Source organism: Arachis hypogaea, chromosome 20 (genome assembly GCF_003086295.3).
Source record: "Arachis hypogaea cultivar Tifrunner chromosome 20, arahy.Tifrunner.gnm2.J5K5, whole genome shotgun sequence".
In the NCBI taxonomy this organism is placed as follows: domain Eukaryota; kingdom Viridiplantae; phylum Streptophyta; class Magnoliopsida; order Fabales; family Fabaceae; genus Arachis; species Arachis hypogaea.
This window is the reverse complement of record NC_092055.1, coordinates 30533845-30605933: the sequence shown is the minus strand read 5'-3', so window position 1 is coordinate 30605933 and position 72089 is coordinate 30533845. Positions and strand designations below refer to the sequence as shown.

Here is a 72089-nt window from a genome sequence, read left to right as displayed (position 1 = left end):
CTGTTTCTTCCACCATTATTAAAGCCTTGTTGAGGCTTTTGATCCTTCCATGAGAAATTTGGATGATTTTTCCATGTTGAGTTATAGGTGTTTCCATAAGGTTCACCTAAATAATTTACCTCTGCTATTGCAGGGTTCTCAGGATCATAGGCTTCCTCTTCAGAAGATGCCTCTTGAGTACTGTTGGATGCAGCTTGCATTCCATGCAGACTCTGAGAAATCATATTGACTTGCTGAGTCAATATTTTGTTCTGAGCCAATATGGCATTCAGAGTATCAACTTCAAGAACTCCCTTCTTCATAGGCGTCCCATTGCTTACAGGATTCCTTTCAGAAGTGTACATGAACTGGTTATTAGCAACCATGTCAATGAGTTCTTGAGCTTCTGCAGGCGTTTTCTTTAGGTGAATGGATCCACCTGCAGAAGTGTCCAGTGACATCTTTGATAGCTCAGATAAACCATCATAGAATATATCCAGGATGGTCCATTCTGAAAGCATGTCAGAAGGACACTTTTTGGTCAACTGTTTGTATCTTTCCCAAGCTTCATAGAGAGATTCACCTTCTTTCTGTCTGAAGGTTTGAACATCAGCTCTAAGCTTGCTCAGCTTTTGAGGAGGAAAGTACTTGGCTAAGAAAGCCGTGACCAGCTTATCCCAAGAGTTCAGGCTATCTTTGGGTTGAGAATCCAACCATAATCTAGCTCTGTCTCTTACAGCAAAAGGGAAAAGCATGAGCCTGTAGACTTCAGGATCTATTCCATTAGTCTTAACAGTATCACATATTTGCAAGAATTCAGTTAAGAACTAAAAAGGATCTTCAGATGGAAGTCCATGAAACTTGCAGTTCTGCTGCATTAGAGAAACTAACTGAGGTTTCAGCTCAAAGTTGTTTGCTCCAATGGCAGGAATGGAGATGCTTCTTCCATGTAAATTGGAATTAGGTGCAGTAAAGTCACCAAGCATCTTCCTTACATTATTATTATTTTCGGCTGCCATCTCCTCTGCCTGTTCAAAAATTTCTGAAAGATTATCTCTGGATTGTTGTATTTTAGCTTCTCTTAATTTTCTCTTCAGAGTCCTTTCAGGTTCTGGATCTGCTTCCACAAGAATGTTCTTATCCTTGCTCCTGCTCATAATACAAGGAAGAATGGACAGAAAAATGATAATAATAATAGGGATCCTTTATACCACAGTATAGGGATCCCTTTGTGAGTGGAAGAAGAGGGGGAGATAAAGAATGTGATGTAAAGGAAGAAACACAACTGTGAGAATGGAAGAGATGTGAGATGAGATGTTAGGATATGAATGAATAAATAGAATAGGATGTGGGAGGTATAATTTTCGAAAATTATTTTGAAAAGGAGTTAGTGATTTTTGAAAATTGGTTTTTGAAAATTTGTTAGTATTTTTCGAAAATTTTTGAAATAAAAATAAAAAATAAAAATAATTAGTTAATAAAAAAGAAATTTTTGAAAAAGGGGAGATATTTTCGAAAATTAGAGAGAGAGAGTTAGTTAGGTAGTTTTGAAAAAGTTAAGAAACAAACAAAAAGTTAGTTAGTTAGTTGAAACAAATTTTGAAAAGATAAGAAGTTAGGAGGTTAGAAAAGATATTTTGAAAAGATATTTTTGAAAAAGATAAGATAAGAAGATATTTTTAAAAAGATATGATAGAAATTAGTTTTTGAAAAAGATTTGATTTTTAAAATCACAATTAATGACTTGATTCATAAGAAATCACAAGATATGATTCTAGGACTTAAAGTTTGAATCTTTCTTAACAAGCAAGTAACAAACTTCAAATTTTTGAATCAAAACATTAATTGATTAGTTATTTTCGAAAATTTTATATAAAAATAAGAAAAAGATTTTTGAAAAATATTTTTGGAATTTTCGAAAATAACTAAGGATTTTGAAAAAGATTTGATTTTTGAAAAAGATTTTGAAAAAGATAAGATTTTCAAATTGAAAATTTGATTTGACTCATTGGCAACAACTTAATTTTTAAAAATTTTTGAAAAAGTCAACTCAAATTTTCGAATTTGATGAGAGAAAAAGGGAAAGATATTTTTTTTTATTTTTGAAATTTTTATGAAAAACATGAAAAATATGCAATGCATGAAATTTTTAGATCAAAACATGTGATGCATGTAAGAATGCTATGAATGTCAAGATGAACACCAAGAACACTTTGAATGCCAAGATGAACATCATAGACACAATTTTGAAAAACTTTTAATGCAAAGAAAACATGCAAGACACCAAACTTAGAATTCTTTAATGCTTACGCACTAAGAATTCAAGAATGCATATGATAAACATGAAAAGACACAAAACAAAAAATCATCAAGATCAAACAAGAAGACTTACCAAGAACAACTTGAAGATCATGAAGAACACTATGAATGCATGATTTTTCGAAAAAATTGCAAGATGCATATGCAATTGACACCAAACTTATAACATGACACATGACTCAAACAAGAAACAGAAAAATAATTTTGATTTTTATGATTTTCTAATTTTTTTTTTGTATTTTCTTTTAATTTTTTCGAAAATATTTGGGAAAAAGGAAGCAATGAATTCATAGTCCTCAATCAAAATCCTGGGAATTAGACATGGCTTAATAGCCAGCCAAGCTAAAACATGTTATATGAGACACTAGAATTCATTCTCAAAAATTTTGAAGAAAAATATATTTTTGAAAACATTTTTATTTTTTTTTCGAAAACAGATGAGAGATTTTTGAAAACAAAACGAAAAGAAAATTACCTAATCTGAGCAACAAGATGAACCGTCAGTTGTCCAAACACGAACAATCCCCGGCAACGGCGCCAAAAACTTGGTGGACGAAATTGTGATCACATTAATGTAGTACTCTTTGTTATTGTATGGAATCATTATTATGGCTCTTTACTATGTGTGGACACAACTCCGTTCAACTAACCAGCAAGTGTACTGGGTCGTCCAAGTAATAAACCTTACGTGAGTAAGGGTCGATCCCACAGAGATTGTTGGCTTGAAGCAAGCTATGGTCACCTTGTAAATCTCAGTCAGGCGGATTTAAACATGATACTTTATTAGATTAAAATAAACAATAAAAGGGATAGAGATACTTATGTAGATTCATTGGCAGGGATTTCAGATAAGCGAATGGAGATGCTTTTCGTTCCTCTGAACCTCTGCTTTCCTGCTATCTTCATCCAATCAGTCTTACTCCTTTCCATGGCTGGCTGTATGCAAGGGCATCACCGTTGTCAGTGGCTACATCCCCTCCTCTCAGTGAATCATATGCTCACGCACCCTGTCACGGCACGGCTATTCATCTGTCGGTTCTCGATCATGCTGGAATAGGATTCACCCTCCTTTTGCGTCTGTCACTAACGCCCAACACTCGCGAGTTTTAAGCTCGTCACAGTCATTCAATCATTGAATCCTACTCAGAATACCACAGACAAGGTTTAGACCTTCCGGATTCTCTTGAATGCCGCCATCATTCTAGCTTACGCCACGAAGATTCTGGTTAGGAGATCTAAGAGATACTCATTCTAGCTTAATTCATGTAGAACAGAAGTGTTTGTCAGGCACGCGTTCATAAGGGAGAAGGATGATGAGCGTCACACATAATCATCACCTTCATCACGTTCTTGGGTGCGAATGGATATCTTAGAAGAGAAATAAGAAGAATTGAATAGAAAACAGTAGTACTTTGCATTAATCTTTGAGGAACAGCAGAGCTCCACACCTTAATCTATGGAGTGTAGAAACTCTACCGTTAAAAATACATAAGTGAAGGTCCAGGCATGGCCGAGAGGCCAGCCCCTCTGATCTAAGAACCAGGCGTCCAAAGATGCCTAATACAGTAGTAAAAGGTCCTATTTATAATAAACTAGTCACTAGGGTTTACATGAGTAAGTAATTGATGCATAAATCCACTTCCGGGGCCCACTTGGTGTGTGCTTGGGCTTGGGCTTGAGTGTTGCACGTGCAGAGGCCAATTGTGGAGTTAAACGCCAGTTTCTGTGCCAGTTTGGGCGTTCAACTCTGGTTTTGGATCCTTTTCTGGCGCTGGACGCCAGACTTGGGCAGAAGGCTGGCGTTGAACGCCAGTTTACGTCGTCAATTATTAGCCAAAGTATGGACTATTATATATTGCTGGAAAGCCCTGGATGTCTACTTTCCAACCCAATTGGAAGCGCGCCATTTCGAGTTCTGTAGCTCCAGAAAATCTACTTTGAGTGCAGGGAGGTCAGAATCCAACAGCATCAGCAGTCCTTTTTCAACCTCTGAATCTGATTTCTGCTCAAGTCCCTCAATTTCAGCCAGAAAATACCTGAAATCACAGAAAAACACACAAACTCATAGTAAAGTCCAGAAATGTGAATTTAACACAAAATCTATTAAAAACATCCCTAAAAGTAACTAGATCCTACTAAAAACATACTAAAAACAATGTCAAAAAGCGTATAAATTATCCGCTCATCACTACTATATGACTCCTAAGGTAAAATTAAAATAAGAACAGTTGTCACAGAGTTAAGGCTAAGATTAGAACTCAACAACCTTGAGGTTTGGGAAGTGGATGTTCCTCTAGTCTGTGAGGTGCTTGGTCCTTCAAGAGAGAATTTCTGCGCTTTAGTTCCTTTAAATCACGCCCTTGCTCCTCTTAGAGTGGGTTGTTTTCCTTTAGGGGCCATGATCTTAGTGATCACGGATAAGCACACCAAACTTAGAGCTTTGCTTGTCCTCAAGCAAAAGAAAAAGAAGGAGATGGGTAGAAGGAGAGCTCCTCCCCACCATCCTGGCGTTTGAACGCCCAAACACTGCCTGTTTTGGGCGTTCAACGCCCAAATGCTGCTCTCCTGGGCGTTCAACGCCCAGTTGTTGCCCTTTTCTGGCGTTGAACGCCAGATAGCTATCCTTACTGGCGTTCAGTGCCCACTGGATGCCCATTTTGGGCGCTGAACGCCCAAAATGGCCTTCACTGGCGTTTTCTTGCCAGTAAGCTCCTTATCTTTGTTTTGTGTGTAGATTCCTTCTGTAACCCTGTAAACTTATGCAAATGATTCTTTACCTTAGTGTCAGTGAACTTTATATAAACAAATAAAAATAAAAATAGGGCAAAATGCTTAGAGGATTGTTGCCCCATGGCTGGGTTGCCTCCCAGCAAGCGCTTCTTTATTGTCTTTAGCTGGACCTTGCTGAGCTTTTAATCTAGCTTCAGCCTTGAGCATTCTTGCTCAGTGTTGCCTTCAAGATAATGCTTGATTCTCTGTCCATTGACAATGAACTTCTTATCAGAATCAATATCTTGAAGCTCCACATAACCATATGGTGACACACTTGTAATCACGTATGGTCCCCTCCACCGGAATTTCAGTTTCCCGGGGAATAGCCTGAGTCTAGAGTTAAACAACAGGACCTTCTGTCCTGGTTTAAAGATTCTAGATGACAGCTTTTTGTCATGCCACTTTTTTTATTTTTCTTTATAAAGCTTGGCATTTTCGAAAGCTGTGAATCTGAATTCCTCTAGCTCATTTAGCTGGAGCAATCGTTTTTCTCCTACTAATTTGGCATCTAAGTTTAGGAATCTGGTTGCCCAGTAGGCCTTATGTTCCAGTTCCACGGGCAAGTGGCATGCCTTACCATACACGAGTTGGTATGGAGAGGTCCCTATAGGGGTCTTGAATGCTGTTCTGTAAGCCCACAGAGCATCATCCAAGCTCCTTGCCCAATCCTTTCTACGGGTATTTACTGTCCGTTCCAGGATTCTCTTTAATTCTCTGTTAGAGACTTCAGCTTGCCCGTTGGTTTGTGGATGATATGGAGTGGCCACTTTGTGGCGAATTCCATACCGAACCATGGCAGAGTAAAGCTGTTTATTGCAGAAGTGAGTACCCCCATCGCTGATTAACACTCTAGGGACACCAAACCTGCTAAAGATATGTTTCTGGAGGAACTTCAGCACTGTTTTAGTATCATTGGTGGGTGTGGCAATAGCCTCAACCCATTTTGATACATAGTCAACTGCCACCAGAATATAAGTGTTTGAGTATGATGGTGGGAAAGGTCCCATGAAGTCAATTCCCCATACATCAAACAACTCTATTTCCAAGATTCCTTGTTGAGGCATGGCGTAACCATGAGGCAGATTACCAGCTCTTTGGCAACTGTCACAATTACGTACAAACTCTCGGGAATCTTTATAGAGTGTGGGCCAATAGAAGCCACATTGGAGGACCTTGGTGGCTGTTCGCTCACCTCCGAAATGACCTCCATATTGAGATCCATGGCAATGCCATAAGATTCTCTGTGCTTCCTCTCTGGGGACACACCTACGGATAATTCCGTCTGCACATCTCTTAAAGAGATAGGGCTCATCCCACAAGTAGTACTTTGCATCAGTAATTAGTTTCTTTTTTTGTATTCTATTGTACTCCTTGGGTATGAACCTTGCAGCTTTATAGTTTGCAATATCGGCAAACCATGGTGCTTCCTGAATGGCAAATAGATGCTCATCAGGGAATGTCTCAGAGATCTCAAGGAAGGGGAGGGACGTCCCTTCCACTGGCTCTATCCGGGACAGATGATCAGCTACTTGGTTCTCTGTCCCTTTTCTGTCTCTTATTTCTATATCAAACTCTTGCAGAAGTAATACCCATCTGATGAGCCTGGGTTTTGAATCCTGCTTTGTGAGTAGATACTTAAGAGCAGCATGGTCAGTGTACACAATCACCTTTGATCCTACTAAGTAGGATCTGAACTTGTCAATGGCGTAAACCACTGCAAGTAATTCCTTTTCTGTGGTTGTGTAATTTTTCTGGGCATCATTTAAAACGCGACTGGCATAATAAATGACATGCAGAAGCTTGTCATGCCTCTGTCCCAGTACTGCACCAATGGCATGATCACTGGCATCACACATTAACTCAAATGGCAATGTCCAGTCTGGTGCAGAAATGACTGGTGCTGTGACCAGCTTAGCTTTCAGCGTTTCAAACGCCTGTAGGCATGCTGTGTCAAACACAAATGGCGTGTCAGCAGCTAGCAGATTGCTTAGGAGTTTTGCGATTTTTGAAAAATCCTTTATAAACCTCCTATAGAATCCTGCATGCCCCAGAAAGCTCCTGATTGCCTTAACATTGGCAGGTGGTGGTAATTTTTCAATTACCTCTATTTTTGCTTGATCTACCTCTATTCCCTTGTTTGAGATTTTATGCCCAAGAACAATTCCTTCAGTCACCATGAAGTGACACTTTTCCCAGTTTAAAACTAGGTTGGTTTCTTGGCATCTTTTCAGAACAAGTTTCAGGTGATCAAGACAGGAGCTGAATGAGTCTCCATATACTGAGAAGTCATCCATGAAGACTTCCAGAAATTTTTCCACCATATCAGAGAAAATAGAGAGCATGCATCTCTGGAAGGTTGCAGGTGCATTGCATAGCCCAAAGGGCATCCTTCTATAAGCAAACACTCCGGATGGACATGTGAATGCTGTTTTCTCTTGATCCTGGGGATCTACTGCAATCTGGTTATAGCCTGAGTAGCCATCCAAAAAGCAGTAATAATCATGACCTGCTAGTCTCTCTAGCATCTGGTCTATGAATGGTAAAGGAAAATGATCCTTTCTGGTGGCTGTATTGAGCCTTCTGTAGTCAATACACATGCGCCACCCTGTAACTGTTCTTGTAGGAACCAGTTCATTTTTTTCATTATGAATCACTGTCATGCCTCCCTTTTTTGGGACGACTTGAACAGGGCTCACCCAGGGGCTATCAGAAATGGGATAAATAATCCCAGCCTCTAGTAATTTGGTGACCTCTTTCTGCACCACTTCCTTCATGGCTGGATTTAGCCGCCTCTGTGGTTGAACCACTGGTTTGGCATTATCCTCCAATAGGATTTTGTGCATGCATCTAGCTGGGCTTATGCCCTTAAGGTCACCTATGGACCACCCAAGAGCTGTCTTGTGTGTCCTTAGCACTTGAATAAGTGCTTCCTCTTCCTGTGAATTTAAAGCAGAGCTTATGATCACTGGAAAAGTGTCACCTTCTCCTAGAAATGCATATTTCAAGGATGGTGGCAGTGGCTTGAGCTCTGGTTTAGGAGGTTTTTCCTCTTTCAGAAGAAAGTTCAGAGGCTCTTTCATGTCCTCTGAATCCTCCAAATCAGGCTGAACATCTTTAAAGATGTTCTCCAACTCTGATTCGAGACTCTCAGCCATGTTGATCTCTTCTACCAAAGAGTCAATAAGGTCAACTTTCATGCAGTCTGTTGATGTGTCTGGATGCTGCATGGCTTTGACAGCGTTCAACTTGAACTCGTCATCGTTGACTCTCAGGGTTATTTCCCCCTGCTGGACGTCAATGAGGGATCGTCCAGTTGCTAGGAAGGGTCTTCCTAGAATGAGAGTAGCACTCTTGTGCTCCTCCATTTCCAGCACAACAAAGTCAGTGGGAAAGGCGAATGGCCCAACTCTGACAATCATGTCCTCAATCACGCCTGATGGGTATTTAGTGGAACCATCAGCAAGTTGGAGACATATCCGGGTTGGTTTAACTTCTTCAGTTAAGCCAAGCTTCCTGATAGTGGATGCAGGTATCAGGTTGATGCTTGCCCCAAGATCGCATAAAGCTGTCTTGCTGCAATCACCTTCCAATATGCATGGTATCAGAAAACTCCCAGGGTCTTTAAGCTTTTCAGGAAAGCTTTTCAGAATGACTGCACTGCATTCTTCAGTGAGGAGAACTCTTTCTGTTTCTCTCCACTCCTTTTTATGACTCAAGATCTCTTTCATGAACTTGGCATAAGAAGGTATTTGCTCAAGTGCCTCTGCAAAAGGAATCTTTATTTCAAGAGTCCTTAGATAATCTGCAAAGCGAGCAAATTGCTTATCCTGCTCCTCTTTCCGGAGTTTTTGAGGATAAGGTATCTTGGCTTTATATTCCTCAACCTTAGTGGTTAAAGAAGCCTTTTTAGAGGGGTTGTTATCAGCGCTTGTGTGTGTCTGATCCCTCACTGGCAATTGAATACCAGAGTCAGAAGCTGGAGTGACGTTAGACGCCAACTCACTGTCTGTTCCTGGCGCCTGAACGCCAGAAATGTGCCCCTGTTGGGCGTTCAACGCCAGATTCCTGCCTGTTTCTGGCGTTGAACGCCAATCCTGCCTTGTTTCTGGCGCTGAACGCCAGTTTTGGGCATGGTCTGGGCGTTCAGTGCCAGTCTTCCACCCATTTTCTCGCGTTTTAGTGCCAGAATTATTTTTCCCTGGGCTCTTACTGTCCTCAGGGGAATCTTTGTTGGGTCGCTCATTTCTTGAATTTTTGATGCCTTGAGGTGGGGTATTTAATGTTTTCCCACTTCTTAATTGCACTGCTTGGCATTCTTCTGCTATTTGCTTTGATAGCTGCTGCTTTGTTTGCTTAAACTGTTCTTCCATATGTATATTAGCTATCCTTGTCTCCTGTAACCTGTCTTTGAATTCAGCTAGCTGCTTTGTTAGAAAATCTAATTGCTGATTGAATTCAGCAGCTTGTTTTACAGTACTGAATTCAGCAGTTACTGTTTTAACCTCTTCATTCATGGAAGGGTTGCTGCTTAGATACAAATGCTGATTCCTAGCAACTGTATCAATGAGCTCTTGAGCTTCTTCAATTGTCTTTCTCATATGGATAGATCCACCAGCTGAGTAATCTAAAGACATCTGAGCTCCTTCTGCAAGCCCATAGTAGAAGATGTCTAACTGAACCCACTCTGAAAACATTTCAGAGGGGCATTTTCATAGCATCTCTCTGTATCTCTCCCAGGCATCATAAAGAGATTCATTATCTCCTTGTTTAAAGCCTTGGATGTCCAGCCTTAGCTGTGTCATCCTTTTTGGAGGGAAATATTGATTCGGGAATTTTTCTGTCAGCTGTTTCCATGTTCTTATGCTGGCCTTAGGTTGGTTATTTAACCACCTTTTAGCTTGATCTTTTACAGCAAATGGAAACAGTAATAGTCTGTAGACATCCTGATCTATTTCCTTATCATGTACTGTGTCAGCAATTTGTAAAAATTGTGCCAGAAACTCTGTGGGTTCTTCCTGTGGAAGACCGGAATACTGGCAACTTTGCTGCACCATGATAATGAGCTGAGGATTCAACTCAAAGCTACTAACTCCAATGGAGGGTATGCATATGCTACTCCCATACGAAGCAGTAGAGGGGTTAGAATATGACCCCAAAGTCCTCCTGGACTGTCCATCTCCACTTATGTCCATGATGGATCTATGGATATAACTTGGACTGATTTTCCTTTTTATTTATTTTATTTTATAAGAAGTAAATACTTAAATAAAATAAAATAACTAAAAAGAATTTGAATTTTGAAAATTTTTTTTTTCGTAAAAAATTAAAAATAATTAGTTAAAAAAAACAGAAATTTTTGAAAAAGAGGGGAGATATTTTCGAAAATTTGAGAGAGAGAGAGTTAGTTAGGTAGTTTTGAAAAAGTTAAGAAACAAACAAAAAGTTGGTTAGTTAGTTGAAACAAATTTTGAAAAGATAGGAAGTCAGAAAAGATATTTTGAAAAGATATTTTTGAATTTAGTGAGGAGAGAGAAAAACAATAAGATAGTACAAGATTTAAAATTTTTAGATCTAATGCTCCTTGTTTTTGAAAATTTTGGAGGGAAAACACCAAGGAGCACCAAACTTAAAAATTTTAAGATCAAGACACAAGAAAACTCAAGAACACTTTGAAGACTCACAAGAACACAAGAACATGAAGGAAGAACACCAAACTTAAAATTTTTAGAAAACCAAACCAAAATTTTCGAAAATCAAAGGGGAATCAACAAGAAAACACCAAACTTAAAGTTTGGCACAAGATTTAATAGAAAAAATATTTTTGAAAAAGAAGGTTTTGAAAAGAGTATAAAAGATTCTAACCCAATCAAATTAATGTTGTAGCCAAATGAGTTATGGGACCTTCAAAAATTTTAAGAAAGATTATTTTTGAAAACACCAAACTTAAAGTTTGGCACAGGATTTAATAGAAAAATTATTTTTGAAAAAGGTTTTTTTTTTTTTTTTTAAATATGATAGCCAATTACCATGAACATAAACACCACGTTCTAATTAACTGAGCTATAAATTTAAAGTGTTTTAACAAGGGATAAATAATAAAAGACTCTAAACCAAAAAAAAGAGAAGATTTTTTCTAATCTAAGCAACAAAATAATCCGTCAGTTGTTCAAACACGAACAATCCCCGGCAACGGCGCCAAAAACTTGGTAGCACAAAATTGTTACTTGGTGCACAAAATTGTTATTCTCTTACAATTTCGCACACATTACTCTCTTACAATTTCGCACACATGACCAGCAAGTGCACTGGGTCGTCCAAGTAATACCTTACGTGAGTAAGGGTCGAATCCCACGGAGATTGTTGGTTTGAAGCAATCTATGGTTATCTTGTAAATTTTAGTCAGGAAGTCAATTATGTTTATCAGTTGAATTGTGAATAACCAAGAGAGCATAAATTAAAGATTACTTGTTGTGCAGTAATGGAGAATATGTTGGAGTTTTGGAGATGCTTTGTCTTCTGAATCTCTGCTTTCCTCTGTCTTCTGATTCACGCACGCACGTCCTCCTATGGCAAGCTGTGTGTTGGTGGATCACCGTTGTCAATGGCTACCTTCCATCCTTCCAGTGAAAACTACGCTCACGCGCTCTGTCACAGCACGGCTAATCACCGGTTGGTTCTCGATCCGGTTGGAATAGGATTTACTATCCTTTTGCATCTGTCACTAACGCCCAGCCTTCAGGAGTTTGAAGCTCGTCACAGTCATTCAATCCTTGAATCCTACTCGGAATACCACAGACAAGGTTTAGACCTTCCGGATTCTCATGAATGCCGCCATCAGTTCTAGCTTACACCACGGAGATTCTGATTAAGAGATCTCAGAGATACTCATTCAATCAGATATAGAACGGAGGTGGTTGTCAAGCACACGTTCATGGTTTGAGGAAGGTGATGAATGTCACTGATCATCACCTTCATCACAGTTAAGCGCGAATGAACATCTTAGATAGGAACAAGCGTGTTTGAATAGAAAACAGAAATACTTGCATTAATTCATCGAGACACAGCAGAGCTCCTCACCCCCCAACAATGGGGTTTAGAGACTCATGCCGTCAGAGAATACAAAGTTTAGATCTGAAATGTCATGAGATGCAAAATAAGTCTCTAAAAGTTGTTTAAATACTAAACCAGTAGCCTAGGGTTACAAAATATGAGTGGACTATGATGGATGATGCAGAGATCCACTTCTGGGGCCCACTTGGTGTGCTGGGGCCCACTTGGTGTGTGCTGGGGCTGAGACTTTAAGCAATCCACGTGCAGAGGCCATTTGTGGAGTTGAACGCCAGTTTTTGTGCCAGTTTGGGCGTTCAACTCCAGTTTTTGATCCTTTTCTGGCGCTGAACGCCAGAATTGGGCAGAGAACTGGCGTTGAACGCCAGTTTACGTCGTCTATCCTTGTGCAAAGTATGGACTATTATATATTGCTGGAAAGCCCTGGATGTCTACTTTCCAACGCAATTGGAAGAATGCCATTTCGAGTTCTGTAGCTCCAGAAAATCCACTTTGAGTGCAGGGAGGTCAGAATCCAACAGCATCAGCAGTCCTTTTTCAGCCTGAATCAGATTTTTGCTCAGCTCCTTCAATTTCAGCCAGAAAAATACCTGAAATTACAGAAAAACACACAACTCATAGTAAAGTCCAGAAATATAATTTTTTCCTAAAAACTACTAGAAATAGACTAAAAACTAACTAAAACATACTCTAAACTATATGAAATTATCCCCAAAAAGCGTATAAAATATCTGCTCATCATGCCTCAAGAAGGAAATGCCATCATCACTAAGGTGGACTCGTTCCTTGTTCTTACTTTCGCTGTTTTTCGTTTTCTCTATGTTAAGTGCTTATCTATGTTTGTGTCTTCATTACATGATCATTAGTAGTAATTAGCGTCTAGTTTGATTTTATCCCCAATTAAGTTATAGTCTATTTTTCTCATCATCAGCAAACATGAATAAAATAGTAGATCTTTTGAATAAGAGGTAATAAAATTTCGAGTTTTTAATAAGAAAAATTCTAATTAGTAACATGTGGTGGCAATGCTTTCTGTCTTCTGAATGAATGCTTGAACAGTGTATATGTCTTTTGAATTTGTTGTTTAAGACTGTTAAATATGTTGGCTCTTGAAAGAATGATGAACATGAGACATGTTATTGATAATCTGAAAATCATAAAAATGATTCTTGAAGCAAGAACAAGCAGCAAAGAACAAAGCTTGCAAAAAAAAAAAAAAGCAAGCAGAAAAAGCAAAAAGCTCTTAAAACCAAAAGGCAAGGGCAAATAAAAAGGATCCCAAGGCTTTGAGCATTAGTGGATAGGAGGGCCTAAAGGACTAAAATCCTGGTCTAAGCGGCTAAACCAAGCTGTCCCTAACCATGTGCTTGTGGCGTGCAGGTGTCAAGTGAAAACTTGAGACTGAGCGGTTAAAGTCAAGGTCCAAAGCAAAAAGAAGAGTGTGCTTAAGAACTCTGGACACCTCTAATTGGGGACTTTAGCAAAGCTGAGTCACAATCTGAAAAGGTTCACCCAGTTATGTGTCTGTGGCATTTATGTATCCGGTAGTAATAATGGAAAACAAAGTGCTTAGGGCCACGGCCAAGACTCATAAAGAAGCTATGTTCAAGAATCATCACACTGAACTAAGAGAATCAATAACACTATCTAAATTCTGAGTTCCTATAGATGCCAATCACTCTGAGCTTCAATGGATACAGTGAGATGCCAAAACTGTTCAAAAGCAAAAAGCTACTAGTCCCGCTCATCTAATTAGGATCTGAGCTTCAATAAAAAACTCTGAGATATTATTGCTTCTCAACCTATTAGTCTTCTATTTTATTTGTCTAGTTGCTTGAGGACAAGCAACAGTTTAAGTTTGGTGTTGTGATGAGCGGATATTTTATACGCTTTTTGGGGATAATTTCATATAGTTTTGAGTATGTTTTAGTTAGTTTTTAGTCTATTTCTATTAGTTTTTAGGAAAAATTCATATTTCTGGACTTTACTATGAGTTGTGTGTTTTTCTGTAATTTCAGGTATTTTTCTGGCTGAAATTGAAGGAGCTGAGCAAAAATCTGATTCAGGCTGAAAAAGGACTGCTGATGCTGTTGGATTCTGACCTCCCTGCACTCAAAGTGGATTTTCTGGAGCTACAGAACTCGAAATGGCGTGCTTCCAATTGCGTTGGAAAGTAGACATCCAGGGATTTCCAGCAATATATAATAGTCCATACTTTGCACAAGAATAGATGACGTAAACTGGCGTTCAACGCCAGTCCTCTGCCCAATTCTGGCGTCCAGTGCCAGAAAAGGATCAAAAGCTGGAGTTGAACGCCCAAACTGGCATAAAAACTGGTGTTCAACTCCACAAATGGCCTCTGCACATGAATTGCTTAAGTCTCAGCCCCAGCACACACCAAGTGGGCCCCAGAAGTGGATCTCTGCATCATCCATCATAGTTTATCCAATTTTTGTAAACCTAGGCTACTAGTTTAGTATTTAAACAACTTTTAGAGACTTATTTTGCATCTCATGATATTTCAGATCTAAACTTTGTATTCTCTGACGGCATGAGTCTCTAAACCCCATTGTTGGGGGTGAGGAGCTCTGCTGTGTCTCGATGAATTAATGCAAGTATTTCTGTTTTCTATTCAAACACGCTTGTTCCTATCTAAGATGTTCATTCGCGCTTAACTGTGATGAAGGTGATGACCAGTGACATTCATCACCTTCCTCAAACCATGAACGTGTGCCTGACAACCACCTCCGTTCCATATCTGATTGAATGAGTATCTCTGAGATCTCTTAATCAGAATCTCCGTGGTATAAGCTAGAACTGATGGCGGCATTCATGAGAATCCGGAAAGTCTAAACCTTGTCTGTGGTATTCCGAGTAGGATTCCAGGATTGAATGACTGTGACGAGCTTCAAACTCCTGAAGGCTGGGCGTTAGTGACAGACGCAAAAGGATAGTAAATCCTATTCCAACCGGATCGAGAACCAACCGGTGATTAGCCGTGCTGTGACAGAGCGCGTGAGCGTAGTTTTCACTGGAAGGATGGAAGGTAGCCATTGACAACGGTGATCCACCAACACATAGCTTGCCATAGGAGGACGTGCGTGCGTGAACAAGAAGACAGAGGAAAGCAGAGATTCAGAAGACAAAGCATCTCCAAAAACTCCAACATATTCTCCATCACTGCATAACAAGTAATCATTAATCCATGCTCTATTGTTTATTTGCAATTCAACTGATAAACATAATTGACTTCCTGACTAAGATCTACAAGATAACCATAGATTGCTTCAAACCAACAATCTCCGTGGGATTCGACCCTTACTCATGTGAGGTATTACTTGGACGACCCAGTGCACTTGCTGGTTAGTGGTACGCGTTGTGAAAAGTGTGATTCACAATTCGTGCACCACTGTGCGTACGCATGCCATGGTGCACATGCACACATTATCCTTTTGCAAAAAAAAAAGAAAAAAAAAAACTCTACTGTGCGTATGCACACTTCTTAATTGCTTCTCTGCCGGGTGCGTTCGCACATTTGTATGCGTACGTGCACCATCTATTTTCCAACTTGTGTGCATCGCACACCTAGCTGTGCGTACACACAAGTACTGTTTTGTGCATCCTTTAGTTTTTATTTTAGTTGTTGCTTAAATAAGTTGCAAGTGTTTCTTTGATGATTAAGTGGGCTGAATATTGGTTGAAATTATCTTGGAAGTTGATAAACATGTGCACATTTACATTTTGTTTCATATTAGGCAAAATTTTCAACAAGTGCATTAAATATTAGTGAATTGAGTTGAATTACTTGTTCATCATGATTTTCATATCAATTTAATCACATAACAGGTACTTGTTTCTTGTCCATGCTTTGCATTTGTTTGAGTTGACTCGACTTGATTCTTATCAAGCTTGTCACTTTTTGTAACAAGCACCTTATCAATGTGATTATTTTACTATTCTTAAAAAGTGAATAAGTAGTTCTCTTTTCATCATTGAATTAGTTATTGTTTGTTGTGCTATTTTATATTAATCTTGCACATTCACGTGCACAATTTCAATATCCAATAATATCTCATATATTTCATTCACTTTAGTTATGGTCACCTAGGTTTGTTTGTGTCTTAACTCTTGCTTATTCTTTATTTGCAACCTAGGCTACTTAATTGAGGAACACATGCTATATCTTTAATTGTGTGGCTATCGTTTTACCCGACCAAAGTATGTGTTCTAAACAGTGTGCACACTTAGAATACACACATTGTCTTTTATCATACTACACTCATACGAATTCTTCCTCAATTCCTGTTTATTTGTTTTATACAGCAACCCGAGCCCCAGTGCCCACCAGCTGAAGGTGGGGCCTCATAGCTTTTACCTCCCATATAATGTGCATGCACGGAGGACCACGCAATGATTAAGTGTGGGGGGGATCCGCAACTTTGAGGCGTAAATTTCTCTTTCTAAACACTTTGCACTATTTTCTAGTTTTTAGTAGTTATGTTTTTTTGTGAATATTTGATTAGTATTTCATTATATTGCACTTTACTTAGTTTGCTTATATATATATATATATATATATATATATATATATATATATATATATTAGCTTGCTTATAGTTTTATTGTAGTAAATATTTGCATGTTCTCTAGTATAGGAAATAAGTTGGTAAAAACAACAAAGAAATTTTCAAGAAATTTCTTTTAGGGCGTTCCATTAATTAGATTTGGAAACTTGTTTTTCAACTTGCTTGAAATATTTTGTGGAATATAGAAAAGAGCTAAAACAAAACACCAAGTAAGATTTGAGCTTTAAATGTGTGGTTGCATATTATCAACCGCAAAATTTTGTTCTTGTGTGCTATACTCATTTTATGATTGTGATCTTATATTTGCTTGAGTCTTTATGTCTTATATTTAGTGTTTTGAATCCATTTAGTATGATTGAGGCCATTTTTGGAATCAAAACTCACTAACTCATATGGCCATACCCATATATCTACCATTGTAACCCTCTTTTGAGTCTTTTAATTCTCCTTTTATTCTAATTTTAAGCACATCATTCTCCCTAAGCGAAAAAACCATTAATGTCTATGAATTGTATCTTTGATTGGCTTGGGTTGAAGAGTGTGTTAATCAAGTATGGGGAGATTTTTGGAGAAACATTGGTAGCAAGTTTACTTTTGGTTTTCATTGAGAAAATTTGGAAAAATATGGGTAGATACTCATGGATTCATTACTTAAAAAATATGCATCTCTTTTTATGATAAAAGAAAAGAAATTTTTGGTGTATATACTTTAAAAAAAAGGGATGATAATAACAATGCTAAATAAAGAATGCATATGTATGGGAATAAAAAAGAAGATGCATGAGTGAGTATGAAAAAAGAGATGAATGAGAAGTTAGGTTGTTTTCTTTTATATGAATAGGTTGATATAGGATTAGATGAGATACTTGAACTAATTAAAGGTCCAATCTACTAGTTCACTTAACTATATTAATCCTACCCTTACCATAACCCCATTACAACCCTCCAAAGACCTCCTGATATTTACATTCATGCATCAAGTATTTGTTGATTGTTAGATGACTATCAAATCCTAGAAAATATTATTAAAGGAGAATTGAGTGATTAAGTACTAAACACTGAGCGATTAGAGCGTATACACATCTGGTGAGGGGTTCAATTGCTCAATTCTATGATTCCATCTTTTATCTTGTGTTTTCTTGCAAGTTGCCGGATTAATTTTTGAAAACTTCAAATCAAATCTTTGGACATTGATCATATTGCATTAATTCCTTTTCGTAGCCCTAATGATCTACTTTGGATTGATTGGAATTCTATTGTTTGTTTTTACCGAATTTAGTAGGAACCTTAGTATAGATATAGGTAATATTCAGCATAGTTGCATGTATGTAGGTAATTGCATTGAATAAGATGCTTGCCCTTTTACCCTTCTTCTTTGATTATGATTAGCATGAGGACATGCTATTGTTTAAGTGTGGGGGAATTAATGAATCCATATTTGATGATAAATTTTGGATTGAATTGAGTGGATTTCATCATATAAACCCATATTTATTCACTTAAATAGCATACTTTTGTGTTTTCTCTCTAAATTATGTCTAATTGTGAAAACATGCTATTTTGTGCTTAATTTAATCAATTTTATTCCACTTTCATTAAGTTTGATGCCTTGATGTTTTTGAAGAGTGATTTTAGGTGTAATAGGTAGGAATGGCTTGATAAGGGTAGAAGAGAAGCATGCAATTAAGAGAAAACATGAAGAAACAAAGGGGAAGAGCTTTCCAGAGTGTGCGTACGCACAACCTCTCGTGCGTACGCACAAGTCCCAACATGTGACTTCATTAAAAAGTCACGTGACTCGCAATTTTGGAGGCTTTTAGGCCCATTTCTGCTTAGTTTAAAGCATATATGAAAGGGCTGGCAAGGGGAGAAGATACACAACACACTTAGGCATTCTTAGAGAGTTTCTAGAAAGTTTGAGTTTTAGTTTTTCTTAGGTTTTTCTCTCAATTTTCTTAGGGTTTAATTAGGATTTATACTACAAGCTTACATTTTCTATTTTTGATCTTGGATTCTAACTTATTTTCATTGTAAGTATTTCTTAATTTTCTCTTTTATTACACTACTTGTTCTACACTTTCTTATATTCTAATTCACTTTATCAATACATATATACTTTTGCAATTTTGAGTTCTAGTTAATGAAATTGATGTTTAGTGGTTATTATATGTTTGTTGAGTTGCCATTGTTGATTTTGTTCATTGGTTGTCCATAGCTTTAAGTATTTTTGCAATTTTGCCATGTTTTGTGACTATGCCTACCATGTGTTTGTTGAAATGCCAATTTTGAATATGGAGTAGATTTTCTCTCCTTGACTTGGGAAAATAAGTATATGGGATACTAGAGTCATAATGTCTGACATTTAGTGATAATTCTTGGATTGTTAGTTGTTCTTGTTTCCACTAACACTAGCTTTTTACTAAGGCAATTAATAAGTTAGCTAGGATTTGTGGATTAACAATTATGCTCACTTGACTTACTCTTCGATGTTAAGGGTTGACTAGGTGAGATTAATCCATTATAATTACCATAGTTATGGTTATGACAAGGAAGGAATTCCCTAACTCATCCCAAGCCAAGGTTCTATTTATGTTTTTAACCACATTTCGATCATCTTGAGCTTTATTTGTTCTTACTACCTTGATAGTTCTTTAATTCATTTATTAGTTAATTAATTGCAATTTTGATTGTTCTTTAATTCCTTTAATTGTTTGCTTCATTATTGAAACCCCCGATTTCACAACCAAACTTATGTGCTTGTAGTCACTAGTTCCTTAGGAAGATGACTGATAAACCCCAATTTTGTGGTTTATTTTATGCTTATTTTGGAGGATTTTATCACCTTTTCTCACATTTATTCAATGAAATAGTATGATTTTGTAATTCTCTCTTAAATTGTGCTTAAGTGTAAAAACATGCTTTTTAGGCCCTTAAATTGGTGATTTTAATTCACTTTAATTTCATTCGATGCCTTGATGTATTTTTTGAGTGATTTCAGGTTCATAAGGCAAGTATTGGATGGAAGAAATGAAGAGAAAAGCATGCAAAATAGAGAATTCATGAAGAAATGAGCTTTTGGAGAATTGAGGGCCACACGCACGCGTCACCCACGCGTACACGTGACGCTTGGCACGTGACCCACTTAAAGTGAAATCGCTGGAGGCGATTTCTGAGCTACCCAGGCCCAAATCCAACTCGTTTATGAGAGTATTTCATGCAGAATTCAAGCTTGAGCAAAGGGAGGAGCACTTAGTTAGTCATGATGAGCCTTTAGTTAGTTTTCTAGAGAGAAGCTCCCTCTTCTCTCTAGAATTAGGTTAGGATTAGGTTAATTTCTCTTGGATCTAGATTTGATTACTTGATTTCATCTTGTTTCCTTTACAATTTCTTGTTTCTACATCTTGATTCTCTTAGTTTGTAGTGTTAATTTTCCCTTTTATGCTCTCTTTTTTGTTGATGAACCATTGTTGGATCTTAATTTCTTCTAATGCAATTTTATGTTTATCTTCATTGCTATTGTTAATTTCTTGCTCATGATGATTATGGATCTTGTTAATCCTTGTATTTTGTGATGTTTACTTTTATTGCACTCTTGGTGTTTGATGAAATGTTTTCTCTAATTTTTGAGTAGTTTTCTTTACTCTTGGCCTAGGCTAAGGGAATTGAGTGACTTTGAGTCATTGGGTCCCAATGAATTAGTGATTTGAGAACCCTTAGTGATCAATTTGATAACCATTGACTCTGGCCTACTACTAAGTCAATTAGTAGCTAGGTTAGGACTTATGGTTGATGTTGATCAAGCCTATTTGACGTACTTAAAGCTTTTAGAAGTAGACTTAATGGTTTGGTCCCTCATAATTATTAATGTATAGTTTGTAGACAAGGATGGTGATCTCAATTACCTATGTCTAGCTAAGAGTTCTTTTTCTTTATTTTATTAGTTAATTGTCATTTACTTTCTTGTTATTTACTTTTTTTGCCAATTATAAATCAAACCCCCTTGCATCTTCAAAGCCAATAATTAAACACTTCATTACAATTCCTTGTGAGACGATCCGAGGTTTAAATACTTCGGTTAATTCTTATTGGGGTTTGTACTTGTGACAACTCAAATTTTTTATGTGAGAATTGTTTGTTGGTTTGGAGCTATGCTTACAACAAAGTTCTTATTTCTATAAGAGAAATTCTAAACCGACACGACAATATTTTCACTATCAAAATGGCGCCGTTGCCGGGGAATTGCAATGGTGCTATGTTATTGGCTATTGTATATATTGTGAATAGCTTGATTTTTGGTTTGTTTGTTGGTTTTTGCTAGTTGTAGGATTTTGCTCTCTTTGTTCCTTGTTAGTTTTTGTTTTTGTTTTCTCTTGTCACCATGAATTCTCATCACTTTGGCTATGAGTGTGGTTCAAATTATGTTATAGGAAATGGAAGCTTTAATGACAACATGCATCAAGGCTTTGGAAATCAAAGATGGGAGGAGGCCCAAGCTTATGGACAACCCTCTTGGCAACAACCTCCTCCGGATTCTCATGGGTACAATCCAAATCCTAATGAATACCAATCCAATGTGTGTGACGACCCCTATTGTGATTGCCAACCACGACAACCACATACATATGACCCTTTCCCTCAACATAGTCCCCAACAACCTCATTCACAAGCTTCATACTACCATTCACCCCCAAATGATCCTAACCCATATCCACCATACCAACCACCCTATGAACCATATCTAGAGCCACCACCATTTCAATACTAATACTCCCATAAACCACAAATTCCACATACACCACCTCAAGACTTTCACCAATATGGACCACCTTCCAACTACAATCCCTTTTCCTCAAACAATGAATGCTCTCTTCCACCACCGCCCTCCGATGAAACCCTTATGCTAGAACTAAGAGATCTAGAATCTCGTATTCTAAGGCAACAAGAGGGGACGGAAAAGGAGTTTAGGGAGCTAGAAGCCAAGAGGAAGAGGAGTTAAAGCAAGAAGTACAACAAGAGGAAGATGTAGAGATTATTAAACAAGAGGAAGTAGTGGTTGGGTGTTTAGGATATGTTGAGCACATAGAGGAATCTCAAGTTGAAGAGCCTCCTTCCATGGAGTATGAAATTGATGTTAAGGAGGAGAATGATGTTAAGGAAGTAGATAGAAAGTTGAGAAAAATTGATCAAGAAGTGGATTCCATCATTAGTGATTTTTTGTTCACATTGACCAATCCCCTTGATGATCTTGTTGAGTCTTCTTCCATTGGACTAGAAAGCAATGTTGGAGAAGATGTGCCACCTCCAAGGCATATTGTGAGTGAAGAATTGGAAGAAGTGTTCCAAGCAACAAGCCCTCCTATCTATGATGATTTCGCATCAACATATGATCCTTTTGAGCATGATGAGTCCTTCCCCACTATGCTTGGAATTGATGATGAGGTAGATTTCACTAAACGTCCTATCTATGATTTGAGTGATGGGGAAGAGCTTGAAGAAATTGGTGAAGAAGAGCTTGAACTTGAGGAAGCTTGGCAAGAGGTAGAGCTTGAAGAACCTTGCCAAGTGGTGAAAGCCTCTAGAAGAGGATGGACGGGAGTGGAACATGCTTTGTCAAGACCGCTGGGAACTCCTCCACCTAGGTTGCCATCTAATCCTTCATTTGAGTGGGTAAAACTCCTAACTCTTAGCTTTATTATCCCACTTGAATTTGGTTTGCTTGAAACGGATGGCCAACTTAGGGCGCTTTGTGGAATTAAGCGTAAGAGGGGGATGTTTAGTGGTTGGCATTGTAAGTCTAGACTCATTATGGTGGGAAGCTCAAACTTGAGGAGCATGGATTGGTATAGTGCTCAATTGGATGGGTCTAGGAGGGTAGTTTGGTGCCTTCGTGAGAATTCACCTTTTCTACCACCTAGTGAGAATTATCATGATCAACTTCAAGACGGGTGTCAAAACAAAGTATGGGATCCCAGATTACAATGTGAGGATCAACTTTGGGAGCTCATGGTTTGTGAAGAACTCCATCAAAACTTGGAGATATCAATTTTGAATGATGGAGCTTCTTGGAAGTCCAAGCATTGGTGGATGTTCAAGGATGGATTCAAGCACAAGCCACCTTGATGAAGAAGAGCTCCCCATAAGTCTAACTTAAAGACAATAAAAAAAGTGCTAGGTGGGAGACACCCCACTATGGTAAAATCTTTCTTTTTTCTCTTTTGTACATATTGGTAATTAGTTTAATTTCATGTTTTTATTGGTTTGTTGAGTCTAGTTGGTAGTTTAATATGTTGAATAAGGTTTTATGGTGTTTTGGTAGCTATTTGGAGGTTTGGAATGCTTGGTTTAGTGCAAAAACATGAAATTTTTTTTTTGAAAAACAGAGCATCCACCCACGCGCATGCGTGCATCACGCGTACGTGTGACACAAGCATTTTCAACCATCCACGTGCACGTGTCACCCACGCGTACGCGTGGATGCAAAAATTTCACCTCCAGGCAATTTTCCAGAGAGTTGCGCCTACAATGTGCGAACATTGTGCCTTTTGCGCAAAGCTACCCACGCGTACGCGCACCTCACGTACGCGTCGCTCTTTAAATAACCCATTGACGCGCACATGTGATACACGCGTACGCGTCGTCCCCATTTGACCACTTTCATGCGCACGCGTGACATACGCGTACGCGTGGATACCCTGCATGACCCATCTCTTTTTCTTCTCTTCTTTCCATTCCTTTCCTTCTTCTCTCTTCTCTTCTCTTCTTTCCACCCTTCAAACATCATCCAACACTACTAAACACCATATAACACCATTTCTTTTAGTTAGTTGATTAGTTAGTTGTTTAGTTAGTTTGTTTCATGTTTATTTTTTTTCTGTTTCATTATAAGTGTTGGATTATTAATCTTGTTTACTGCTTATTATTAACTTAATGCTATTTCAGCATAATTGTTTTTGATATTCATTATTGGATTCTTTGTTGAGGGTACAATTTTGTTACTTGGTTTCGAGTTCTTAATGTTTAATGTTTTGAATATCAAGTACATGTTACATTGCCTTCATGCATCTTAACTCTTTGAATTACATGTTTTGGCCACCATGCATTCATCATCCATCGTTAGGCAATTGTACATTATCAATGCATTTTCTTTAGGTGATGCTTGCTATGTTTGATCCGTATTCACATCACCTATTTCATGCGTTGAGATTTTGGAATTGGGAAATTGGATCGAAAGCTTACCTAGTGACATTTTTTTGAGCTTTTTGAGCTTTGTGGACCATGCTTGCTATGTGATTGGTTTTCACTTCTATATTCTCTTTCTTAAGTTCCATAGCATCCATGTGATCCACCTCTACGTCACTTAGGTGTTGCAAATAAACTTCAATATGTGTCATTGTTTGATGGGTAAGTTTCACATTCCATCTTGTTCATTAAAGTTACCTTGCGCATCAATCAATGTCCATCCATTATCCAATTCACAATTGCTTGACTTTGCTTGAATGCTTTTATGCTTCTTCACATGTTTGATTGACTTAACCTACAAGTCTTTTAAAGTATTTCAAGCACACTAGAATGAGTGAAGTGCATACTCTCTTTGTGTAATTGTGACATAGCTTTCTATGATAGCGTGTGTGTTCTAAAGGGCGCCTGATTTAGAATTCACACACCTATTTTTCACTAATGTCACACTAATTCACTCACTCCATTCTAGTGATTCACCTCATTCCAACAATGCACGCTTTCTTGATTTTGTACTTTCTCATCTTACGGTGTTATTCTTTTATTTTTCATGAATGATGCACCATAAACAAGAACGGAGGCAGAAGGAAAAACACGCAGCAACCGGTTGACCTACCAGCTGAAGGTAGCAACTCGAAGAGTCGCCATACCCCCTTGCTCATCTTTGAGTGCACCGAGGACGATGCAAACTTTTAAGTGTGGGGAGGTCGTCCGACCAGTCGGCGTTCTTGGGTGACAAATTTCTAATCCCAACACTTTTGCATCTCATTTTAGGTCTTCTAGGAATTTTAGTTGCATTTTATTATTTTGCATAATAAGCTCAGTCAAAATAATGAGATTTTTCAAGAAATTTATCTATAGGCACTCCAATTGATTAAAAAAAAGAAAAAAAATTTTTTAGAACTTGTTTGAATTACATATATTGTGGAACATGATTTTTGAGCTAAGAACACAAACATGTGAGATTTGAGCCTAATTGTGTGGTTACATCATACAACCACTTATTTTCATTCTTGTGTGCATTATTCTCTTTCTATGATTGTAATCTTTGATTTGTTTGATTCTCTATGTCCATTATTTTGTATATGAATGCATTTATATGATTGAGGTCATTGTTTCGAATAGCTCACTTATCCAAATAGCCTACCTTTTATCTTCCATTGTTAACTAACTTTGAGCCTATGCTTAACCCATTTGTTCTTAATTTTAGCACGTTACAAGCCCTAAGTGAAAAACAATAAATGTCCCTTGTTTGGATCTTTGATTAGCTTAGGCTAGTGAGAATGTTTATCATTTGATTTTGGGAGAATTGGGAACATTAGGTAGAGATAAAAGTGTATTTTGTGATTTTGTTGAAAATCATGGGAATTGGGTACACACTCATGCATTGAATGTTAAACCATTTGCATTGATATTCTTGTATATATTTTTGTTTGAAAAGAAAAAAAATGAGAAAAACAAAAAGAATATATATATATATATAAAAGAAAAAAAATAGAAAAAGAAGAAAAAGAAAAGTAATAAAAAGGGGACAAAATACCCCAAAGTAAAGTTCAATAAAAATCAATGCATACGTGCGGTGAAGTGAAAAGAGAATGCATGACTATGTAAAAAAATGAAGAATGGGAAGTTAGGTTAGCTTTGAAAATGTATAGGTTGTTATATAGGTTACGTGGGAAGTTTAAGCTTATCAAAGATTCAGATCTCAAACTCACTTGACCATATGCATCCTTACCTCGATCCTAACCCCATTACACCTTATGGGAAAGACCTCATGATATTTGTATGCATGCATGAAATAATTGTTGATTGTTAGATGAAAAACAAATCTTGGAAAGCATGATTAGGAGAGAATTGAGTGAATCAACCCCAAACACTTGAGCAACTGAGCAGATACACATCCGGTGAGGATTCGGTCGCTCAATTACATGCCTCTACCCATGATCATCTTTCTTGCAAGTTTGTGAACTATTTTAATAACTCAATTCAATTGTGGGTTTGCTTTGATTGCTATTGCTTTAGCCCTTGTACTGTATATATATTCTTGGGAATTGATTTATTTTGACCAAGTAATTGTATTCATTTAGATAGATTGCATCTAGGTAGTTTACATTGAATAAATGTTGACACCCTTTGTTTCTTTCTTGATTTTAGCATGAGGACATGCTTGGTTTAAGTGTGGGGAGGTTTGATAAACCCAAATTTTGTGGTTTATCTTGTGCTTATTTTGGGAGATTTTATCCCCTTTTCTCACATTTATTCAACGAAATAGCATGATTTTGTAATTCTCCTTTAAATTGTGCTTAAGTGTAAAAATATGCTTTTTTGCCTTATAGTTAATTTTGCTTAATTTAGTTTAGTTAGTTTATGCATGCTTAGTTGATTAGGTGGTTAGAGAATCTGGCGTGAATAGTAGATTTGGGTTTGTTTTAATTAATGCTACTGTTTGAAAATGTTGCTGCTTCATTGATTTGTCCTGTGCTAAACTGATATGTTTGATGCTGCTGCATAGTTGTTTATTATTGCTTTATTCCTGTTGATGGCTGCTGCTGGAGTGAACAAATTCTGAATGATTTGTGCAGTAATGATAACTTTGATGAATTTCTGAGTCTAAGTTATCACTACTGCTGCATTCTTGTAATTAGTGACGGACCTAGAAAATTTTAATAATGGGGACAAAAATATACTAAAATAAATTTTGTTAAACATCAATATATTTATAATTTGAAAGACACAAAAAAAATATTTATAATTTTTGAAACTAAAATTATATAATAATAATAATAATAATAATAATAATAATAATAATAATAATAATAATAATAATAATAATAATAATTTTACTTATATTTATAATAATTATGTATAAGAGTTAAAATAAAGAATATGAAATAGAATTCAAATTTAAAAAGTTAACTTTTTTCAACTAATTTCAATTAATATCAGTCAATTTCTTAAAATTATGTTATTTATCTTAAAATTTAAACCCTCAAGTCTCTAAAAAATTGAGAATTTTTATAATTAAAAAAAATTAATGTTAGATAACTAAAAATCAGTTTCTTATAATTTTTTATTATTTAATATATAAATAAAATTTTTTTATCTCAACAAATTTAAAAAAAATAAAAATTTTATTTATATTTAAAAAACTAAGCATCAATCTATCAATTTAGTAATTAATTAATTGACTATTTTAAAAAGAACATTATCATTATTTATTATTTTTTATTTTTAATTTTGATACTAAATTAAATTTAATGCGACATATATAATTGCATATTAAATTTAACAAAATTTTTTTAACATAATTCTCAAAAAAATAATTTATAATTTAATATAGGAACTAAGATAATATAATAATAGAATCAAATATATTTATTTATATATAATTATTATTAATTTTTCATCACCAAATGGAGGCAAATGCCCTCTCTTTCTCTCTAACTTAGGTCCGTCTCTACTTGTAATAGTTACTCAATTTCTAGATGTATTTGTGCAGTGGTAATTTGTGCTCAATGCCTAAGTTAAAATTGTTATTGCTGTTGTGTTTGTGCTTCAATTTGCACTTAATCACTTAACTCAAGATGCTTATTTGTTTAAATTCATGTTGAATACTTGTGATTAACAATAGAGGAGATAACAATAGTGATAAAGTATGGTTACATAATAGAAATAATAGATATGGAAGTGATAATTATGAGAATGAAGAAGGTGATAGTAGTAATAATCATGGATTTTTTTCGTAAATAAAATAAAATAATTAATTATTTCCCCAAAAAAGATTTTTCAACTTTATTTTCAAGGATACGACTTTTTTTTTTTGGAAATAACAGCAAGTTCGCCGCACTCCCGGCGAACTCTATAATTTTTAATTATTCCATTAATTACCTTCTAATTCACAACGCAAGCTAATTATAGAGTTTGCCAGGAGTACGGCAAACTCTGTATAAATTATAGAGTTCGCTGAGGGTGCGGCGAAATTGCTGTTATTTAAAAAAAAAAAATCGTATCCTTGAAAATAAAGTTGAAAAATCTTTTCTGGGGAAATAATTAATTATTTTATTTTATTTACAAAAAAACCCCTAGTAATCATAGTTGTAAGTTGGTTATATTGTTGAAAAGAACTTTGTGAGAAATTAAAACCCCCACAAATTACAAATAAAATTCTCACAAAACTAATTTTTGTTACTGTTTAACGAATTTTTTAATAGAGGAATCCTATTGCCCTAGAATAAAAAAATTGAGAATCGAAGTGTCCCTTTTTTTTTTTGAAAGGAGTGCCTTATCCATCGTAAACAACTAAAAATAGACAAGGATCGAGTTGGGTCTTTATTTTTTTTATGTTATTATTTATGAATCTGATTGCTTTCTTTTTTATGTGAATTTTATTATATATTGATCTTTTTGATATGTAGTTAGTAATTTCTATCCATTGAAATTTTGATTATTTATTATATATTGATCTGTTTTGATCAATGTTTTGAAAATTGAACCAAATTGGCCAATTCGACCGAATTAATCGGTCACTTAATCAGTTCGGTTAAGATATAAAACCGTTCTGTGGCTGTGTTTGTTTTTGAGAACAGGATAGGACAAGACACCGAGAACAAGATATAAAGGACAGAGACACAAAATTTTGTGTTCTTGTATTCTTTTTGGTGATAAACTAGAACAAATGATGAAAATCCAATTTATTCTATTTTTTTCATTCAAAAAATTTGAGATGAAAAATATAATAGTAAAAAATATTATGAAAAAATAATAAGAATAATGAAAGAAAAAATGAAAAATAAGTTATGTTCCTTGTTAGTGTTTCTGTGTCCTTCTTGTCAGAATGGACACAAAATATACTAATTCAATTAGGGATGACAACGGTTCCCCATGGGGGCGGGGACATGCCCCCGTCCCCCGCCCCCACCACCCATAATCCGTCCCCGTCCCCGCCTTGTCTCCGCGACGGGTAACGGGGACTTCGTATCTGCCGGGGATCGGGGTCTCCGCGGATATCCACGGATTTTAAAAAAAATTCAAAAACATATAAAAAGAACAGCAAAATTGAAAAATAAAAGATACATAGTTTAAACCCAAACTCAGTACTGTAATCCAATTTCCCAATTTTCCAGTAAGAGTTCAAACTCCGAACCCTAAATTCAATTTCACAGCATCAAAATCAATCTCTAAATCCAAATTTACCAATTAACAAAATTCAAACCCTAATCCTAAATCCAATTTCACAGTAATAAAATTCAAACTAAAGGAATTTCATCAATTAAAAATCAAAATATACATTAAAACGGCAAAACAGAGGCGGAGGAGGAAGGTGAGCAGCAGCGGCTCTCCTCTGACAGCGATGAAGGACGATCTTCTCTAGACGGGGCCGAAGGCAGATCTCGCTCCTATGACGGCAACAACGAAGACAACTCTCCTATGAACGGTGATGAAAACTGCGACGTTTCTCCTCAGGCGCGCAGCGTGAAGACAGCTCTCCTCTCCTCTAGACGCAGAGGCATGGCTGGTGATGACAGATCTGAAGAAGAAGATGATAGCAGAGACATGGCTGTGAGACAGATATGAAGAAGATGATGATGACAGATCTGGTGATGACAGATCTGAAGATGATGAAAACTGCGACGATTCTCCTCTAGGCCACACGGGTGCAGGCGGCGCCAACACTGTGATAACCAAGCACATAGCGACACCAACAAGGGAGGATGGAAGAAGAAGAGGGTGAGACCTGAGAGAGTGAGAGCGATCTGATGAGGGAGTGAGTGAGCGAGAGAGAGAGGCGTGAATTAGATTTTTAGGTTTCCATCATATATATATATAAGGATATTTATGTAATTTCATCTATACGGATATTATACGGGTATCACGGGACGGGTACTTCTCTCCCTGCTCCCGCCCCGTTTATTAAATGGATACCCGTCCCCCGTCTCCGCGGGGAGAAAATGATCCCCAATCTGTCCCCCAGTGGGTAATTTCCCGCGGATACCCACTCCGCCAGAAAAAATTGCCATCCTTAAATTTAATGTTTCTAAATACAAAATATATTAATTTAGTATCTTTAGACACATTGTCTTTATCTATATCTCTTCCGTTAAATACAATTTTATATCTCTATATCTTAATCTCAGTGTCCTGTCTACATAAACAAACACAGCTTAAAAAATCCATAAGGAAATCGACCAAATCAACGGTTAATTGGTGAATCACCGAAACCAGCCGGGTTTTGTCATGGTTTCCAGTTCGGGGCATCAATGAAAAACGACGCTGTTTTGCAATCAGAAGGAAAAGAACGAGGAAATATCCCACCCCCATTCACCCTTTCTCTCACCCTCTGAAACCTAACCCTAAGCCCAGCCAGCTACCATCACCGTCCCTCATCGCCGAGCTCTTCTCCTCCAGTACAGGGTGCTGTCGCCGCCGGCGGGGACAAAGCGTGGGTGCCGTCGCACTCTTCTCATCGCAGAGCCGAACTCTTCTTAGTTCTCATCGCTCCTCTTCTCGACGCGTTGATCCGGTGGCGTCGCCGTCGTGAAGGTTGATCGGTCGTCTCTTCGAGCTCCCTCTCTCTGTCCGAGGCCAGCATCCCTCTTCAAGCTGTCCCTTACTCTCTGTCCGAGCTCACTTCCTGTCGTCCGTTGCTGTCACTTCCCATTCCTCCGTCGCCGTCACTTTCCTGCTTGGCCGCCAGTAAGCACTGCTGCTTCAATTTATTTTGCTTGTTTTTTGAACTTTTGTTTGGTTTTCTGATTTCTGATTTTGTTAATTTATGCTTATTTTGGGTTACTGAATTTCTGAGTTTGTAAGCCTCCATCGCTCCACTGCTTGTTCAGTTTCATTTTTGGGATTTAATTGCTATTTTTCTGGATTTAATTATGTTGATTGTTGATTGTTGTTTTCCTGGGTTAATTCTTGTTTTCTGAGTTATTTTTCTTCCTTGTTCATTGGTATTAACTGAGCTGGATTGTTGTTATTTTGTTCTGACTTCTGGCTTAATTATTGTTGATTATTGGTAATTTTCTGAGTTATTTTTGTGCTATTGTTCTAATTCGGAGTTAATTTATTAGTTGTTGGCTTGTTCGTGAGTAAAATTAGTTAAACTTAAAAACTTGTTTTTATTGTTGTTTCTTCTGGTGGCGGATAAGTGTTATCCTTTATGTGTTTCACTGCATTGTTAAGTTTTGTTATATTGATTCTGATTTCTGAGTTGTTGGTTACTGATTTTTCTGAATCTGACTCGTTGGTGCTTTGCTGGGAATGAGTGTGTCAATATGTAATTGAGATACTTGTGCTCTTCAATTGGATTTGGCTCTGATTGATGCTGGAAAAAGAGTTCAGTTGAAATCCCGGATGAGAAAACTGATAAGCTTGTTTGCTGCGCCAATGTTGCAAAATACATAGCTTCATCTAAAGCTGACCAGAAAATTGTTGAAAGCCCTGAAATTTCACTATGTTATTTTTTTGGGGATGTGGCATTCTAAGTTATATGAACCTGTGTTAAGTTTGTTTAGTATCATATATGACTTAATGTTAGTTTCCTTAATAGTGTACTTTATATGGGAATACCTTAATTAGTCTGAAGAATACCAAATAATTGCTCTTAGCTAATATTGATCAGTTGCGCTAGTTTACTTTGTGATGATTATGATTTGTGATGAGGAGCATATATGTGCATTTCGATTTTTCTAATTATAAACTTTGATGTTTGAAGTTGTTTGTGAACTTTTAATGGTAAATTATAGATAATTTATTATGTGAAATTGTGAAATTTTGAATTCTATTAGCTTACAATTCATTGAATTTAAATATTTGAAATTATATAAAATTTTTAATAATTTTATTTTTATTTAATTAAACTGGTTGAATCCCGGTTGAACCACTAAACTATTGACCGGTTCGGTTCTTGCAACCTTAGTTTTGATCAATGTTATGAAAACTAGACAGGACAGGCTGGTCAGACTGGTCCAACTGTGAACTGGCAGCATTAACGGTCCAGCCAGCCATGTAAAACCGCGATAAAAAAAATTGGTGGAGGGCTGCTGAACTGACCGAGAACTGGCCGGTTGGACCGGTCCGGGAACCTGCCGGTTTGAAGGAAATGGCGCCGTTTTGAAGTTTAATTGGGGAAGAAAAATGTGAAACGCTACCCAGTTACCCTATCTTCTCCTTCTCTTCAGTTCAGACTTGTGTTGCCACCGAAACCCTAGCTTCTCCACTGCTGCAAGGACTGCCGCCGTTCGTCGCGCTTAGGCACCACCGTCTTCGTTTGGTCGTGGTGCTTGAAGTTTCTAACCCACCAATCGCAGCTTCTTCCTCGAGCTCGGTGTGTTAGAGTCTGCTCTTCGTTTGTTAGCTGCAGCTTCTTCCAACCCACCACCGTCGTGCTCGTCGCCTAGCCTCTGTCTCCGGCGCGCTTCTGCCCCTCTACTCAGACTGCTCAGAAGTCAGAATGAAGGTTTACGATTCTGCTAGTGCTACTCAGATTGATTTCTTCGTTTTTCTTTTTGAATTTTTCGTTCTTGGTTCTTTGTTCTTTGATTTAGGATTCTACTACTGTTAGTGCTGTTCAGATTGAATTGTTGAATGATTAGCTTAGCTCATGGCTACTACTGTGCTGTGCTGTACTCTGTTTTGTTGCTTTTTTTTTGTGCTGTGCTGAAAATGATTTAGCTGAAATTATGCTCCTTGCTACTACTCATTGTTAATATTTGAAAAAGTTTATTTAGCCTTTGTTAAGATTATGCTGAAAATTATGCTAAAATTATGCTCATTGCTACTGCTCATTGTTAATTTTTTTTTGTTTTGTGCTGTGCTAAAAATAATTTAGCTGAAATTATGCTCATTGCTACTACTCATTATTAATATTTGAAAAGGTTTATTAGCCTTTCTTAAAATTATGCTGAAATTATGCTCATTGTTGCTGTTCATTGTTAATCTGAAAAAGTTTACGCCGAAACCTTGTTAACTTGTTAATCTTTAGATATCTTTTTTTTTTATTTGACTTTTGAATTTGTATTTTGATAAGATCATAAGACTTTAGTTGATATAATATTTTAAATTTGAATGACATTTTAAGATTTATATTAGACTATAATTATGTTTTAGTATGCTTATTTATATTTTATTTATTATTTTATTATAAAACGGTTTTTCCGGTTGGACCAGTAAACTAGTGAACCAGTAACTATAATAGTTCGATGACCGGTTCAGTTTTCAAAACTTTGGTTTTGATGCTAGTATTCTTGTGACCAAGGTTGTGATTGTTCTTTATTAATCTGTGATTGGCAATTGCTGTCAATTGGAATTTCCTTTTTAGTTATTATATATTGATCTATTTTGATGCTGGCATTGTGAAGGTTAGGCTCCCTCATCTCATGCCACTCTTCACTCCTATGTATGTGTTCACTTCTCACATTTGTGCCCATTTCCAAACTCAACCTCGTCTCGTTTCCAAGGTTCTTTCATTGCAGAGATGGCTTCACCATGCACATGCAACTCCCATACACTTCCACAAGAGCATCAAACTTGGCACTTCCACTTCCGGTTTCGATTTCGATTTCAATTTCGACGTTCTGATCCGAGTTTGCAGGGACATCAACATCGCTAAGATGCTTCACACTCTTCTCATTGTGCTGGGAAAAGCTCAAGATGTTATTTTGTCAACAAAGCTGGTTAATTTGTATGCATCTCTTGGGGACATCACATTCTCTCGCTCCACCTTCAACCAGCTTCAGAGAAAGAATATCTTTTCTTGGAATTCAATGGTGGCTGCTTATGTTCGCAGCTGCCGGCGCCATGAGGCATTGAGCTGTTTCAATGAATTCTTGTTAGTATCTGGTTTAAGGCCTGATTTTTATACGTTTCCACCTGTGTTGAAAGCTTGTGTGAATCTGATTGATGGCAAGAAGATACATTGCTATGTTGTGAAGTTGGGTTTTGAACGGGATGTATTTGTGGCTGCCTCATTGATCAACTTGTATTCGCGGTTTGGTGCTTTGGATGTTGCATATGAGCTGTTTGATGAAATGCCTGATCGAGATGTGGGTATGTGGAATGCAATGATTTCCGCGTTTTGTCAGAATGGGAATGCTGACGAGGCATTGCATGTCTTGAATAGGATGAGAAGTGAGGGGCTGAAGATGGATCCTGTTACTGTGTCGAGTGTACTTCCTGTTTGTGCGCAGTCGGGTGATATTGTTAGCGGGATGTTGATTCACTTGTATGTGATAAAGCATGGTTTGGAGATGGACGTGTTTGTATCAAATGCTTTGATCAATGTGTATTCAAAGTTTGGAAGGCTTGGGGATGCACAGAGGGTTTTTGATCACATGGAAGTTAGGGATCGGGTATCTTGGAATTCTATAATTGCTGCATACGAGCAGAATGATGATCCAACTACTGCACTCAGGTTGTTTAAAGAGATGCAGTTTGTTGGAATTCAGCCTGAGTTTTTGACAATTGTGAGTTTGGCTTCAATCTTTGGTCAGTTAAGTGATCGAAGGATAAGCAGTTCAATTCATGGATTCATTATTAGGCATGAATGGCTTGAAAAGGATGTTGTGATTGGAAATGCACTTGTGAATATGTATGCAAAATTGGGAGCTATGGATTGTGCTTGCACGGTTTTTGAACAACTTCCTGTTAAAGATATAATATCATGGAACACTTTGATCACAGGTTACACGCAGAATGGTCTTGCAAGTGAGGCAATTGATGCTTTCAACATGATGGAAGAGTGTACAAAGATAATCCCCACCCAAGGGACATGGGTGAGCATTCTCCCTGCATATTCACACGTTGGAGCTTTGCAACAGGGAATGAAAATTCATGGAAGGTTAATTAAGAACTGTCTGTACAAGGATGTCTTTGTGGCTACCAGCCTAATTGACATGTACGGAAAATGTGGGAGGTTAGTTGATGGCATGTCATTATTCAATGAAATTCCACGGGAAACTTCAGTTCCTTGGAATGCCATAATATCGTCTCTTGGGATTCATGGGGATGGAGAAGTAGCACTCCAACTTTTTAAGGATATGCTAGCTGAAGGGGTAGAGCCAGATCATATCACATTCATATCTTTGTTGTCGGCATGTAGTCATTCTGGGTTAGTGAATGAGGGTGAACGCTGTTTTGATTTGATGCAGAAAGAGTATGGAATCAAGCCAAATTTAAGACATTATGGTTGCATGGTTGATTTGCTTGGAAGAGCTGGATATTTGGAGAAGGCGTATAATTTAGTGAGCAGCATGTCGATGCAGCCTGATGCGTCGATCTGGGGTGCTCTTCTAAGTGCTTGTAGAATACATGGAAATGTAGATTTGGGTACCTTTGCTTCAAGTCGTTTGTTGGAAGTTGATTCTGAAAATGTTGGCTATTATGTTTTGCTGTCAAATATGTATGCAAACGTTGGCAAATGGGAAGGGGTGACTAAAGTAAGATCATTGGCCAGAGGTCGCGGTCTGAAGAAGATTCCTGGATGGAGTTCTGTTGTAGTGGGAAATATAGTTGAAGTCTTCTACACTGGGAACCAAACCCATCCTAAATGCACAGAGATATACGAAGAATTAAGGGTTTTGGCTTCCAAAATGAAGAGCCTCGGTTATGTTCCGGACTACAGTTTTGTCCTGCAAGATGTTGAGGATGACGAGAAAGAGCAGATTTTGATGAGTCATTGCGAGAGATTGGCAATGGCATTTGGTATTATTAGCACCCCACCAAGAAGTCCCATTAGGATATTCAAGAACTTGCGTGTCTGTGGTGATTGCCATAATGCAGCTAAGTTCATATCCAAAATTACTGAGAGGGACATTATTATGAGGGATTCAAATCGCTTCCATCACTTCAAACATGGGATTTGCTCATGCGGTGATTACTGGTAGTGTCGCTAAAGTTTGGGAGTTTGAGAAGGATGTCCTTAAATTAAGACCTTGTATGACAAAGCAGGCTTTGGTTGCTCGTTGCATTGTCAACCTGATTTTTATTGGTGACGATCTACTTTGATGTAAGAGTATGGTCTTTTAGGATTGAAAGAGGAGAATTGAAGCAGTGGTTAAGCGTAACGAAGTCTTTTCTTTGCTCACACAGCAAGACAACTGCGTGATGGAGTTACTCGAAATCTACAAAATTTTTTGGCTGCTACCAATAGTGATAACTCCAACAACCGAGATGACACTACGAGAAACACTTCACTTGGGAGAGGTGGCTTTGGTAGAGGAGCACGTGACAGAGGCTGTGGTAATTCTAGTAGAGGAGGTTACACCAAAATTTGTTCCTTCTGCAACAACGTCGGTCACTTGGTAGACGTATGCTACCAAAAGCATGGGTTTCCTCCCCATATGAAGCAACAATCCAAAGGAGTCAGCATCAATAATATGACTCCCAAAGAGAAATGTAATGATAAAGGCAGCCTAACCTCATCTCAGTTTGCAGATCATAATAACTCCAAAGTTTCATTATCACTAGAACAAAGGCAACTCTTAATGTCCCTCGTTCAACAAGATGACACACAGCTTCAAGGTGCGAATCCAATTGAAGAGTGGCATGAGATGAGGGAGTCTAACCTTCACACACCAGCATCAAAATAGATCAATGTACAACAACTAAAGAAAAAAAAAAAAATCCAATTGACTTGCCTATTACAGATTAATATACAATAAAGAACAATCACATAACCTTGGTAACAACTCAAAACACTAGCATCAAAACATATCAATATACAATAAATAGTCAAAAATCCAATTGATAGAAATTATAAATTATCAACAGTGCGGTTTGTCTCTTTCTCATAGTTGATGCAAAGCATTGCTTGCAGCCACTATAGCCACTCCCAATTCCCAAGGAGTCAAGAACTCACTATACACTACTGGTGTGTGGTTCTCTCTGTACCTTCTAACACCAGAAGCAAAATAAAAGCCGGAAGAAGCTTTGGTTTGGCGAAATGGCTTCTGGATTGGTACTATCACGTCCTGTTACTTTTGTAACTGGCAATGCCAAAAAGATTGATGAAGTTCGTGCCATCTTGGGCCGGTCCATACCATTTCAGTCCCTCAAACTTGACTGTAATACTTCACTCTTTCTCTCTAATTCTTTTAATTTAACCCTTTCTTCTGTTTGTTTTTTGTTTTTATTCTTATAAGGGTTTTGTTTTGTTTTTGCAGTGCCAGAGATGCAAGGAGGGCCTGAAGATATCTCCAAAGAGAAGGCTCGTTTGGCTGCTCCAGTTATTCACTCACAATCTGGCTTTCACTGATTCCATTATGTGTGTGATTTTAGGGTCGAATTTTCTTTTTTTCCCTCAATTTTTTAACCTTTCTGATGGCTTTTCAAATGTATGTTAAGGTTAATGGACCTGTGTTGGTTGAAGACACTTGCCTTTGTTTAAATGCGATGAAAGGTCTTCCAGGATGGTATAATTATCTTATTTTACATCATTCTAAGTTGGGAGTAGTATTCAACCTGACACTGCTTTTGTTTGAATGTTTTTAATTTTTTTTTTACAGGGCCTTACATGTAAGTTCTATTTCACATTTTATCATCATCTTAAGTTACTCTCTTTTTGGGTTCACAAAAAGTGTTTTTTATTTTATGTCTGTTCTATAAGACCAATACCTTGATACTATGAAAATAAAAGAATAAGGAAAAGGACAATTTCTCAAAATTGGTTAATAATACGGTGGTAGATCGACAAATGAAAGCAGGGGGTCATTCTATAACATTTTAGGAATGGGTTCCCTTGTATGTAAGAATAGTTGCTGAATAAGCACTGTGTCAGATTGTTCATATCAAAATTTAAACCCACTTTTATTTCTTGATCATAAATCTGTGATGGTAGTACTGTCTTGGTAGTGGAAATCACTATATGCTACCAATTTATATTTGATTCACCATTTGCATATGATTCATTTGTTCTAGTAAGATTATGACCATATACATCATCCAAATGGTTAAGAAAATGTTTTATCTTGTCAGTTTTTATTTCAGCCCTGAAATTAGCTCTATAGCTGAGAAGTTGTACAAGTGGTCTTAAAGTTAATTATATTTCTTAAGGGGTCTAGGCTCAATGTTGATGAATTTATTTAAAGTAAATACTCAAAATGGATCCATTGTGTACATTAAAGTTGGAACTTCTTATTGATGCAGCCTTATTTGCAGTGTTCCAATTGTATGATAGCACAGTGATTATCTTTCTTTTTTTCTCACCTCCGCTTGACTTTCTGAAATCTGATTTTCTTCCTCTGCGCTTTTTCTGAATTAGCCAAATTCCACTCCGTCTTCTTCCTTCCGATGATAAGTGATCTTTCTCATATGTTTTTCATAGACTTGTTCCAGTGGAGCTACTGAATACTTTCGAACAAGGGTTGAATCAAGAGTGCTATGCTTTATTATTCACTGTGTGTTGTAGAAATGCATTTTCACTGCAACAACAAACCCATCTTCCTACAAACTCGGGTTTGTTACATGGATTTTCGTTTGGCTTTGGGCTTGATATTGTATCATAAATCCACTTATCTCTTTCTATCCACTTATGTCAGTTTTAGACTCCACCTAGGGAATGCATAGCTAATCCAATCCTTTCCACATTTTTGACATTTCTAATCATATTCATCCCAGTTTCTCTGCCCATCCATTATGACTGTCTTTGCACATGATTAGAATTCTGCAGTCCAACATTCTTTGACTGTAATTCAGTAAAAGTTTACCTTCTAGGACCTATTCGAATCGAATAATACCAGCCAATAAGAGTGATATAGATAATAAGGCAGCAGGAATAAGAATAACCTTGGCAGGAAAAGCTGTTAACAAAGGTTGAACATTTACAGATCAATAGAAAGGGGGTGGAAGAGTCGGTTAGGGCCTATTTGTGTAAAAAGAATTTAAGCGCTTGTGTGTAAAGAACTAAATTTGCAACTGAGTTCTTTTGTGTTTGGATATGCAGTGACAGCCGCTTCCTTTTAGTGTTTTAAATACTTCTTAAGAAGCTAAATATTCTACTACTCAAAAATCACTAGAAGAGTTTTTGGGAGGGTTAAGATGTATAATCGAACAGGGAAAAATGTTAGAAATGTGAATTTTAACTTATAACAACTATTGAATGTATAGCTAGCTGAACGACTTAAGTCTTAGACTCTTAGTCAATACCAAAACTAGTTTTTAATCACTAAGAAGTTGGATTATTCTAATATATTATTCATATGTGGATCTACCTAAGGTTATATGCAATCTTTTGTCATAGTCTAACGAGTTTAATAAATCATGCAGCAAATGGTTTTTGCAGAAGATTGGTCATGAAGGTTGTCCGTAAGCTGATTTATTCTGAATTAACCTTCACTTCTTTGAGTGCCTTTCTTCAGGATATCTCAGAATCTGATCTACTCATTTCCAACTTATTTTCCAGGTCTCAACAATTTGTTGAGGGCATATGATAATAAATCAGCTTATGCCTTATGTGTATTTTCCTTTGCGATTGGCCCAAATAGGGAACCTATCACATTTGCTTGGAAAAACTCCGGTATTTCTCTGAAATCCCATATGGTGTTTTTGTCTACCACATATTATACACATTTTAACTCCGCCTATGTTACATTTGCGGTACATAGCCGGTCCCAAGTCCGGATAAAGGAGGAGGGTTGTGTTAGGTCTTCGACAACCAACATAAAAATATAGTCGAATTCCCGTGACATGAATCAAAGACATTATTGCGCTAAAGCTAGGTCGTTGCCCGGAAGCAACGTGCTGTATGGCTCGAGTACGGTGTCAAATGAGCAAGAGCAGCTGCATTGGTGCCCGGATGTAGTGTTAAATGAGCAAGGGTTCTCGCGTTTTCGTGAACGGACGAGGGTAAATAAGCTAAGTTCACAAAGTAAAAGGTAAAGGTTGGAGCGACAGAAGGTTGAGATTTGGGACATGGAACATAAGCACTCTAACAGAAAAGTCCATGGAGGTGGTGGACACCATGACAAGGAAGAAGATTAACATTGCATGCCTACAAGAAACAAAATGGGTTGGTGCGAAGGCTAGGGAGTTGGATACTTCTGGTTTCAAACTTTGGTATACAGGAAATGTGAAGAATAGAAATGGGGTTGGAATAGTTGTGGATAATCAGTGGAAGAAGGACGTAGTGGATGTCAAGATGGTAGGAGATCAGATCATCTCTATCAAATTTGTGGTGGAGGGATGTGCTTTCCATGTGATTAGCGCATATGCACTGCAAGTGGGTTCGGACGAACAACACAAGATAAGGTTTTGGGAGGATCTAGAGAGTTTGGTTCAGGACATACCTTTGGAAGATAAGATTTTCTTAGGAGGAGATTTAAATGGCCATGTTGGGAGAGAAGTGACTGGATATGCGAGTATTCACGGAGGCCATGGTTTCGGGGTGATCAATGATGAAGGTAAAACTATTTTGGACTTTTTCTCAACCTTTGATCTTTTCATCACAAATACATGTTTTAAAAAGAGAGACGAACATCTTAAACCTATAAGAGTGGCATGACAAGCTCTCAAATCGACTTCTTCTTGTTGAGGAGAGTCGACCGAAAATTTTGCATTAATTGTAAAATTATTCCGGGAGAGAGTTTGACAACACAACATAGAATATTCGTCATGGATTTTCACGTTGAGCAAAAGTTGAGGAAAAGACATCATACGAAGAACCCAAGGACGAGGTGGTGGTGGATGAAAGGTGAGGAACAAAGAAACTTCCTTTGATAGGTAGGAGAAGAGGCAAAGTGGGATATGAATGGAAGCGCGGAAGAGATGTGGAGGGAGATAGCAGAAGTTATTAGAAGAACAGCAAAAGAAAGTTTTGGTGAATCTAAAAGAATAGGACCAAGAGACAAGGAGTCCTAGTGGTGGAATGCGAGTGTACAAGAAAAGATAAAGATAAAAAGAGAGTGCTTTAAAGAGTGGTCTTTATGCCGCAACGCAGATAACTGGGAAAAATATAAGGCGGCTAAGAAAGAGACAAAAATGGCTGTAAGTGAAGTAAGAACAAGAGCATATGATGGTCTCTACCAGTCTTTGGGCAGAAAAGGAGAAAGTTATATATAGAATCGCAAAGAGCCGTGAAAAAAGAACGAGAGATTTGGATCAGGTTAAGTGCATAAAGAATAAGGATGGAGAGGTGTTGGCTCAAGAGGAGAAGATTAATGAAAGGTGGAAGAGCTACTTCTACGAGTTATTTAATGAGGGACAAAAGACTCTTTCGAGCCTTGGTTGGTTATGCACCAGGGAAGAAGATCAAAACTTTAACTACTATCGAAGGTTTCGAGATTTCGAGGTAAAAGAGACTCTAAAGCAGATGAAAAATGGCAGGGCAGTAGGACCTGATAATATCCCGATTGAGGTTTGGAAGGGTCTTGGAGAAAAAGGCATTAACTGGTTAACCAAGTCATTTAATGAGATTTTAAGGTCAAAGAAGATGTCTGATGAGTGGAGAAAGAGCACCTTGGTACCTATCTACAAGAATAAGGGGGATATACAAAGTTGCGGAAACTATAGAAGAATCAAGCTTATGAGTCATACTATAAAGTTATGGGAAAGGGTGATAGAACGGAGATTGAGAAAAGAGACACAAGTAACAGAGAACCAATTTGGATTTATGACAGGCAGATCTACCACTGAAGCGATATACCTATTAAGAAGGATAATGAAGAGGTATCGTAGTAATAAAAGGGATCTACATATGTTGTTTATTGATTTGGAAAAAGCGTATGATAGAGTACCAAGGGAGGTCTTATGGAAGGTTTTAGAAAAGAGGAGAGTAATGATTGCATATATTTGTGCAATTAAAGACATGTATGATGGGGCCACAACTAATGTGAAGACTCAAGGTGGTGTGACAGAGGAATTTCCTATTAGTATAGGATTACACCAGGGATAATTCTAAGTCCATATCTTTTCACATTAATCTTGGAAGTACTCACAGAGCACATCCAAGAGCTTGTGCCATGGTGCATGCTTTTTGCCGATGATATCGTCCTTATGAGAGAGTCAAGGGAAGACCTAAATAAGAAGTTAGAGTTATGGAGAGAAGTTCTAGAAGTGTATGGTCTACGCATAAGCCGTAGCAAGACGGAATATATGGAATGTAAGTTCAGTCTGAGAAGGGAAAACCCTAATATAGAGGTGACGATTAGAGAAAACATCCTACGAAAAGTTAAAAATTTTAAGTATCTTAGGTGCATCATACAGGATAATGGAGATGTTGGGCATCTGGTTTTATATGCGACAAAAAGGTGCCTTTAAAACTTAAAGGTAAATTCTATCGCACCGCTATAAAACCGGCTATGTTTTATGGTACGGAGTGTTGGGCGACTAAAGGGGAGCACGAACATAAGCTGAGTGTGTCAGATATGAAGATGTTGAGATGGATGAGTGGTCATACGCGATTGGATAAAATAAGGAACGAAGATATAAGGGAGAGAGTTGGAGTAGCACCCATTGTGAAAAAGATGGTTGAATCGCATCTCAGATGGTTTAGACATGTGAGAAGAAGACCAATAGAACATCCAGTCAGGAGGGTGGATGAGATGAAAGATGGACAAAGGGCGAAAGGCAGAGGAAGACCTAAGAAGACCATCCATGAGGTGGTCAAACGAGATCTACATGTAAATGGTCTCTCTGTAGACATGATACATGACAAAGCACAATGTCGTCGTTTGATTCATGTAACCGACCCCACTTAGTGGGACAAGACTTTATTGTTGTATATTATACACATTTTCTTTGAATTGACCGTCATGTTTTAGTAAACAAACATGAATCTAATTATTTCTTGAAGTTGCAAAAGTAAATAAATTCAGTTACGGAGTTCCATGCGTGACTTGATGTTTTGCTAACTCATGTTTTGCTGTCATGATAGGGGAAGATTGTTCCTCCAAGAGGATCCACTGATTTTTTATGGGATCCAATTTTTCAACCCGATGGCTATGAGCAAAGGTAATTCAAATTATTCTCTTGTTTTTAATTCTTTTTTATAACAAAGGTAATAGAGCTAGAATTTTCTGAGGAAGCATGTGGTTCGTGAAAAAGTTTTAAATTCCTGGGAATCTTACGTTGTAAAATCATTTCGATGCAAGGGTTTTGTGTAAAATTTCCATAGATGTAAAAACATTCTTCTAATGACACGCCCTATTTGGGGAGGGATGGAAGTCAAGTAAGACACCCTAAGCTCAAATAAGATATGTAAAAGATAACCGCTAACTGTGTTCAAATTTCACTAGTCCGCTTAAGCAAGCGTCGGGGGTTTGAATTTTGCCTTGTGTGCAGCAATCCGTTGGCCAATGGCAAACCCTTAAATGGAGTTCAGTATTGTGGCGGATTAGTCCTTGGCCTGTTGGGTTGAGAAATACCTTGAGAAACCAAAAAAATAAAAAAAACTGTGTTCAAACTTCAAACTCCTTTTTGTCATTCTTCTTTGTTACAAAATGCTAATCTATTAAAATTTGTCCCTTGTAGGTATGCAGAGATACCCAAGGAGGAGAGAATAAAATTTCCCACCGTTTCAAATCTCTTGAATTAGTGAATCTGGATATGCATTTCAGATCAATAATGTCTGGCAGAGCTTTTGTTGCCATTGAGGTTAGACTATAGGTGCAAGAACTTTATGAAATTTGGTTTAGTTTTTGGCTAGTTGCCATTTCTTTGTTAGACTTGAATACGGAAAATGATATTTGAGTTCAACAATAGAAGAATCAACGATCTCTGAAATTGACAGAAAACTTGGATCTCTAGCAACTTGGAAATCATTTGAACGTAGTAGAAGGTAGCTTTCTATGTCATTTATCTTTAAAAAAAAAAAATTTCTAAACTTTCAATGTAAATTAGGCACATTGTATAATTTTTATAAACTTGTGAGGCTTTAGATTGTCAAGTTTTATCCCTTTTGGTCATGTAACACAAACCACTAACTACAGTGCACATCCCAGCAGTGCCAGGGTGTGGCTGCTTCAAGAGGCAATGTGTAAGGGATAGAGCTCCTAATGGAACTAAAGTTTATAAAAGGAAGACGTTGAGTAATACTCCAAATTTTAATTATTAAATTGGCCTCTAAATTTTTATTTTGTTAGATAAATTAGTCTTTTTATATCAGATTGTTCGTTTAAACAGATGGATTAATTTGAGAATTTAAAAATTTTGAGAGATTGTTATATCTTAATTATTGTTATATCTTAATCAGATAACAATAGTGACTCATTTGTCTAATTTTTACTAAAATTTGATATGAGGATTATTTTTTCTCTAACAATAAAAAATTAGGGATTGATTTAGTGATTAAAATTTGTTGAGAATTAAATCTCTCTCTCTCTCTCTCTCTCTCTCTATATATATATATATATAGCAGGTTCATGCATTGTAAAAAGGCGCAAACGCCAGCGGAGAAATAGGTTGGCGTGACGGGGCTCTTTTCATGATCATGGATCAATCATCAATGCAGAGATTCAAACATTGGAGCGGATTTGACATATACACATTTTAGCTTACCAGGTTTTTGTAAAAACCATGAAACCAATTTTTTGTCGTATGTGTACATGCCCATTGGAAATCTAGATGTAGATGAAGTTCTTCATGGGAAGAAAATGGGCATTTCAATAAAGGGTTTATGGTCAAGCTGCATGGAAGAGCATACGGAGATGGAGATGGAGATGGAGATGAGGATTACAGTCAATGTGTTATTGTTATTGTTGTTTTTGTTGTATGTGCGGGTGAGAAGGAGATCAAATTTAAGTCAATTGAGAATTAAATAATCAAATTAAGTTACGAAGTTAAATTTGATAGACTATTTTAGATCAGTTGAAATTTATTAGACCAAATTGAATACTACAAGATAATTTTCTTTTTGCCATGCTTTTAAACTGTCAAAAAGTTGGAAAAAAACGTGGCCATTAAAAGTTGCCATGCTTTTTTAGTTACTGCCACGTTTTTTCAAAGTGTCTCCTATTCAGCTGTAACTTATTCTTTCTGGCCATCATTTTTTAATCAATTGTCACGTTATAATTTTGTCCATGCTTTTTTGTTCAAAAAATGTGATCGTTGGTGGAGACATAAGTTAAATTCAAAGGACTAAGTTAAGTATTTAATTTCTGAGTCACTTAAACGAGAGACAGCATCAACATAAACATGAATATCTAACTAAATTATGTCTATAGGATTAGAAAAAATTATTGGGAAAAAATCTTTGATAGTGAAAATCACACATCCTTATTTTGGAGAATTTAAGCTTAGTATTTTATAATTTAGGTTTAGGGTTAATGATGTAAAATGTTGACTGTAAAATTTAAGATAAACAAAATAATTATAAAAAAATTACTTGATATTAATTAAAAAAAAGTTAGTTCCATAAATTATTCTTGAAAATAATAATTGTAATTTTAGCAAATCATGTGAACATTACCCAAAAGGAAGGGGGGGGGGGAGATCGTAATGTTAAGGTTTTGTTTTACAGAAAAAAAAGTTTTTTTTTTATAATTAATTTGATTTATTTCCTCAACATATTATTTGAGTCTGACTTATTTACTTCCCATGGACCTTTCAAAAAGACATGAATCCTTTTTACAAGCTTAGTCTAATCTAATGATAATTTATCAATTAGGCCTTTTTTAAGAGAGATCTATCACTAGATTAGTCAACAAGCTTTACAGAGGTTAAGACAAAGACCTGGAATATATATATATATATATATATTGTTCATATCCTGACCTAATAAATAAAGCTATGTCTAATAAGACAAAAAGGCCTACCAAGAAGGGCGGCCTCCTCGACATGTTCGACCTCTTTAAAGAGGTTAGACATCGACAAAGGGGTCCAGCTCTACCTGTCCAAAAGCAAGTAACTGTCTTCCCAAATCTCGCCTACAATCTCTATCTTCGCTAAAAAGATAAATCCCAACAAACTCTCAAGATAAAGGAAACGGTTATCCATCAGAAAAGATGGAACTATTCCAACAAAGGTGGTTATCAACTTTACTATAAATATACTACACCTCTCAGGTATAATTTACGTTTCAATATACTAAAAACTTGTCTAAAACCCTTGCTAACTTAAGTATCGGAGTCTCTTGCAGGTACTACTCCCCACCTTCTCACGAGAAATTCGGGCAGACAATACCTCGACAACAACAAGTCGGTCGCAACCACACAAAGGGATATGGACCTCGCGTTCAGGCCCAATTCAACGTTTCAGGTAACTCTTGGAACATTGGCGCCGTTGCCGGGGACCTGGAATTCATGCCTTGACAAATGGCAGACCACCAATATGAATATGGCCATACGGCGTCTAAATCTGAAGTCGAGCCCTAACCAGCGGGCAACGCCATTATACTACCTCCACCACACCAAACACATGGTACTCATGGAAAACGGCCATCGAGGAACCCCCAGCTAAGGCGGATTCTTTTGGAAATTCATCACCCCAAAGATGAAGAGCCCCCTCAAGCAGCAGAGATACTGGGTCTGGTCCGTGGCCAACAAAAATGACTAGAACAACTCGAGCATGAGGTTGAGGGACAACAAGAAGTAGAACGAGAATTACGGAGGGATGTAAGGCGACGAAGGGAGCTATAGGAAAAGCTCCTGAAGTTAGAAGCCGACCTTCACAATCAAAATAACCGAACAGATCCGGAAGAAAGCTCCTTAGGTGGAGATCCATTCATAGAAGAGATCATGCGGGCTAAAGTTCCTAGGAACTTCAAAACTCCCGACATGGATCTCTATGACGGAACGACCGACCCAAGACACCATCTCAACAACTTTAAAAGCAGGATGTACCTAGTTGATGCCTCTGATGCCACCCGTTGCAAAGCCTTTCCGACCACTTTGACTAAAGCGGCAATGAAGTGGTTCGATAACTTACCCCTAAGTCGGTGACTGGCTTCGACGGCCTGGCTAGAAAATTTTTGACCAGATTTTCTATCCAAAAGGATAAAACAAAGCACGTCTTGAGCCTGCTAAGAGTCAAGCAAGAGGTCGGAAAAATCCTCCGAGACTACATGAAAAGATTCAACAAGGAATGCTTGGAGATTCAGAATCTACTTACTGAAGCTGTGATCATGGGATTAGCCAATGGCCTTAGAGAAGGGCCATTCTCTCATTCCGTAGCCAATCGGCACCCAATTTCCCTGAATAAAATTCAAGAAAGGGTAGAAAAATACATCAACATGGAGGAGAATTCCTGACTCGGGGAACCTTTTCCACGGCCAAACCTGCTCTATCATCTCAGGAAAAGGAAAAAGAGCCCAAGAAGAGGGAAGAGAAAAACTCAGAAAATCCCCGACGATACCACAACTATATTCCCTTCCGAGTTTCTCTAGTGGATGTCTACAAAGAGATATGCCACACAGAGAAGCTTTCACCTTCTCGTCTGATCAAACATAATAAGGTAGGAAGTCGGACAGAATACTGTGAGTTCCATAAGCTCTATGGACACTCCACCAATGGTTGTTACGACTTGAAGAATGTCAAAGAAAAGTTAGCCAAAGAAGGCCGATTAGACAGATACTTAGCGGATAGATCGGACGACCCGATGAAGGGAATGAGGGAGGAAGAAGAAGGACGGCAAGAACATCCACCTCAGACCCCCCAAAGCGACACATACACATGATCAATGGAGGATTTACAAGGGGAGGAATGTCAATATCATCACAGAAGAGACATCTCAAAGAGATATACCAAATCAGGGAGAAAAATAGACTTCCCGACTTGCCTACTATCTCGTTCACTAAAGAAGATGTCCAAGGGATAACAGCTGGGCATGATGACCCCGTGGTGATAACAATGATCCTCGCAAACGCTAACATTCATAGAACCCTGATAGACCAGGGTAGCTCAGCGGACATTCTGTTCAAACCTGCCTTCGACAAGTTCGGACTAGAAGAAAAGGACTTAAAGGCCTACCCAGACAACCTATTCGGACTGGGAGACACGCCAATCTGACCTCTTGGGTATATCTCCTTATACACCACTTTTGGAAAGGGAACGAGGTCGAAGACATTAAGTATCGATTACATCGTGGTTGATGTAACCTCAGCATACAATGCCTTAATAGGTCAGACCACCTTGAATAAACTTGTAGCTGTCGTCTCAACACCTCACCTCTGCACAGCGGAAGGAATTGCCACCATTAAAGGGGACCAGAAGCTAGCACGTAAGTGATACACTGAAAGCCTTAATTTAAAAGGCAGTCTTGGGAGCAAAAAGGTCAACACGATTGAATTGGGTGGAGTCCGAACTCGAGAAGAACTGCATTCCCAACTTGGAAGCAAGGTAGAGGAGGTACAAATCAGGGACCACCCTAACAAAACAACAAATATAGGGGCTAACCTGGAGGAAAACATGAAGGAACAACGATCTACTAAGGTAGAATTCCGACCTCTTCACCTAGAAAGCTTCCGACATGCCTGGCATAGACGACCTAATGTCCCATAAACTCGCAGTCTATCCCGGCTCCCTACCTATTTAGCAAAAGCTTCAGAAGCTAGGACTAGAAAGGACAGGTCGTGGAGGAGCAAGTACAAGCCTTGCTGGAGGCAGGGTTCATAAGGGAGGTAAAATACCCATTATGGCTAGCTAACGTCGTTTTGGTGAAAAAACAAAATGAAAAGTGGAGGATGTGTGTTGATTACACCGACCTCAACAAATCTTGTCCCAAGGATCCATACTCTCTTCCTAGCATTGATGCCCTGGTCGACTTAGCCTCAGTCTACCGATATCTGTCCTTTATGGAGCCTACTCGGGATACAACCAAATTCTGATGTACAAGCCTGATCTAGAAAAGACATCGTTCATCACTTCAAAGGCTAACTATTGCTATATAGTAATGCCTTTTGGGTTAAAAAATACGGGGGCTACTTACCAACGACTAATGAACAAAGTATTTTCCTCTCAATTGGGAAAACTCATGGAGGTATACGTAGACTGATGCGTGAGCATCTTATACCCATTTTTTGCTTATTTTAAGTTAGAATTTAATGAGTTTAAGTACATTTTACTATTAAAATCCTCTCTGGATGCTACTTTGAATTGTTGTGTTTTAATTATTTTAGGTGAAATTCGGATCAATTTGGCAGAGTTTTATGCAAAAAAGAGGAGTTTTGAAGTTGCCCATCAGTGTGCTAAACACCAAGCTAGCGTTTAATACCAGCAACCCAACAAAGTCAGGAGCGTTCTAGGGAATTCGGATCAAACCTTCTCTTGGAGCATCTTTAGTTGGATTTAGCTTTTAATTAATATTCTATCTTTTATTTTTGTTATTTTTATTTACAAACAAAATCTTTTAGGTTTAGAATTGATTATTTTATTTAGTTTCAAATCAAATTAGGTTACATATAAAAGGGAAAAGATTCACCCTTTATGAGGATCTTCTCACTTCCACACGTTCAGACTTTTCGAAACCCTTGTTTTCTCTATAAGTCATGAGCCACTAAACCTCCTCGATTAAGGTTAGGAGCTCTGTTTATTTCTATAAATTAAGACTATTGCTTTTCTATTTTAATTAATGTATGGATTCAGTTTCAAGAATTGCTTTCGTTCTTCATCTTATGAATCTGGGTAGAACGACAGTATAACCCTTATTCTATATGTGTTCTTGTGATTCTTGAAAGAGTTATCTCACTTGAACAATAGCTTGAAAGCAAATTCCTCCTAAATTGCTAATTACTTGAACTAATCGGGATATGTGACATATAATCCTCTTAGCTTTGGGTAATTAGGGTTTTTGTGGCCATAAACTAGAATTGAACTTAACCCTCTAATCTACATTAAGTGACCAAGATATTGGCGGTTGATTTGGGTTAGAAGAGACTAAATCACTAAAATATTAGGGTTTATTCGATTACAGTTTGCTATGAAATAAATCTTTCATGATTAAAATAGTTGGTAAGAAAACTTAATCCAGACGAATAAACAACTCCGAAATCTTAACTGCTTTCTCCTATAGATTTCACCTCACTTTTATTGTTTGCTTTCTTACTTTCTGAATTTCTGTTTAATGCATTTTATAACCCTCAAAACACAACTTTCTGCTGGCCTGACTAAGTGAGTCATCCAAACATAGTTGCTCAGTCCATCAATCCTCGTGGGATCAACCTTCACTCACCTGAGGTATTACTTGGTACGACCCGGTGCACTTGCCAGTTTGTGGATATAGAAAATCTGCACCATAGACGACATGCTCATCAAAATAAAAAAGAACACAACATTGTTGTCCGATCTCTCCGAGGTGTTCTCTACAATAAGGAAGCACGAAATGAGGTTGAACCCCTCAAAATGCACCTTCACAGTAGAAGCTGGAAAGTTCTTGGGCATGTTAACCCAAAGAGGTATAGAATCAAATCTAGACAAGTGTCAGGCTATACTCAAGATGAAGAGCCTGGCTTGTGTTAAAAAGGTCCAACAATTAAATAGAAGGTTGGTATCTCTATCCAGATTCTTACTCGGATCAACTCTGAAATCACTTCATCATAAGAAAAGGGAATCAATTTGAGTGGACCTCAGAATACAAACAAGCCTTTCGAGACTTTAAAGCATTTTTAGGACAACGCCCCATACTTACTCGACCTATTGAAGGGGAGGAGCTTGTACTGTACTTGGTAGTAGGAAGCCGAGCTATAGCTTTAGCCCTGATTTGAGAAGATGAAAAGGGGCATCCACCTATCTACTTCATCAGCAAAGCCTTACAGGGGGCAGGGTTGAACTATCAAAAGATAGAAAAGTTTGCTTATGTCCTTATCCTCACATCTCGAAGACTCCGACCTTACTTTCAGGCTCATACCATTAAAGTTCATACTAATCAACCAATGAAACACATTTTATAAAAGACGGACTTGGCTAGACGAATGCTACAATGAGCTGTGGAACTGTCCGAGTTTGATTTAAAGTACGAAGCTCGGATGGCAATTAAGTCACAATAACTTGATGACTTTGTTGCTGAGTACACTGAAAGCCCATGAGATCCAGCTACATGGAGCCTATATGTAGATGGTCATCAAACAAAGCCAGAAGTGGGGCTGATGTCATTTTAGAAAGCGACCAAAAAACTCGGATAGAGCTCTCACTAAGGTTCAAATTCCTAGTTTCTAACAACCAAGCAGAATATGAGGCCTTGCTTGCTGGCTTGAAATTGGCTAAAGAATTAGGGGCTGAGAAATTGATAGTGTTCAATGATTCGGAAGTTATAAATTTGTAAATTAACGACACCTATCAAGCTAAAGACCCCACTATGAAGAAGCACTTGAATGAAGCCCACGAACAACTGACATACTTTTTGGAAGGAAAAGTTCGACATATAGCCCGGAAATCCAATACCCGAGCTGATGCCCTCTCCAAATTAGCCAGCACCAAGCTAGGGGGCAACAATAAAAGTATTATCCAGGAGACTCTACAAACACCATCAATATCAAAAGATGAGGGCAATTCAGAGGTATTAACCATATCCAAACAAAATTTAGGATGGATGACTCCTATAGTCAACTACCTCAAATTTGATGTCCTCCCCAAGGATGAAAAAGAAGCCAGAAGGCTTATTAAATAAGCAAAAAAATTACACATTGATCTACAATATTCTATACAAAAGAGGAATCTCAACACTCCTCTTAAAATACGTCCTGACCACCAATACAAAGAAAGTCTTAGAGGATGTACACAGTGACATATGTGGAAATCACTTAGGAGCACGGTCACTGGCCAAAAAGGTTATCCGAGTTGGCTTCTTCTGGCCGACTGATACACCACTATTTTATGATATACTTTGGACTGAAATGAGTGGGTTTTGTCAACTATTCTCACACTTATTCATGTAAATTGCATGTTTTTAAGTTTCCTTTCTAATTTTGTGCTATGATTGAAAATATGCTTCCTAGGCCTTAAAATTGTTAATTTTTAATTCTCCTTTATTACCATTCGATGCCGTGATGTGTTTGTTAAGTGTTTCCAGGTTTATAGGGCATGAATGGCTTAAAGGATGAAGATGAAGCATGTTACAGTGGAAGAAATACAAGAAATGAAAGACTTGAGAAGCGAGGAGCGACGTGCACGCATGGCTGACGCGTGCGTGTGATAAGAAGTGTCTTTCCGTGACGCGTACGGGTGGTGAGGTGCAAGGTTCAACGACGCGTATGCATGGCTAACGCGTACGCGTGACAGAGCGTCACGTGCCGCACTTAACAGAACTCGCTGGGGGAAATTTCTGGGCTGATTTGGACCCAGTTTCAAGCCCAAAAACGCAGACTAAAGGCAGGGATGGAGCTGAGACTGATGACACTACACTTTTCACTTTAGTTTTTGATTTAGTTCTGAATTCTAGAGAGAGAAACTACTACTTCTCCTAGGGTTTTTGACATTCTTAGTTTTGCTTTTGATTTGGATCTTGAGAGTTGCTATTACCTTCAATTGGTCTCATTTCCCTTATATCTTTCCTCTTTAATTTCTCTATTACTCTTTTCCATTTGATTACTATGAATTCATGTTCAGATCTTGTCACTTTTGAATCTTATTAATGCATTGAAGTAATTTTATGTTTATTTTTATTGCGTGTTTGATCCTTGTTAATTAATGTTAGTGCCAATTTTGATTTAATTAATTTTTCTTAATTATCATGTTATTTACTCCTATCCTGTGTTTATGAAAATGGCATTCATGTTAATGGAGTAAAGCTCCCAACTTGGTTGGGGGTTGAGTAATTGGAAACCCTTGAATTGTTAAACTCAAGTATTAATCTGTAATTGGAAATTGCTGGCTAGCTCAATTCTCACCAACTCTAGTCCTTCCCCATGAAGTGACTAGGACTTGTGAGCTAGATTTAGTGATGCTCACTTGACTTTCCTTCAATTATTAGTGGATAACTAAGTGGGAGCAATGAACCTTTATTTTTATATTTGGAAAAGACAACAAGGATAGAAACTCCAATTCTCTCCCCTAACCAAGGCCTTTCATTTTGAATACTTATCACCTTTTGTTAGTTATTTGTTGCTTTAATTCCTAGCTATTTACTTTTCCATTCTCAATTTCAAAAAAAAAAAAAATTCAGAAAAATCCTAACCAATAATTTGCATCTTGTGTCAACTCTTAGGGAAACGACCCAGGATTCTACTCCCGGTTATTTATTATTAATTGTGACATATTTGAAATTGATAGTGGAAATTTCATCGGTTAAGACTGTACTTGCAACGCTATTTTAGAAAATATTTTTGTTAGAAATTCTTAACCGGCATTTTTTTCCTCCCATCAATTTTTGGCGCCGTTTCCAGGGAGTTGCATATGTGTGCTAAGTTATTGGTTGGTGTAAATATATTTATATTTACATAATTGCATTTTTTTATTTGTATGTTTTCTGTTTATTAGTAGTAATTATTATTTATTTTTCTTAGTATATTTTGTTGCCTTGAGCTCTATGTTTCTTTTATTGAATGACGCGTTCATTACCGGATCCGAGCCTAGCCGCATTTGATCCTGAAATCGAAAAAATTATTTCACATATTAGGCGAGCTCGGCGTCGGTTAGCCTCCGAGGGTGGTGAAGGAGTTTCACCCAATTCACCAATCTTATCCGAGGTTGAGTCTGAAGCGTCATTTGAGGAAGAAACTAACTCATCTCCTACTAAATCCATTGACATCTCTTCTATTGATTTAGGTGTAGATACTATGGCAGCACCTAGAAGGATTACTCTCAAGGAGGCAAGAGCTCCGGATTTCACTCTCCAACCATTTCAAGCGCGCCATCCTAATTTGACTGCTAATTTTGAACTGAAGACTCCATTGATCAACCTTCTTCCTAAATTCCATGGTTTACCCGCTCAAGAGCCTATCAAGCACCTCAGGGACTTCCAAACAGCTTGTTCAACTATTAGGTGGCATGGTGCGGATGAGGTTGCAGTCTGGTTATATGCCTTCCCATTTTCTCTTGAGGAAAAGGCAAAGGAGTGGTTCTACACTCAACCCGAAGCTGTTGTTACTAATTGGAATTTGCTTAGAAGGAAATTATTGGACAAGTTCTTTCCACTGGAGGTCACATATACATTGAGGAAGGAAATTTCTTGCGTCATTCAAGGTGATTTAGAGACTCTCTATGTGTATTGGAAACGCTTCAGGAATCTCCTTGATTCGTGCCCCCATCATATGATTGACTAGTTGGTGTTAATTAGTTACTTTTGCCAAGGATTGAAGCCTCAAGATAAAACCCTCTTCGATGCTGCGAGTAATGGCTCTTTGACAAAGTACAAAATGGTGGCAAAAGCGTGGCAATTTATCACCAAACTAGCTGAGTCTACCCAACATGCAAGGCAAAGGAATAATCATCCCAAGGCTATTGCGGAAGTTTCTTCGAGTAGTGAGACCGCTGCTCTCACCAAGACTTTGGGGGAGATGACCAATATACTCAAGCAACTCCAACTCAATTAACAACAACCTCTACCTCCTCCACAACAACCATGTCAATATACTCAATATTTTGTGTGTTTTTCTTTGATTTTTGGTATTTTTTGGCTGAAATTGAGGGACCTGAGTAAAAACCTGATTCAGAAGCTGAAAAAGGACTGCAGATGCTGTTGGATTCTGACCCTGCTGCACTCGAAATAGATTTTCTCGAGCTAAAGAAGCCCAATTAGCATGCTCTCAATTGCGTTGGAAAATAGACATCTTGGGCTTTCCAGCAATATATAATAGTCCATACTTTGCCCGAGTTTTGATAACACAAACTGGCGTTTAAACGCCAACTTTCTACCCTATTCTGGCGTTAAACGCCAGAACTGGCATAAAAGCTGGAGTTAAATGCCCAAACTGGCACCAGAGCTGGCGTTTAACTCCAGGAAAAGTCTCTACATGTGAAAGCTTCAATGCTCAGCCCAAACACACACCAAGTGGGCCCGGAAGTGGATTTCTACATCATTTACTTATTTCTGTAAACCCTAGGCTATTAGTTCATTATAAATAGGACCTTTTACTATTGTATTTTTATCTTTAGATCATTTTCGAGACTATCTTTTGATCTCTTGATCATGTTTAGGGGGCTGGCCATTCGGCCATGCCTGGACCTTCATCACTTATATATTTTCAACGGTGGAGTTTCTACACCCCATAGATTAAGGTGTGGAGTTCTGCTGTTCCTGATGAATTAATGCAAAGTACTATTATTTTTCTATTCAATTCAAGCTTATTCTTATTCTAAGATATTCACTCGAACTTCAACCTGATGAACGTGATGATCCGTGACACTCATCATCATTCTTACCTATGAACGCGTGCCTGATAACCACTTCTGTTCTATCTGCACTAGCTTGAGTGTGTATCTCTTAGCCTCCTGGTTCACGATGCATGGTTGCCTCTTCTGACAACAGAGCCTTCCATTCCGTGAGATCAGAGTCTTCGTGGTATAAGCTAGAATCAATTGGCAGCATTCTTGAGATCCAGAAAGTCTAAACCTTGTCTGTGGTATTCCGAGTAGGATCTGGGATGGGATGACTGTGACGAGCTTCAAACTCGCGAGTGTTGGGCGTAGTGACAGACGCAAAATGATCATTGGATCCTATTCCAACATGAGTGAGAACTGACATATGATTAGCCCTACGTAACCCGTAGCTGGACCATTTTCACTGAGAGGATGGACGGTAGCCATTGACAACAGTGATCCCCCAACACACAGCTTGCCATGGAAGGGAGTATGCATGATTGGATGAAGGCAATAGGAAAGCAGAGGTTCAGAAGCAACAAGCATCTCCATATGCTTATCTGAAATCCTACCAATGAATTACATAAGTGCTTCTATCTTTATTTTATGTTTTAATTATATTTTAATTATCAAACTCATGAACATTTGAATTCGCCTGACTGAGATTTACAAGGATGACCATAGCTTGCTTCAAGCTGACAATCTCCGTGGGATCGACCCTTACTCACGTAAGGTATTACTTGGACAACCCAGTGCACTTGCTGGTTAGCTGCACAGAGTTGTGAGAAAGTGTGAGAGCACAATTCCGTGTACCAAGTTTTTGGCGCCATTGCCGGGGATTGTTCGAGTTTGGACAACTGACGGTTCATCTTGTTGCTCAGATTAGGTAATTTCAATTTATTTTTAAACTTTTTATTTTTGAAAAAAATTTTCAAAAAAAAAAATTCAAAAAAATTTTGTTCTTCAGAGTTTTTAAGAACGAATTCTAGAGTTTCATGAGATATGTTGAATCCTGGTTGGCTATTTTATGCCAAGGCATCTTAGGCCAGTTTCACTAGCCTTTTTTCTTTTATTTTTAGTTGTTTTATGCATTTTCTTGAGTCTTAAGTAATCATTTTGGGCCAAATAGTCATGCTTGTCTTAAATCATTCAACATGAAGATTTTGATGCAAATTCCATGAGTTTTTAGTTATATTCCTTGAAAGCTATGAATGGAAGAATTCTCATGAATTTTTGCAAGACTTTGATGCATTTGTTTGGATGATTTCAGGGAAGAAGAGGCTAAGCAAGGAAGCAACAAAATCAATAAAGGAAGCTTGAATATCACATGTGGAGTTTAAGTTCCAGTTTAAGCCTAAACTGGAGCTTAAACGCCAGAATCATGAAGGCTAAGAAATGCTGGAATTGAAGTTTAACCTCCAGTTTAACCTTAAAATGGAGGTTAAACGCCAGAATGAAAAGTCTCACCAAAGAAGCATTCCACGTTTAACCTCCAGTTTGACCTCAAACTGGAGGTTAAACGCCAGAATGAGAATGCCAATCAGGAAGCATTTCCACGTTTAACCTCCAGTTTAACCTTAAACTGGAGGTTAAACGCCAGAAATGGGAAGTGCACCAGGGAGCCATTTCCACGTTTAAGCTCCAGTTTGACCTTAAACTGGAGCTTAAACGTGTTCGACCAAGAACTCTCCTCCAGGGTTGCTCTCTCCATTTCCACGTTTAAGCTCCAGTTTGACCTCAAACTGGAGCTTAAACGTGTTCGACCTCCAGGGCTACCCTTTCCATTTCCACGTTTAAGCTTCAGTTTAACCTTAAACTGAAGCTTAAACGTGTTATATGGAACAGCTTGACCATGCCTTCTTCAAACATAAATAACTTGAGCTACAAAACTCCAAATGAGGTGATTTAAAATGCATTGGAAAGAAGACATCTAGAGCTTTCCAAGCATATATGGCATGAATGGTGGATACTAAAAATTGAGGGAGAAAACAGCCCCGTAATGTGCATAGAAGAGCATAGTACCAACATGCAATCAGGCCAGCTGACCTCTTCACCTTCCATGGAGTATAACTTGAGCTATAGAGATCCAATTGAAGTGCTTCCAGTTGCGTTAGAAAGCTGACATCCATAGCTTTCCAACGAGGTATAATAGTCTATATTTGGCATCAAATTGGCGAGGTTGACAAGAGAACAAAGTGACGACTCAAGAAAGGAGGGTGCAACGTTTGAGTGTAGTTTAATGGATCATTATCCTTTTTGGATCAATTATGTCACTCTACCCTGCGAGCAAGCAAGGCCCATCAACAACACCAAATCAAGGCCACAAGAATCATCTAGAATAGTTTATTTTCATTTGATTGTAATTTGCTTTGAATTTCATTTTCATTTTGTAATTTAGGGAGCCTATTTAAAGGCCTTAGTTTCTGCATTTGAAAGGGAGAGGGATTTGAAGGGGAATCCAGCCCCTGAGGGGGAGAGAACTGGAAATCATTTTCTTTTAGTTTTGTAATTGAATTCAGAGCTATGACTCACTAAACCCCTTTCATTGGGTTAGGGAGCTCTATTGTAATTCAATGAATCAATAATAGTTTATCTTCTTCTTCAATCTTTTCTCTTGAATTTTGTTAGAAAGCTTCTCGATCTAATTCCATTGGGTAGTTGTCTTGGGAAAGAAACTACCCATAATTGGAATCCTTCGGAACCTTGGGAAAGGAATGGAGGATTCATGCTAGAGAAGCTTTCTCACAGTGAATTGAATTGGGGTTTGGATGGATATTGTGACATGTAATCCTACCAAATTGTGGTTCATGAAACTGTGTGGTATAATCAGTGAATGAGCATCATCTCTTCTTATGAACATTTAAACCAAGGGATTGGGAATTTGTTTGTTTTTAGAGAGAATTGGTGAGCCAAGGGATTGGGATCCAATCATATAAGATTGCCAAGCAAAATTTAATGAACGCATTGGTTGAAGAAGAGATATTCATGCTTTGATTCGGAGATCTCAATATCTCCTAACACCCAATGAATTCCCCATTTCTGATTTCCTATTTCTCTTTACATTCCGCAACTCAATTCTTGCAATCACCCCCATTCCCTTTTACTTTCAGCAAATTTACATTCTGCTCTTTAATTCATGCAATTTAAGATTCCGCCATTTCAATTCCTTGTCATTTACGTTTCCCGCCAATTTTACATTCCGCAAATTCTTATCTAAATCTTGATTCCGCTCAACTAGAACACACTTCTAATCCGAATTGCTCACTCAACCAATCCTTGTGGGATTCGACCTCACTCTATTGTGAGTTTTTACTTGACGACGATAACCGGTGCACTTGCCGGAAGGAATTTTGCCGATCGTGCAATTTCCTAAATCGTAGCATTAACAAGTTTATGCGCATCAAGTTTATGGCGCCGTTGCCGGGGATTGGTTTTCGATTGACAATTCTTCAATTGGAAGTTAACTAGATTGAGCAATTTTTCTTTTCTTTTGTTAATAGTTTTTGTTTCAGTTTATTACTGCTAATTTCTGTAAATTTTAATTTGTTTTCTTTGCTTATTCACTTGTTAGCATACTAACCACTAGCTGTTTGTGATATTGCCTCACTATGGAATTTCCACTATCTTTGGATGAGTATTGTTTGAGACTGAGCACATTGCAAAAAAGAAAGGAGTATCCATCATCTTTTGGTCAATCAAAATTCATGAGAAACTCTCCACCACCACAGAATGATTCATGTTATTATGCTCATGGTGGGTGGGAGTATCAGGAACAGGAAACGAGGTACTTCCCAGAGCCACAAAATGGTCCATGTTTTGGTGAATTTGATCACTACTCAAGTTGTGGCTGGGAAGATCAAAACCAAAGAGATTTCACTTATTCACACCCCATTCATCAAGAGCCATCACCTCTGAATTATCCAACCTCACCTCCTAGTTTTACATATCCAAATTCTTCATCACTTGAGCATTTCTCAGCACAAAATTCCTTCTCAAATTCATACAATTCATTTCATTATCCACAAGACTCATTCCACTACACACAAGAGTCATACCACTACCAACACTCCAACCAAAGACTCTATCAGCCCACACAAAACACATACTCCCAACCACCATATCATAACCAAGATAATCAACCTCATCAACCCAATCCGAACCAACAATTTCAAGATCAATTAAACAGGATAGAAGGAATGCTTGCAACTATGGGCAGAGATGTGGCCGATTTGAAAGGCTTTAAGGAAGAAGTGATATCCAACTTACAAAATCAAGGTGCTGCCATTCAAAAGCTAGAAGCACAAATTGGATATCTATCAAAGCAAATCCCTACCCACAATTCTTCTAGTGATACCATGGCAAACCCAAGGGAGGAATCAGAAGAACAAGAAAGGGAGAAAGTCAATCAAGGGAGATCACACTCCAATGACACAGAGAGTTGCAAAGAGGAAGGGTTCATTGAACCACAAATTCAGGAAGCTTTTGATGAACAGGATACTCCAACTGTCCAACAACAACCAAGTTCTGAGATCAAGGATGTGAAGGCAGTAGAAACAAGCACCAAAATGAGGATTGTGACCGAGAAACAAAGGACCATATCCATGAAGAAGAGAAGGTCGAAGAACAATCCAACTCCTGAGCCAACAAGCAAGTTCACTCAAGCCAATCACAAGGGAAAGCTTGCTGGAAAGAAGCATTCACAACAAGGGGCACTAACTAGCTCCTTTATCCACTTGAAGTCATTCCTCTTAACAAACTGGAGGAAGAGGAAGAAAGTCAGGAACAGCATGTCAAGCTAATGACGTTAAAGAAGCGCTTGTTGGGAGGCAACCCAACCAAAGGTAGTTTTTCTTTTCTAGTTATTTCAATAAAAGAGTTAAGTAGATTTATCTGTATTGCAAGGAGCTAAGTTTGGTGTTGCACACCAAAACAATTCAAGGGTGAATGTGAGATTCTAAGTTTGGTGTTCCACCAAAAACTTCATTAAAAGCACATTTCTACCTCAGCATGACTAGTCACTAGCTCCAACCAATCAGGAAAACTACTTAAACAATAGTTTAATTTCTAGTTCATAGTTTCTTTTTCTAGTTCATAGTTATTTTCTTAATAAAAGCACATGAGGTTTTCTGCATATGATCCAAATTGCTGCATATGGCAAGGAACTAAGTTTGGTGTTCACACACCAATCTAAGTTCAGAGGCCTACAAACATACATGCATGCTAACCAATTCTCAAAGTGCTTGGGGAACAAGCAACTTCTAATAGCTTTGCAGGAAGACAATCAATCTCATGGAAGGAATATACATCATCATCAAAGAGAACACCAAGGCTAGGAAGGATGATGAACAACAAAGAAGATGCTAAAAGGTTGTATTGTCACTTAATTGCTTGTACTTTGAATTGCTGATATTGGAAGTTTGCATGCACCCCTGCTTTAAGTTTGAGTCATTGCAGTTTTTGTTTGTCTGTTTGTTTAATTTCCAAATAAGTGATAGTCTAAGTGTCTGGATAAACTTCACTTGCTTAAATGTATGCTTGCCATGCTTGTTCTGTTTCCAAAAATAAAAGAAAAGTTTGAACAAAAGTAACTCAATTCCATTTGGTAAGAAATCAAATAAGATTAAGTGGTGGTATGCATGTTTGATTGAATAGTCAGCTCACTAAGAAATTAAGTTAGAATTGTCACTTTTAGTGGAAATTAGGATGCTGTCTATGGATCTTGATGAATAAATGTCTTTGGCCATGAAAAAGAAAGAAAAAGAAGAAGAAAAAGCCACTGAAAAAGGGCAACCAAAAAGCAAAAAATTGAGAAAATAAGCTAGGCACCAATGGTTTGAACTTCTTAGACAAATGCCTGTGGTGTTTATGTATTAAGGATATGCTTGGATGAATAGGTTCTGAGGAGTGTTTCAACACTTGGTAACTTGGGTTAACTAACCCGGGATTATCAACCAAAAGTCCATTATCAAGAGCAACCTAAATACAAAACATTTAGTCACACAAAGAGGTGCTGGGCACCAATGTCTCAAGAAGAAATGTGAACTAAAATGCCTGTAGTGGATATGTGTAGTGCACTGATAAGAAAAAGAAAATGCCAAAGGCTTGTGCAACACATGACACTGAGCAACAAGGAGCAAATAAGCTCAAAGGAAAAGAAAAACAAAGAAAAGAAACTTGCCAAGGATATGTGAATAACAAGAGGCCATAGCAGTGTTTTAGTGGAAACATAAAAAGTGACATTCTTACCTAAGAAACAATAAAGTGATGCTGCAACAACTTTCTGCATGAACACCCCATTAATCAATGTCAATTACTTACTTATATGGCTAATGAATTTACTTTCTGTTTCATTCTTTCTTCTCAATAATTCAGAACTTGCTTGGGGACAAGCAAGGATTAAGTTTGGTGTTGTGATGCCAAGGCATCTTAGGCCAGTTTCACTAGCCTTTTTTCTTTTATTTTTAGTTGTTTTATGCATTTTCTTGAGCCTTAAGTAATCATTTTGGGCCAAATAGTCATGCTTGTCTTAAATCATTCAACATGAAGATTTTGATGCAAATTCCATGAGTTTTTAGTTATATTCCTTGAAAGCTATGAATGGAAGAATTCTCATGAATTTTTGCAAGACTTTGATGCATTTGTTTTGGATGATTTCAGGGAAGAAGAGGCTAAGCAAGGAAGCAACAAAATCAATAAAGGAAGCTTGAATATCACATGTGGAGTTTAAGTTCCAGTTTAAGCCTAAACTGGAGCTTAAACGCCAGAATCATGAAGGCTAAGAAATGCTGAAATTGAAGTTTAACCTCCAGTTTAACCTTAAACTGGAGGTTAAACGCCAGAATGAAAAGTCTCACCAAAGAAGCATTCCACGTTTAACCTCCAGTTTGACCTCAAACTGGAGGTTAAACGCCAGAATGAGAATGCCAATCAGGAAGCATTTCCACGTTTAACCTCCAGTTTAACCTTAAACTGGAGGTTAAACGCCAGAAATGGGAAGTGCACCAGGGAGCCATTTCCACGTTTAAGCTCCAGTTTGACCTTAAACTGGAGCTTAAACGTGTTCGACCAAGAACTCTCCTCCAGGGTTGCTCTCTCCATTTCCACGTTTAAGCTCCAGTTTGACCTCAAACTGGAGCTTAAACGTGTTCGACCTCCAGGGCTACCCTTTCCATTTCCACGTTTAAGCTTCAGTTTAACCTTAAACTGAAGCTTAAACGTGTTATATGGAACAGCTTGACCATGCCTTCTTCAAACATAAATAACTTGAGCTACAAAACTCCAAATGAGGTGATTCAAAATGCATTGGAAAGAAGACATCTAGAGCTTTCCAAGCATATATGGCATGCATGGTGGATACTAAAAATTGAGGGAGAAAACAGCCCCGTAATGTGCATAGAAGAGCATAGTACCAACATGCAATCAGGCCAGCTGACCTCTTCACCTTCCATGGAGTATAACTTGAGCTATAGAGATCCAATTGAAGTGCTTCCAGTTGCGTTAGAAAGCTGACATCCATAGCTTTCCAACGAGGTATAATAGTCTATATTTGGCATCAAATTGGCGAGGTTGACAAGAGAACAAAGTGACGACTCAAGAAAGGAGGGTGCAACGTTTGAGTGTAGTTTAATGGATCATTATCCTTTTTGGATCAATTATGTCACTCTACCCTGCGAGCAAGCAAGGCCCATCAACAACACCAAATCAAGGCCACAAGAATCATCTAGAATAGTTTATTTTCATTTGATTGTAATTTGCTTTGAATTTCATTTTCATTTTGTAATTTAGGGAGCCTATTTAAAGGCCTTAGTTTCTGCATTTGAAAGGGAGGGGGATTTGAAGGGGAATCCAGCCCCTGAGGGGGAGAGAACTGGAAATCATTTTCTTTTAGTTTTGTAATTGAATTCAGAGCTATGACTCACTAAACCCCTTTCATTGGGTTAGGGAGCTCTATTGTAATTCAATGAATCAATAATAGTTTATCTTCTTCTTCAATCTTTTCTCTTGAATTTTGTTAGAAAGCTTCTCGATCTAATTCCATTGGGTAGTTGTCTTGGGAAAGAAACTACCCATAATTGGAATCCTTCGGAACCTTGGGAAAGGAATGGAGGATTCATGCTAGAGAAGCTTTCTCACAGTGAATTGAATTGGGGTTTGGATGGATATTGTGACATGTAATCCTACCAAATTGTGGTTCATGAAACTGTGTGGTATAATCAGTGAATGAGCATCATCTCTTCTTATGAACATTTAAACCAAGGGATTGGGAATTTGTTTGTTTTTAGAGAGAATTGGTGAGCCAAGGGATTGGGATCCAATCATATAAGATTGCCAAGCAAAATTTAATGAACGCATTGGTTGAAGAAGAGATATTCATGCTTTGATTCGGAGATCTCAATATCTCCTAACACCCAATGAATTCCCCATTTCTGATTTCCTATTTCTCTTTACATTCCGCAACTCAATTCTTGCAATCACCCCCATTCCCTTTTACTTTCAGCAAATTTACATTCTGCTCTTTAATTCATGCAATTTAAGATTCCGCCATTTCAATTCCTTGTCATTTACGTTTCCCGCCAATTTTACATTCCGCAAATTCTCATCTAAATCTTGATTCCGCTCAACTAGAACACACTTCTAATCCGAATTGCTCACTCAACCAATCCTTGTGGGATTCGACCTCACTCTATTGTGAGTTTTTACTTGACGACGATAACCGGTGCACTTGCCGGAAGGAATTTTGCCGATCGTGCAATTTCCTAAATCGTAGCATAACAAGTTTATGCGCATCACTATTAAGCCATGTCTAAACTTCTGGACCGAGGTTTCACTTATCCTTAGAAGAGCTTCTTTGTATTTCTCATCAATTTAGCTGTTGTATGTAATGTTCTGCTAAAGCTTGGCTGGCCATTGGCCATGTCTAGTGTTTTGGACCGAAGCTTTCACTGAAAGCTTGGCTGGCTAGTAAGCCATGTCTAATTCCTGGACCAGAGTTTTAGACTAACATTGCATGATTCCTAGAATTCTTATTAAAAATTTTGAATTTCTTTCTTTTCTTTCTCATAAATTTTTTTTTTCATAAAACCAAAAATATTTTGTGTTTGAGTCTAGTGTCAAATTTTAAGTTTGGTATCAATTGCATGTTTTCCTTTTTCTTGCATTTTTCGAAACTTGTTCTTTGTTGATCTTCAAGTTGTTCTTGATAATTTTCTTTGTTATGATCTTTAAACTCTCCTGTTTGGTGTCTTTTGTTGTTTTTCATATGCATTTTCAAATTGTTATTATCCCTAGTATACAAACTTCTAAGTTTGGTGTCTTGCATGTCTTTGTTTTCTTGAAAAATTTTCAAAAGTGTGTTCTTAATGTTCATCATGTTCTTCAAAGCGCTCTTGGTGTTCATCTTGGCATTCAAAGTGTTCTTGCATGCATTATTTATTTTGATCTTGATTTTCCATGTTTAGTCTCATTCTATTGTTTTTCTCTCTCTCATCATTAAAATTTCAAAAATTTTCAAAATCATGTCTTTTCAAGTCAATAATACAGAGAATTGAAGATTCAGAACATACAGCAGAGGAATTACAGAGAAAAAGTTGGGCGTTCAAAACGCCCAGTGAGGAAGGAAAACTGGCGTTTAAACGCCAGCCAGGGTACCTGGCTGGGCGTCAAACGCCCAAAAGGGTAGTATTTTGGGCGTTAAACGCCAGGACAACACAAAGGAGGTAAGTTAGTTTTTAATTGAAATCTTTTTCAAATCTTCATAATTTTTCAAAATTAATGCTAACATTTAATGTGATTGATTAAAAAATCTCATGTTGTTACTTGCCTTTTAAGAAAGGTTCAATTTTTAAATTTTGAAATCATATCTTTTAGTTTCTTGTTAGTCAAGTAATCAACTTTAATTTTCAAAATCAAATCCTTTTTATTTCCGTTTTAAATCTTTTTCAAAATAAATTTCAATCATATCTTTTTCAAAATCAATTTCAAAATATTTTCTAACTTCTTATCTTTTCAAAATTGATTTTCAAATCTTTTCAAATTAACTACTTGACTTTTTGTTTGATTTTAAAAGTTTTCTATTTCAATCATATCCTTTTCAAACCCACCTAACTACTATTCTCTCTCTAATTTTCGAAAATCACTAACCACTTTTTTAAAAATCTTTTTAATTAAGTAATTTATTTAGTTTTTAAATTTCATTTTATTTCCCTTTCGAATTTTTGAATTCTAACTACATTTTAAAATAAAAACAAAAATGTTTTCCTTTTATTTTAATTTAAATTCGAATTCTTCCCCCCTCACCTTGTTCTATTTAAGTACTAACACTCCTCTTCAATTAGCAATTCAGACTCTCTCTCCTTCTTCATATGTTCGAATTCTTATCTACCTACCTCATCCCTCTGTTCCTGTTTTCCTCTGACACCTCAAGGAATCTCTATACTGTGACATAGAGGATTTTATACTTTCTTGTTCTCTTCTCTTTCATATGAGCAGGAACAAAGACAAAGACATTCTTGTTGAAACTGATCCTAAACCTAAAAGGACCTTGAAGAGGACCTAACAGAAATTTTTGAAAAAGAAAAAGACATGGCAGCCGAAAATAACAACAATGCCAACAATGCAAGGAAGATGCTTGGTGACTTCATTGCACCTTCTTCTGACTTCTGTGGAAGGAGCATCTCAATTCATGCAATTGGAGCAAACAACTTTGAGCTTAAGCCTCAATTAGTTTCTTTAATGCAACAGAATTGCAAGTATCATGGACTTCCATTGGAAGATCCTCATCAGTTTTTAGCTGAATTCTTGCAAATCTGTGATACTGTCAAGACCCATGGGGTTGACCCTGAGGTCTACAGACTTATGCTCTTCCCTTTTGCTGTTAGAGACAGAGCTAGGACATGGTTGGACTCACAACCTAAAGAAAGCCTGAACTCTTGGGAAAAGCTAGTTAATGCCTTCTTGGCAAAGTTCTTTCCACCTCAAAAATTGAGTAAACTTAGAGTGGAAGTCCAGACCTTCAGACAGAAGGAAGGCGAATCCCTCTATAAAGCTTGGGAAAGATATAAGCAATTGATCAGAAGGTGTCCTTCTGGCATGCTTTCAGAACGGAGCATCATATGCATATTCTATGATGGTCTGTCTGAACTGTCCAAGATGTCATTGGACAACTCTGCTGGTGGATCTCTTCATCTGAAGAAGACGCCTGAAGAAGCCCAGGAACTCATGATTGCAAATAACCAATTCATGTACACTTCTGAAAGGAATCCTATGAATAATGGGACAACTTAGAAGAAAGGAGTTCTTGAGATTGATACTCTGAATGCCATATTGGCTCAGAATAAAATATTGACTCAGCAAGTCAATATGATTTCTCAGAGTCTGTCTGGAATGTAAGCTGCAACAGGCAGTACTAAAGAAGTATCTTCTGAAGAAGAAGCTTATGATCCTGAGAACCCTGCAATGGAGGAGGTGAATTACATGGGAGAGCCCTATGGAAACACCTATAATCCTTCATGGAGAAATCATCCAAATCTCTCATGGAAGGTGGTGTGCAAAATCGTGATCATTCCTTCCTTGGTAACGGCGCTAAAAACTCAATACGCACGTTCATGTTCTTAATTCCGTTTCACAACTTCATACAACTAACCAGCAAGTGCACTGGGTCGTCTAAGTAATAAACCTTACGTGAGTAAGGGTCGATCCCACGGAGATTGTCGGCTTGAAGCAAGCTATGGTCACCTTGTAAATCTCAGTCAGGCGGATTCAAATGTATTAAGAGATTATAGTGTACTAAAAGATAATTAAAATAGGATAGAGATACTTATGTGATTCATTGGTGAGAATTTCAGATAAGCGTATAGAGATGCTTTCGTCCCTCTGAACCTCTGCTTTCCTGCTGTCTTCATCCAATCATTCCTACTCCTTTCCATGGCAAGCTGTATGTTGGGCATCACCGTTGTCAATGGCTACTTCCCGTCCTCTCAGTGAAAATGGTCCAAGATGCTCTGTCACAACACGGCTATTCATCTGTCGGTTCTCGATCATACTGGAATAGGATCCATTGATCCTTTTGCGTCTGTCACTACGCCCAGCACTCGCAAGTTTTAAGCTCGTCACAGCCATCCCTTCCCAGATCCTACTCGGAATACCACAGACAAGGTTTAGACTTTCCGGATCTCAGGAATGGCCATTCATGGATTCTAACTTATACCACGAAGACACTAATAACTCGGACTCGGTCCCCTGTATTAGATATCCAAGAGATATCCATTCAATATAAGGTAGAACGGAAGTGGTTGTCAGGCACGCATTCATAAGTTGAGAATGATGATGACTGTCACGATCATCACATTCATCATATTGAAGTGCGAATGAATATCTTAGAAGCGGAATAAGCTGAGTTGAATAGAAAAACAGTAGTACTTTGTATTAATTCATGAGGAACAGCAGAGCTCCACACCTTAATCTATAGTGTGTAGAAACTCTACCGTTGAAAATACATAAGTGATGAAGGTTCAGGCATGGCCGAATGGCCAGCCTCCAAACATGATCTAAAGATGAAACTCTCGATGTAAATACAATAGTAAAAAGTCCTATTTATACTAAACTAGTTACTAGGGTTTACAGAATGAGTAAATGATGCAGAAATCCACTTCCGGGGCCCACTTGGTGTGTGCTTGGGCTGAGCATTGAGCTTTACATGTGTAGAGGCTTCTCTTGGAGTTGAACGCCAGTTTGTAACCTGTTTCTGGCGTTGAACTCCACTTTGCAACCTGTTTCTGGCGTTTGACTCCAGAATGCATCATGGAACTGGCGTTGAATGCCAGTTTACGTCGTCTATCCTTAATCAAAGTATGGACTATTATATATTGTTGCAAAGCCCTGGATGTCTATTTTCCAACGCAATTGAGAGCGCACCATTTGGAGTTCTATAGCTCCAGAAAATCCACTTTGAGTGCAGGAAGGTCAGAATCCAACAGCATCAGCAGTCCTTTTTCAGCCTGAATCAGATTTTTGCTCAAGTCCCTCAATTTCAGCCAGAAATTACCTGAAATCAAAGAAAAATACACAAACTCATAGTAAAGTCCAGAAATGTGAATTTTAATTAAAAACTAATAAAAATATACTAAAAACTAACTAAATCATACTAAAAACTATGTAAAAACAATGCCAAAAAGCGTATAAATTATCCGCTCATCACAACACCAAACTTAAATTGTTGCTTGTCCTCAAGCAACTGAAAATCAAATAGGATAAAAAGAAGAGAATATACTATAAATTCCAAAATATCAATGAAACTTAGCTCCAATCAGATGAGCGGGACTTGTAGCTTTTTGCCTCTTGAATAGTTTTGGCATCTCACTTTATCCATTGAAGTTCAGAATGATTGGCATCTATAGGAACTCAGAGTTCAGATAGTGTTATTGATTCTCCTAGTTCAGTATGTTGATTCTTGAACACAGCTACTTTATGAGTCTTGGCCGTGGCCCTAAGCACTTTGTTTTCCAGTATTACCACCGGATACATAAATGCCACAGACACATAACTGGGTGAATCTTTTCAGATTGTGACTCAGCTTTGCTAAAGTCCCCAATTAGAGGTGTCCAGGGTTCTTAAGCACACTCTGTTTTTGCTTTGGACCTTGACTTTAACCGCTCAGTCTCAAGTTTTCACTTGACACCTTCACGCCACAAGCACATGGTTAGGGACAGCTTGGTTTAGCCGCTTAGGCCAGGATTTTATTCCTTTAGGCCCTCCTATCCACTGATGCTCAAAGCCTTGGATCCTTTTTATTACCCTTGCCTTTTGGTTTTAAGGGCTACTGGCTTTTTGCTCTTGCCTTTTGGTTTAAAGAGCTTTTGGCTTTTTCTGCTTGCTTTTTCTTTTTTTTTTTCTTTCTATATTTTTTTTTTGCCAATTTTTTTCTTTTTTGCAAGCTTTTGTATTCACTGCTTTTTCTTGCTTCAAGAATCATTTTTATGATTTTTCAGATTATCAAATAACATTTCTCCTTTTTCCTTATTCTTCAAGAGCCAACATATTTAGCATTCATAAACATCAACTTCAAAAGACATATGCACTGTTCAAGCATACATTCAGAAAACAAAAAGTATTGCCACCACATTAAAATAATTAAACTAGTTTCAAGGATGAATTCGAAACCATGTACTTGTTCTTTTGTTTTTAGAACAGTTTTCATTTAAGAGAGGTGATGGATTCATATTCATAACTTTAAGGCATAGACACTTAGACACTAATGATCATGTAATAAGACACAAATATAAATAAAACATAAGGCTCAAAAATAAAAAAACAGGAAAATAAATAAACAAGGAGAATAAGGAATGAGTCCACCTTAGTGAGGGTGGCGCTTCCTCTTCTTGAAGAACCAATGGTGCTCTTGAGCTCCTCTATGTCTCTTTCTTGTCTTTCTTGCTCCTCCCTCATAGCTCTTTGATCTTCTCTAATTTCATGGAGGATGATGGAGTGCTCTTGGTGCTCCACCCTTGGTTGTCCCATGTTGGAACTTAATTCTCCTAGGGAAGTGTTGATTTGTTTCCAGTAGTTTTGTGGAGGGAAGTGTATCCCTTGAGGCATCTCAGGGATTTCATGGTGAGGAGTTTCCTCATGCTCATGTTGAGGTCCATGATCTCTTGTTTGCTCCATCCTTTTCTTAGTGATGGGCTTATCCTCTTCAATGAGGATGTCTCTGGCCTTAGGTGCCATAAATGGTTATGAAAAAAAAAGCAATGCTTTTACCACACCAAAATTAGAAGGTTTGCTCGTCCCCGAGCAAAAGAAGAAAGAAGTGAGTAGAAGAAGAAGAAAATGGAGGAGATGGAGGTGTGGGAATGGTTCGGTCAAGGGGGTTTTAGGTGGTTATGATGTGAAAAGGAAGTAGTGATGGTTTGAATTTGAGTGGGTGGGTGTAGGTGGGTGTATGATGGTTTTGGAGAGGAATTAGAGGTGATTGGTGGAGGTTATTTGGGGAAGAGAGTTATGAAAAGGTGTGAAGAAAAGAGAAGAAGATGTGGGGATCCTGTAGGGTCCACAGATCCTATGGGGTCAAGGACTTAACATCCCTGCTCCAATTAGGCGTGTAAAACGCCCTTGCTGTGCAATCCTGGCGGTTAACGCCAGACTGCAGCATGTTTCTGGCGTTAAACGCCACTTCCATGCTTGTTTAGGGCGTTCAACGCCAGTTCATAGCATGTTTCTGGCATTGAACGCCAGTATGGTGCATGTTTCTGGCGTTAAACGCCAGTCTGATGCTTGTTTCTGGCGTTTAACGCCAGCTTTCCTCTGGGTGCAATCCTGGCATTTAAACGCCAGACTGCTGCTTGTTTCTGGTGTTTAACGCCAGTTTTATGCTCTGTTCTGGCGTTAAACGCCAGCCAGATGCTCCTTACTGGCGTTTAAACGCCAGTAAGTCCTTCCTCCAAGGTGTGCTGTTTTTAATGCTGTTTTTCATTCTGTTTTTAATTTTTTTTGTAGTTTTTGTGACTCCACATGATCATCAACCTAATAAAACACGAAATAATAAAATAGATATAATTTAAATAACATTGGGTTGCCTCCCAACAAGTGCTTCTTTAATGTCAATAGCTTGACAGTGGGCTCTCACGGAGCCACACAGGTGATCAGGTCAATTTTGTAGACTCCCAACACCAAACTTAGAGTTTGATTGTGGGGGCTTTGGTTGACTCTGTACTGAGAGAAGCTTTTCATGCTTCCTCTCCATGGTTACAGAAGGAGATCCTTGAGTTTTAAACACAAGGTAGTTCTCATTCAGTTGAAGGACCAACTCTCCTCTGTCCACATCAATCACAGCTCTTGCTGTGGCTAGGAAGGGTCTTCCAAGGATGATGGATTCATCTTCATCCTTCCCAGTGTCTAGGATTATGAAATCAGCAGGGATGTAAAGGCCTTCAACCTTTACTAACACGTCCTCTACTAGTCCATAAGCCTGTTTTCTTGAGTTGTCTGCCATCTCTAATGAGATTCTGGCAGCTTGCACCTCAAAGATTCTCAGTTTCTCCATTACAGAGAGTGGCATGAGGTTTATCCCTGACCCAAGGTCACATAGAGCCTTCTCAAAGGTCATGGTGCCTATGGTACAAGGTATTAAGAACTTTCCAGGATCCTATTTCTTCTGAGGCAATCTCAGTTGATCCAGATCACTCAGTTCATTGGTGAGCAAGGGAGGTTCATCTTCCCAAGTCTCATTACCAAATAATTTGGCATTCAGCTTCACGATTGCACCAAGGTACTTGGCAACTTGCTCTTCAGTAACATCCTCATTCTCTTCAGAAGAAGAATATTCATCAGAGCTCATGAATGGCATAAGGAGGTTTAATGGAATCTCTATGGTCTCCAGATGAGCCTCAGAGTCCTTTGGTTCCTCAGAGGGAAACTCCTTATTGATCTCTGGACGTCTCAGGAGGTCTTCCTCACTGGGGTTCACGTCCTCTCCCTCCCTTGTAGGTTCGGCCATGATGATCAATTCAATGGCCTTGCACTCTCCTTTTGGGTTTTCTTCTGTATTGCTTGGGAGAGTACTAGGAGGAGTTTCAGTGACCCTTTTACTCAGCTGACCCACTTGTGCCTCCAAATTTCTAATGGAGGACCTCGTTTCATTCATGAAACTTAAAGTGGCCTTAGATAGATCAGAGACTATATTTGCTAAGCTAGATGGATTCTGCTCAGAATTCTCTGCCTGTTGCTGAGTGGATGATGGAAAGGGCTTACTATTGCTAAACCTGTTTCTTCCACCATTATTAAATCCTTGTTGAGGCTTTTGTTGATCCTTCCATAAGAGATTTGGGTGATTTCTCCATGAGGGATTATAGGTGTTTCTATAGGGTTCACCCATGTAATTTACCTCTGCTATTGCAGGGTTCTCAGGATCATAAGCTTATTCCTCAGAAGATGCCTCTTGAGTACTGTTGGATGCAGCTTGCATTCCATTCAGACTCTG

The 72089-nt window shown here is 37.9% G+C and overlaps 1 protein-coding gene, 1 non-coding gene and 1 pseudogene across 7 annotated transcripts; all 3 read left to right on the top strand.

Moving 5' to 3' along the window:
* Window positions 1-494: 494 nt before the first annotated feature.
* LOC112788223 (small nucleolar RNA R71) lies at window positions 495-602 on the top strand. The gene has a single exon (XR_003195597.1). It is a non-coding gene; the product is annotated as a small nucleolar RNA R71 (small nucleolar RNA).
* Window positions 603-30134: 29532 nt separating this feature from the next.
* Window positions 30135-37533, top strand: LOC112784852 (pentatricopeptide repeat-containing protein At4g33990). 6 transcript variants are annotated; one of them, XM_025828182.3, is made up of 5 exons: window positions 30138-30653; window positions 31904-32418; window positions 33320-36479; window positions 36775-37021; window positions 37121-37533. In XM_025828182.3, the coding sequence occupies exons 2-3, from the start codon at window positions 32413-32415 to the stop codon at window positions 35840-35842; spliced, it is 2529 nt and encodes an 842-aa protein (XP_025683967.1). In that variant the 5' UTR covers window positions 30138-30653; window positions 31904-32412; the 3' UTR covers window positions 35843-36479; window positions 36775-37021; window positions 37121-37533. The 6 variants fall into 6 exon arrangements, with proteins under 6 accessions (XP_072087744.1, XP_025683969.1, XP_025683967.1 ...); XM_072231643.1 differs by having other exon boundaries at window positions 30135-30653; window positions 33320-37021; XM_072231644.1 differs by having other exon boundaries at window positions 30172-30653; window positions 33325-37021.
* LOC112784854 (inosine triphosphate pyrophosphatase-like) lies at window positions 36901-43543 on the top strand (annotated as a pseudogene).
* The last annotated feature ends 28546 nt before the right edge of the window (window positions 43544-72089 follow it).